At 42.8% G+C, this 72,089-nt stretch overlaps 1 protein-coding gene across 1 annotated transcript in view; it reads left to right on the top strand.

Annotated features, from left to right (window-relative positions):
• The first annotated feature begins 70,837 nt into the window (after positions 1–70,837).
• The window catches only part of DYNLT3 (dynein light chain Tctex-type 3), an 8,007-nt gene continuing 6,755 nt past the window's right edge, over positions 70,838–72,089 (top strand). The window contains exon 1 of the mRNA XM_004754883.3: positions 70,838–71,160. Coding sequence (XP_004754940.1) covers positions 71,020–71,160 — 141 coding nt within the window. The 5' untranslated portion in view covers positions 70,838–71,019. The remainder of the gene's footprint in view (positions 71,161–72,089) is intronic.

Raw genomic sequence — 72,089 nt, 5'->3', positions numbered from 1 at the left:
TGGCTGATTACCGTTTTGTAATGTAATACATGAACTACCACCTAAGGCCCCTTATCCCTTTCTGATCATGGAATTTATCACTCACATTAACATGATGACGATGACTGAGGTCATAAAATTTTAGATTTTTCTCATAAAAGCTTTGGGGACCATAGCAGTGGCAGTCAGTGCGGTGTTCCCTATTCCTCCAGTGCTCCCCTCAGATGCAAAGGCTCCTTACTGCAAATGCTTGCTACATTTCCAAAAAAGGACAGTCTTAAGACAGAGTATGTGCTCTCAATGTATCATAGTCCCCACTATCTTCTATTGTCTACCTTCCTTGCCTCTGGAGGCATTTAAGTTTGTGACCCACATGAAACATAGTAAGTGTAATTTTGGACTCAAAGCTTTGGAAATGTAGCACATCTTTTATGCAAACAGATGCTTCAGACAGGGAATTTTCACCAGGAATACAGGTTTCTAGGACTTTACTGAATGCATTCATGAGTGTAATTAATGGAATTCGGCCACTGTGCCTAGGACAAACAGGTACAGCACATGAAGTAATTTAAGACTGTCAATCTGCTTCCTCTTGTCCTAGCAAGATTCTTCTGGTCCCATCTGGAGTCAGGTCTTGCCTCTGTCCTATAAATACCTTTCCCCAGATAATTTCTATATCAGAACCAGCATGGCAGAGGAAGGCTGGAGGAATAAAACATGGAAAGAAGTTAAGCCTGAGGGAGAAAACTCTATCTAAGAGACTAAGTAATCCTTTAGTAAGGAAATGGATTTTTCTCATGGAATGGGTTTATTATCTCTCAACCTCAAAACCTCATGCCAAAAAAATGTTTATGTAAGTTTGAATAGGTTCCCCCTTTGTAAATGAACTGTTCAAAAGTTCAACCTTCTTTTGGATGTAAGGATTATTGCAAAAAAGCTGTGCCTCACTATTTCAAAGTAATTTATATTTTATCTTTGAAAATTTCTGAAATTCATTGGCAAAAGAGGAAAGCCCAAGTGACAGTTATGCTCAGCTTAAAGCCATTTGGCATCAAGGTGTGGGAGGGATACATATTAAAAACAGGAGATAGAAGGAGGGGGCAAAAGAGAAGAAGAGAAGGAAAATTTCTTCTTCCATGGGTTAAGTATCAAACTCAGCTCTGAGTGTTTTTAAGTTTCTTTAAGAAAAAAAAAAGATTTTATTTATTTATTTGCCAAAGAGAGAGCACAAGTAGGCAGAGCAATAGGCAGAGAGAGAAGAAGCAGGCTGCCCACTGATCGGGGAGCCCGATGCAGAGCTTGATCCCAGGACACTGGGATCATGACCTGAGCCGAAGGCAGACGCTTAACCAACTGAGCCACCCAGGCCCCCTGGATGCCTTTAATTTTTTAAAAACATTTAAGATAGCTATTTTCAAGTCTTCGGTAACTCTGACATCTCAGCTTCCTTAAAGACAGTTTCTATTGACTACAATTTTCCCATGGATGGTCCAAGCTTTCTTCTTTCTTTGCACGCCTCGTAACTTCTCTTGGAAACTGGATACCTTAAGTAGTATAACATGGCAGTTCTGGAAGTCAGTTTCTCCTCTTCCCAGGATTTGTTGCCGTTTGTTTAGTTTAGTGACTTTCATGAACAAATTCTGTGAATTCTGTCTTCTTTGTCATGTGTTGCCACTGAAGCCTTTGTTAGCTTAGGGTTCAGTTAATGGTTGCAGAAAATTTTCCTTAGAGACCCGAAACCAATGTCTCCTAGGCTTTGCTGAAGGGCTACATGTGCCTGCAGAGCAAGCCTCTAACGCTCAGCCAGTTTCCAGCTCCACCTTAGTCTTCACTTCCTGTTTGCACAGGGCCTCAAGGTTAGTCAGACAGAAAAGCTTAGCATCTTCTCAAGTTTCTCCTGAGCATGTACATAGCCTTCTGTATGTGCATGGCTTTCTAGCTTTCCATAAATGTGTCAGAGGTTTTCAAAGTTCCCTACAGACTTCTCATTTACCAGTTTTTCCCTTGAAGCTTTTTGGTTAACCACTTGCCCCAGATGTCATCTACCACTTTAAGTAGCCACAAGGATCAACAAGTACCTTGGATTTTTTTTTTTAACAAGTGCTGTGAAGAAAACCCTTTGCACATGGGGCAGGTAAAAAGTGGAGCTTTCCAGGTAACTACCAGACAGGTCAAATAATGGTAATTCTCTGGAAATGTGGCTTTGAAAGTATTCCAACTCTGTTCTATACCTTCTAGCAGCTGTTAGGATGCTGCTTTTCACTATAATTATGACATCATATACAAAACGTGGGGGGACAGGAATAAAGAATGGGTTCAAAATTAAGTGACCACCAACTTAATATAGACTGCTCTGCATAAGGTATTATATATAAACCTAATGGTAACAACATTTCAAAAACCAGTAATAGATATGCAAAAACTAAAGAGAAAGGAATCCAAGAGAATCGCTAAAGAAAACCACCAAACCACAGAAGAAAGATGAGAAAGGATGAGAAAATCTATAAAAACAAGTAACAAAATGCCAATACATATCAATAATCACTTTGAATGTAAATAGACTAATCACTCCCATCTAATACATAGGGTGACAGAGAGGAAAACAAACAAACAAACAAAAACACCCATCTCTATGCTGCCTAAAAGAGATTCATTTCAGGCTTAAAGACACCTGCAGATTGAAAGTGAGAGGGTACAGTGACATTTACCATGCAGATGGATGTCAAAAGAAAGAGTAACAATATCGGACAAAATAGATGTTAAAGACTATAAAAAGAGACAAAGGACACTATATAATAATGAAGGGGACAATCCAACAAGAAAACATAACAATTGTAAATATTCATGTACCCAACATGGGAGTACCAAATACATAAAACAGTTAAAATCAAACAGAAAGGAACTAACTGATAGCAATGCAATTATAGTAGGGAACTATAACACCCCACTTATATTAATGGACATATCATCCAAACAGAAAATCAACAAGAAAACAGTACCTTTGAATGACACATTGGACCAGATAGATTTTGCAGATATAATCATAAATTTCACCCTAAAAACAGCAGAATGCACATTCTTTTCAGGTATACATGGAACATTCCCAGGAAGAGATCATGTATTAGGCCACAAAACCAGTCCGAACAAATTCAAAAAGATCAAAGTCATAACATGCATCTTTTCTGACTTCAGTGCTATAAAAGTAGAAATCAACCACAGGAAAAAATCTGGAAGGACTACAAGTACATGGAGGTTAAATAACATGAAAAACAATGACTGGATCAACCAAGAAATCAAAGAAGAAATCAAAAAGTACACAGAAACAAAAGTGAAAACACAACGACCCACAAAGCAAAACCAGTTATAAGACAGAAGTCTATAGCAATACAGATCTATCTCAAGAAGCAAGAAAAATCTCAAATATTAACAACCTAACACCTAAAGGAGCTAGAAAAATAACAAACAGAACCCCAAACCAGCAAAAGGGAATAATAAAGATTAGAGCAGAAATAAATGATATAGCAAACCCCTCAAAAACCTCAAAGAAAAGATCAATGAAACCATGAGCCATAAACCTCTAGCCAGACTCATCAAAGAGAGAGAGAAAGGACTCAAGCAAAATCACCAATGAAAGAGAAATAAGAACCAACACCACAGACATATGAACAACTCTAAGAGAATATTCTATTTAAAAAAAAAAAAGACTTTCTTTCTTTATTTATTTGACAGAGAGAGACACAGCAAGAGAGGAAACACAAGCAGGGGGAGTGAGAGAGGGAGAAGCAGGCTTCCTGCTGAGCAGGGAGCCTGATGGAGAGCTCCACCCCAGGATGCTGGGATCATGACCCAAGCCGAAGGCAGACACTCAACCAACTGAGCCACCCAGGTGCCCCGAATATTCTATTTTCATATGTTATATTAGTCACCATACAGTATGGGAAACTATATGCCAACAAATTAAACAACCTAGAAAAAAATGACTAAATTCCTAGAAACATATAACCTACCATAACTGAAGCAGAAAGAAATAAAAAATTTTAACAGGCCGATTACCAGCCAAGAAACTGAATCACTAATCAAAAAACTCCCAACAAACAAAAGTCCAGGGCCAGACGGCTTCACAGATGAATTCTACCAAACATTTAATGAAGAATAATACCTACTCTACTCAAACTATTCCAAAAAATACAAGAAGGAAAACTTCCAAATTCATTTTACAAGGCCAAAATGACCCTGATACCAAAACTAGATAAAGACACCACCAACAAAGAGAACTAGAGGTCAATATCTCTGGTGAACATAGATACAAAAATCCTCAATAAAATACTAGCAAACTGGATCCAACAATACATTAAAAAAAAAAAAAACACTCACCATGATCAAGTGGGATTTATTCCCAGGATGCAAGAGTGGTTCAATATTCACAAATCAATTCCTGTGATACATCACATCAATAAGAGAAAGGATAAAAACCACATGATCATTTCATTAGATGCAGAAAAAGCATTTGACTAAGTACAACATCCATTCATGATAAAAGCTCAACAAAGTAGGTTTGGGGGAACACACCTCAGCATAATAAGCCATGTATGCAAAACCTACAGCAAACATCAAACTCAATGGGAAAAATAGAGAGCTTTCCCCTGAAGTTCAGGAGCAAGACAAGCATGTCCACTCTCACCACATTTAGTCAATGTCATACTGGAAGTCCTAGCCACAGCAATCAGAAAAAGAAATAAAAGGCATCTAAATTGGTAAGTAAGAAGTAAAACTGCCACTATTTGCAGATCACATGATACTCTATATAGAAAATCCAAAAAAGACTCCACCCAAAAACTACTAGAACTAATAAATGAATTCAGTAAAGTGGCAGGATACAAAATCAACATGCAGAAATACGTTACACTTCTAAATGCTAATAACAAAGTAACAGAAAGAGAAATTTAGAAAACAATCCCACTTACAACTGCACCAAAAATAACAAGATACCTAGGAACAAACCTAAACAAAGAGGTGAAAGACGTGTACTCTGAAAACTATCAAACACTGATGAAAGAAATCAAAGTCAACACAAAGAAACAGAAAGACATCCCATGCTCATGGATTGAAGAAAAATTATTGTTAAAATGTCTGTAGTACCCAAGGCATCTACAGATTTACTGCAGTCCTCATCAAAATACCTACAACATTTTTCACAGACCTAGAACCAACAATCCTAAAATTTGCATGGAACCACAAAAGACCTGAGATGGCCAAAACAATTTTCAGAAAGAAAAGCAGAATGGGAGCTATCACAATCCCAGACTTTAAGGTATATTATAAAGTTGTAGTAATCAAACTAGTATGGTACTGGCACAAAAACAGACACACAGATCAATGGAACAGCATAGAAAACGCAGAAATAAACTCACAACTATGTGGTCAATTAATCTTTAACAAAACAGCAAAGTATATTCAATGGGAAAAAGACTGTCTCTTCAACAAATCATGTTAGGGAAACTGGCCAGCTTCATGCAAAAGAATGAAACTGGACCACATTCTTAGACCATACACCTCAATAAACTCAAAACGGATTAAAGACCTAAATGTGAGACCTGAATCCACAAAAAATCTTAGACGAGAGCTCAGGCAGTAATTACTCTAATGCCGGCTGTAACAACATCTTTCTAGATGTGTCTCCTGAGGCAAGGGAAATCAAAGGAAAAATAAACAACTGTGACTACATCAAAATAAAAAGCTTCTGCACAGTGAAGGAAACAATCAACAAAACTAAAAGGCAACCTATGGAATGGGAGAAGGTATTTGCATATGCCATATTAAATACAGGGTTAGTAACCAAAATATATAAACAACTTATACAACTTCACACCCCAAACAATAAATAAACCAATTAAAAATGGGCAGAAGATGTGAACAGACATTCCACCAAAGAAGACATACAAATGGCCAACAGACACATGAAAAGATGCTCAACGTCACTTATCATCAGGAAAATGCAAATCAAAACTATAATGAGCTACCATCTCACACAGAGAAAAAACAAGCATTGGCAAAGAAATGGAGAAAAAGGGACCCTCTTGCACTGATGGTGGAAAAACAAACTGATGCAGATATTGCAGAAAACAGTATGGAGGCCTCAAAAAGTTAAAAACAGAACTACCCTACAATCCATTAATGACACACACAAAAAAATGCAAGAGCACTAATTCAAAGGGATACATGCACTCCTATGTTCATTGCAGCATTGTTTACAACAGCCAAATTATGGAAGGAGCCCAAGTGGTCAGTGATAGAGAATGGATAAGGAAGACACACATACACAATGGAATATCACTCAGCCATTAAAAGAATGAAATCTTGCCATTTGCAATGACATGGATGGAACTAGAGTATAATGCTAAGCAAAATAATACAGTCAGAGAAAGACAAAGACCATATGATTTCACTCATATGTGGAATTTAAGAAACAAAACAAATGAGCAAAGGGAAGAAGAGAAGCAAACCAAGAAACAGACCCTTTACTATAAAGAACAAACTGATGGGTACCAGAAAGGAGGTGGGGGTGTGGATAATGGGTGACAGAGGTGTTGGGGATTAAGGAGGGCACTTGTGATGATGATCGCCGGGTGGTGTAAGGAAGTGTTGATTCTCTTGTACACCTGAAACTAACATAACACTGTATGTTAATGTACTGGAATTAAAAATCTTAAAGTGTATTCATGTGGTCAAATTTAACTACAAAGAAGGCTAGGAAATGTAATCTTTATTCTGAACATCTTTGTTCCCAGCTAAAAAGCTGGGGGAACTAACTTATAAAAGGAAAAAAATGAACATTTATGGATAACTCTTTATCTCAATGTCACAGTTACAAAGCTTAACCATATTGAGATTACCAACTGGTGAAACTGGGGTTACCAGCTCAGCACACGGGCAGTCAGGATACAAGATCCAAGTTTTAGGGTAATCATTCTGTGTGAGGCCCTATACGATGTCTTAAGCCTTTTTTTATACCTGCTACAAAATAGGAGACTCTCAATACTTTTTTGAGGGGGGTCTGCCTCTGCTGGTTTCAGGTTTTACCCTAAAATAATTGATCTGTTTGTCTTCCCTAGAAGTCAACAGGGAATTCCAATTATTTTTGCAGCTAACTTTCTTCAGATCATCTCTGCGCAGCTCAACTGAATTCTGAATTTCTGTCACATTTTTCCTCTTTAGAGGGATCAAAACCTAATCAGTTAAATTTTTCATATCTGTCAGTTGTAACTCCAAAGCCATTCTAATAACCGTATGTGAAAGTGCTTTATGTCTGCATTCCAATTTTCCAGCTTTCCGAGATCCCTTTTGATTTACCCAAAGGAAATAACCAGCTCCCTTCTGAAACGCTTCTGACGTACCCCCAAAGGTGGTCACTTGTCTTAGATCTTGAGAGGATGACCTCTTTCATCCTCCCCAGACCACCTCCATCCAACTTATAATGGTTCCATTCAGTTTTCCTTGACCTGCTGCTTTCCTCACTTCCACTTATCTCAAAACCATTGACATGGGCCCATCCAGTTTTTACTAAAGCAGAGTAGACACCAAGCTACTGTTTCACTAACTTTATTAAAGCTTTGTGACAAACAGAGGGAGGGGAATTTCTACCCAAATCTAGAAAATCTGAACTTGTTCTTAGATATATTTTTTTCCTAGAACCCACAGCTGACAGCCATTCCCAGGAGTTTCATACTGACCCCCTTCCTCCGTAGCCACTCAGTGTGCTATCCTGCTGCTGAGGAGGAAAGCCCTTTCCTACTCAGATCATAGATCTCCATCTTGTATTCTTTCCCAGAAATCCCTAGGCCCACAGCTCACTTCCCTTAAAGGAAGGGAAAAAGGAGAAATGTCCATTAACAGCATAATAATCCTTCAGAGACAAAGCCCCGCTCCAAAGAAGATAGCATTTTACATTTTTATGCATAATAGGGCCTGGGCCTTGCCAATGAACAACAAAGCCATGGATTAAAGTGATATTTTTCCCCATACACAAAAGCTCAGACATCCCGATGATAAATTCCATCTTCACCCTGGAAGTTATAAGCACAAACTGTAGATACCTTTTTAAAATAGCAGTTTGGTCCAGCTTCATATAGTCTAACGCACAATTAAGCAGGGCGCTATTAACTTACCACTTAAATTCTACCTTCCAAATAACTAATGCTAAGATAAATATAAAACAGACATTTCACGAAATAAGGTCAAAAGGTAATTGTGCTAGTAACCAGGGATGAGTTATCATATCGAAGATTGAATTTGTTTCTGGACTTCTTAAAGGATGAGATCAAAAGACCAATGTGAGCATCCGGCTAGTTGATGTTATCTAACATGCCATATCCCTTACCATGATGCGTTGAAGGGTCCTTCGAGATCCTCTTGAATTGGTTCACAGACAAGGGGACTGGAACCCACACCTGGAGTTGGCAGTTACTGAACTCAGAGGCTGCAGGACAAGTGTAGCCGTGGATGATGTGGAACAAACAGCTGTGGCTATGTTCCAATACAAGAACCCGTGGTGGGCCAGATTTGCCACAGGAGCTATTCTGCCGCCCCCCCGTGTAAAGGACTATACTAGGGGGGAGACCACAGTGAGTATGTGGATGAGAAGCCTCCTTCTCTGGGCAGGGACACCAGCCCGATTAAATGGGTGAGGTACTTATTCTGCCATCTTTTTCTCAAAGGCAGCCAATTAAATCAGACAAGCTTCAGGTGACGTGAAACTCTGGATACTTCCCTGTGTATACACAGTGGACAGGTAGCTATACAGCATAGCAATGTCAAAAAATCAGGGGAAAATTCTGGACAAGTATATATACAACACTTCCACTTTCTCTTAGCAACATGTGTGAAATGTTTAAGTAATAAAAATCCAGTTTCCCTTTCTATACTCAGCTCGTGCAAGGTTTAAGCCAGACCTATACAGCCTTGGCATTTCCACTGTGTCTTCTCTGACACTGTTCTTGAAAGTATTCTAAAATTGTTGTAAGGATTAGCCATATCCATTTTTCACTTCCATATCCATTTTACTTCCTGTTAAAGTTAGGATGGCGTGGGGAGCACCTGGGTAGCTCAGATGGTTAAGCATCTGCCTTTGGCTCAGGTCGTGATCCCAGGGTCCTAGGATTGAGTCCTGCATTGGGCTTTCTGCCCAACAGGTCCCCTTGTTCACTGCTTCTCCCTCTCCCTCTACTGCTCCCCCTGCTTATGCTCTTTCACTCTCTCTCTCTCTTAAATAAATAAATAAAATCTTTAAAAAATTAAAATTAAAAATTAGGATGGGGTGACATCCTGGGGAACTGAATCCAGAGGAAACACAAGAGAACACCCAAGGAGTCCTTCTGAATGAATTCTGCCAGGTTGATATCACTGAATACAACTGACTCTCCCTCCTACACAGCCAAACAGGTATTTTATCTGTCTGGGCTCCCTTCATTTACCTGCATTGGTCTCTCAGAAGGACCAGTCCTAGTAAGACAGGAGAGACTGAATATCTTAGAGTTAGAGCAAGGACACAGTTTCCTGCCTTTTACATCGGCATGCACTTTCCTCTTCTTGCCATTCCTTGGGAGATTTTAAGATGAGGAAATACAGTTGAAGAGTTAGAAGTTTTAAAATCAAGCTATGAGAGTCTGTATCACAAGCCAGGGTGTCTCTGGCTCTCACCAAATAATTGAAGGGTAAAAGAGAAGACCTTAAGGTTTGAACTCATGTGTCATGCAACAAAACAAAGAGGACCAGTGCTGGTCAAGGACCTCATGCTCATGAAGGAATTCATTGACTATTTCAGCAGGGATAAAATCGGTAGTTTTTTAAGGGCTAGGAAGAGAGTTTCATGGTGGCTTATGCTAATTAAGGATCAAATTCAAAGGTAGCCCTTAGGATAGGACAGAGTAAGTCTTTAGGTGTCTGACAGTACAATTAGCTTAAAGAGGTCCCCTTGTTCACTGGTCAATAAAGAGATTTAAGTCAGGTCAAGGAAGGGTCTAGTATTCTAGGTCATTCAAAGTTCACATTCTTTGTCTGGAAACATGGGTAGGACCACTTGTAGTAAAACACAACATGTACTTCTGATGTCTCCTAGGCAAATGCTACTGTCATTGGAAAGTTTCCCCTCACATGTCCCACCCAACTAGGGGAACTATATATCTATCTCAACGTCCATGCAACAGCCTCGATTGATACCTATGGTGCTGGCACCATTAATAGCAATCCCTTTCATTCTTAGAAGTGCCTCGATTTGGGTGAGCTTGCCTTACATTAAACTATTCCCCAAACCAGAGAGACTTGAAAAAAAAACTCTCTAAAACAAAGAGGCAAACTGGGAATCATAATTGTTGATTTGTTGATAACTAGCCCAAATATATGAAAGAGTTCCTTGGATATTTGAGAAAGGGAATGGCCTTTCAGGCTGACTGAAGTATACGTTATCATGCTTAGCGAAATAAGTCAAGCAGAGAAAGACAACTATCATATGATCTCCCTGATATAAGGAAGTGGTGATGCAACATGGGGGCTTAAGTGGGCAGAAGAAGAATCAATGAAACAAGATGGAATTTGGAGGGAGACAAACCATAAGTGACTCTTAATCTCACAAAACAAACTGAGGGTTGCTGGGGGGAGGGAGGTTGGGAGAAGGGGGTGGGATTATGGACATTGGGGAGGGTATGTGCTTTGGTGAGTGCTGTGAAGTGTGTAAACCTGGTGATTCACAGACCTGTACCCCTAGGGATAAAAATATATGTTTATAAAAAATAAAAAATTAAAAAAAAAAACTTACAGTGTGTAGATGTATCCATTGGAAAGATTCCATAAAGAATTTGCATTTATTGATGTAAAAGAAATTGTGTCAGAACTTTTAGTTCAGAAACATAACACCTCCCATCATGCCATCTTATAAGAGGTCAAGAAGATGCAAGAAAAATCTTCCTATCAGCAGAGAAAATGTTTTGCTTTTTCTCAATTCTCAAAAGATAGAACATTTTCCAGAAAAAAGGTCCTCCATAAGTGGTAGCTCTGTCTCTACTAAGTCATATCAGATACTGGCATCTACTGGTGAAAATGTGGCAAAGCAGCTATTACACTGGGACCACTGTGTCCGAGAGCAAAAAGAAACAAAGATCTGAAGTTACAAATGTGAAATTGGGGATACCCCTGGCAGGAAAGAAATTACCAAAGTTGACAAAGATTGATAAGGTTCAGGGTAGAGCGAGTAACACACAGGAAGAAATTTAAAATAACGTAGAGATGGCCATCAATAACACACATGATGGAGTTACAAAGCCTCAGTATCCAATGTACCAGTGATACTGGCTCACATGCCAATAAGTTTCCTATGCTTCCACAAAACCCAATAGAAAGGAAAAGAACTAAATGTGCTTGGATCACAATTTGCCATCCCTATGATCATTCATTTAATAAATGTTTCTTACGTGCTATGTGTTAATCACTGTCCTAGGTGCCAGGGCTGTATCAGTGAGCTAAATGGCAAAGCCCCGGGGCTTGTGAAATATACATCCTATTCAGGGAGGAGGCGGGGTGGACAGTCAGGAAACAAGTAATATTTCAATGTAATACTTCAGACAAAAGAGAAAATAAAGTGGAAAAGAAGTCAGGGATATCATGTTATTATTTTATATGGAGCAGTCATGATAAACAAAGTTTGAAGTATGTCATAAAACTTTAATACCCTCAGACTCAAAGACATGACTTCCTACTTTTTTTTTCTGTTACACCTAGCCTCTATGCCCAAGGTGGGGCTTGAGCTCAAGACTGTGAGATCAAGAGTCACTCACTCTACCGACTGAGCCAGTCAGGCACTCCCATCACCAAAGACACCCAGATGGCCAACAGACACATGAAAAGATGCTCAACATCACTCAGCATCAGGGAGATGCAAATCAAAACCACAATGAGCTGTCACCTCACACCTGTCAGAATGGCTGAAATTAAAAATACAGGAAACAACAGGTGTTGCCAAGGATGTGGAGAGAAAGGAACTCTCTTGCACTGCTGGTGGGAATCCAAACTGGTGCGGCCTCAGTGGAAAACAATATAAAGTCTCCCCCAAAAAATTAAAAATAGAACTACCCTACGATCCAGTAATCACACTACTGGGTATTTACCCAAAGAGTCCAAAAACACTGATTGGAAAGGTTATCTGCACCCATAAGTTTATTGCAGCATTATTTACAACAGCCAAATTATGGAAGCAACCCAGCTGCCCAACGATAGATGAATAAAAGACGTGGTGTGTGTGTGTGTGTGTGTGTGTGTGTGTGTAGTGGAATGTTATTCAGCCATAAAAAAGAATGAAATCTTGCCTTTTGAAACAACACAAATTGATCTAGAGAGTGTAATACTAAGAGAAGTCCGAGAAAGACAAATACTGTATGATTTCACTCATATGTGGAATTTAAGAAACAAAACAAATGAACAAAGGGAAAAGAAGACAAACCAAGAAGTGGACTCTCAACTATGGAGAAGAAACTGAAGTTTCCTAGAGGGGATGTGGGGGTGGAGGGGGAAATGGGAAAAGGGGATCAAGAGTGCACTTGTCGCGATGAGCCTGATTCATGTACACAAGTGCTGAACCAGTCTATTACACACCCGAAACTAATGCGACACTGTATGAGAACTATACCAGAATTATAAAATTATAAATAAAATTAAAATTTTAAATAAAAATTTAATAACATTTCCTTTCTCCCTTGTACTTCCCCGATTCTATGTCCAAGCCTTAATCCAGCCATTTTTTTGTAAGCGGGGTTGGAAGAAAGAAACCTCTGTCTGGTGCGGGGACAGGATGGATCCGGGAGAGGCATCAGCATGGAGGCTCAGTGAACAGACAGCAGAGGCGCTGAGAGGGAAGCTGTATGCCTCCTGAGCCACGTGAGGGACAAGGGACCGTCCCAAAAAACAAGTGACCAACAGAATGATAGCCAGGGCTCCTCGAGCACACTGGGAAAGGAGACGGACTCTCAACATCCTAAAAAACCACTTCCCAATTTATTAAAGGGAGAGGAAATGCTGGGTCTCTGAGGACTGAAGAACTTAGATACATCTGAATTACATCACAGAAGAGTTGTCTTTGTTTCCAGGGCTAATCAGGGGCCTTGCCAGAAGGCGCTTGATGTAAGAGCAAAAGGGAAATGCATTCAAGAGTCCCAGGTAAGGCACAGCACCAAGGAAATGTGTATTTAATCGCTCTGTAAAGTATACCCACACTCTCCCTCGGGTAATATTTACTTAGGCCATTACTTCCAACTCTCCCCTATAAAATGGATCATCAACTGTTTTTACGTTTTTGGGTTTTTTGTTTTATGGTCCTTTGAAAAATTTTCCCCAATACTTGGCTTTCATAATGGCAGAAAATGTGAGACTCTTTAACACAGAAACTCTCCAGCCAACATCATTTTAAGAGAGGGGAGGTGACAATCGCCAAACACCCTTGATGGTCATGCCCCTGTGATAGTCCATGTTGAACCCTCCACAGGAAGGAAGCTCAAAGAGAAAGAAGAGAAAGCACATGCCAACGTTTCTGCACACCCAATACTTCTGGACAATTTTGGAAATTTGATTTCTGATGTTTGAGATCTCAGGTGATGAGGTGGTGGGGAGGGGGAAAGGTTTGGTTAATGTGTTTTACAGGGGATGGCTCAGCTATGAAATTCAAAGAGCCAAAGAAGGATCGTTGTTCCCCCAAAGAATAAGAAATGAATAGCAACAGGAAACAAGCAACAGTCACAAAATAATAAAACAAATCCCAAACTGGTAGCATTTCAACACTAGAGTGAGTCACTCTTTTTTCCTTCCAACTCTTCATTCGATGAGCAAAGGAGAAAAAGTCACCCTGACCATCTAGACTTCTGGGGTATCCATTTGTTCATCATCACTGTTTCGCATTTACAAACATGTTTATTTAATTCAGTGAGGTGCAAAGCAGAGGCAGCTTTCTAATTGATGTAAAACCTAATTACACTGTGCTTTTTTTATAAGGAAGGACAGAGGGCTGAGGAAACCCTGTGGTATAGAAATAATACAGCTAACACTTTAGCATTTACCAAGTGCTATGTGGGGGAGGTCAAGCAACACACCCGTGTTATAACTAGACAACGACAGCATCCCTGCCTCTGGGCATTACTTGATGCAGATTCACATCCTGGCTCTGCCTTTACTTCTAGACCAGATTTGAGCTGAATGACATGGATGTTTCTGAAGTCCTGTAGTTTGTGGCTTTAGAAAAGCATCCTACTTAACTTCCCCCCACTTAGTTCTTCCACCACAAGGATGTTCGAGGATTGTGGGTAGCACAACGAGAGTGAACAGAAGAAGTTCCTAGATCAGCCATGTCTCCCATTTGCTCAGACTTTCTAACTCGGGAAACTCTGAGGCTCATAGGCTCATCTAATAGACACCACCCAGGCATCCAGAAAGGCAGGGGGTGTAAAAGGTGACAGCAAGTGGGGCACAGTCGCTTGAGCTTCCGACTCTTGGTCTCAGCTCAGGTCATAATCTCACAGTCGTGAGATGGAGCCACCTCTGAGTGCTGAGTCTGCTTAAAGACTGTCTCTCCCTCAGCACCTACCCCACCTGCCCCCTGCCCCCGTGCTCACTCCATTGTTCGCTCTCTTTCTCTCAAATAAAATCTTTTTTTTTTTTTTTTTAAGAGTTAACAGCACAGACCTGGAAGCCAGAATGTACCCGTGTAAATCCTGGCTCCTCTACTTAATAGCTTGTGACATTTGATTCCTTAACTTCTCCACACCTCAGTTTCCCCATCTCCCATAATAATGGTACCAACCTCCCAGGGCTAGTGAGGATTAATTGAGGCCATCGGCCAAGCCCAAAAACCAAAGGGCACACCGCTTCAGTACCTCATACACAGAAAGCATAAGCAGGCATTTGGGACAAAAGACCAGGGAGAACAAAGACCATCCTCCTCCATGACTGGAAAGAGACAATAAACAAATCCTGTGCCCCTTTGTAACAAAAGGATCATATACCCCTTTTAAAAATGAGGGTGAAGTCACAAGTCAGAAATGGCAGCGCAGGAAACTCTGGGGAAATGCAAGGACTCTCACAGCCCAAACTCTGCAGCTGTGTGTTGGAGATCCAAGGCATCGCACGCCATCAACTGAAGACTGACTGTATCCGTAGGACCCTGACGTGGGGCTGAGGATACACAGCATTCCAAGTCAGTCTGTTTGTATCCTCTAGGGGCTAACATTTTAGCTGTGAGTAGGTATCTCAAAAGCACAAAACACTCTAGATGCAAAAAGTAGAGATGTGTTACAAGTTCGGCGGAGGGAGCAGTGGGCAAAGGCTGAGCAAACCGGGAAACTTCTGGATTTATGGCCCAGTTTTACCTTGGTCTAGGTCAGCCTTTAGATGGTAGATCAAAGACGTATAGAGAGGTCCCGGGATATCCTCTGGGCCGGTCAAAAGGTACAGACAAAAGTAGAAAGGTATATGATACCCTCAGTGATTAACAATTCTACCAGTTGGCTAATAGAAGATTCTAGTGGGAGTAGTGGGGAGACCCAGGAGAGCACGAACATGATTTTCTATATGCCCGTGCTTGTGACTTTTTACTCATTAAACACAAAGTGAAAATGGGTCAAACTCCTTGTTCACGGTGTCCAATATAATTAAACTGTTGGTTCCCCTGGAATTATTCACATGCTCCTCTGCCTGATGCCAGGGGACGAAAGGGCAAGGAGTAAGCGCCTTCAGTCAACGATCGAAGAACCAAACTGCTTTCTTGGAACTGAAATGGCCACAGCAAGTCTGGTAGAGAGCAATTAACGGTTCCAAGGTTCCTCTGCTTGAGACAACAAGTCTTGAGAGTGTCAACACTGTGCATGTCCCTGTGCACAGAGGATCAGGGTACTGAGTTCTTTTCTCTCTGCCTCTGTGGTGGACACTGGAGACGGGCTCATTCACACCCACCCCAAACCTGCTCTAGCAGGTCTTCCCATACTGCGGAGGCCAGAGAGTGAAAAAGCACATTTTCCAGACTCCCTCGCAGCTAAGGTTCCGGGCATGGTTTAGATTCCAGCATTCAGACGTACCACAGGAAGACCGAAATGAGGAAGTAAACTTTTCGTGAGAGGTATCGGGGATTCTTAAAAGCAACGGGCAGGAGACACTTGGCTCCTCTGAAGAACACTGCTAAAGGTTCTTCCTGTTCTGTAGCAGCCTGGGTGCTGAGTGCTGAGTACTACAAGGCAGTAGGTGGGAAGATGCTGCTAGAAACATTCTGTAGTAGAACTGGCAGCTCTCCTGGCCAAGGATCATCCAAACCAGGTCTCTGGCCTGCCCGTGGATTCTGTCAGTTACCGGTATTAGTTACTCACTGCCATGATAATGCTACCTAAGGAACCCCAAAATTTCAGTGACATACAAAAATAAGCATTTATTTGGCCTGTGAATCTGCGGGGTTCAGATGGGCTAGGCTGGACCAGGCTGGTTCGTGTCTGTGGCCAGCTGTAATTCAGCTCGCCCACAAGTCTGGGGGCCAGCTGGCTGGGAGCCAGTCCAGGATAGCTTTAAATGGGACAACTGGAATGACTTGGCCCTGCATCCCAAGTCTCTCATCTGCCAGCAAGCTAGCCTTGGCGGGTCCTCTCGCAGATGTCAGACAAGCAAGAACAAAGGCATAAACGTGCAAATACTTCTGTAAGCCTCTATGCACAGATATACCAACATTCCATTGGCCAAAGCAAGTCATGTGGTCAACCTCAGCCTCAAGGAACACAGACATATTCTCCCATAGTGAGAAAAACTATAAAGTCACAATTCCAAAAGGCATGGGTAGAGGTGGAGAAAAAAGTGGGGCCAGAAACACCGTATCACCAAATACCTTTGAATAAACCCTTCTGCTTAAACTAGGTGGAGAGAATTTGGTTGTTTTCACTTAAGAAATGACAGATACCACCCTGTTTGATAATCAGGGGTTAAAATGCACACATGGGACAAAACTCCATCAGAAACAAAGCTGGATAAATGACCTGTTTTCCAGGGCACCTGGGTGGCTCAGTGACTTAAGCCTCTCTGCCTTCAGCTCAGGTCATGATCTCAGGGTTCTGGGATCGAGCCCTGCATCGGACTCCCTGACCAGCTTCCCTCTCTCTCTCTCTCTGCCTGCCTCCCTGCCTACTTGTGATCTCTGTCTGTCAAATAGATAAATAAAATCTTTTAAAAAATGACCTGTTTTCCAAGCAAATATAGGGATTGATTGCATTCAGAATTCTGTGACTGACTTAACCGTCTTTGGTCTGCTCCTGCCCTTCCCTTTCTTCCTTCTCTTGCATTATCCCTGTCCTGACCATTTTCTTTAGAGTTTAAAGGAACAGAGTAAATATATGGTACAATATGCATTAAAAATCTCTGGGGGCACCTGGGTGGCTCAGTGGGTTAAAGCCTCTGCCTTTGGCTCAGGTCATGATTCCAGGGTCCTGGGATCGAGTCCCGCATCAGGCTCTCTCCTCAGCAGGGAACCTGCTTCCTCCTCTCTCTCTCTCTGCCTGCCTCTCTCTCTACTTATGATCTCTGTCTGTCAAATAAATGAATAAAAATCTTTTAAAAAAATTTTCTGGAAAAATATCTAACAGTTAACTGAAGATGCCTCTGAAGAGGGACACAAGGATATATGGTAAAAAGTAGGCTTAATTTTCACTGCGTGCTCTTTGATGGTTGATTTTTTTACCAAATTACTGAATTATTCTTTTAGCTAAGGATTAAACTAAAAATTTGGCCCCAAAATAGAAAGATGGACAAATAGGGAAACAAAAAGCACATGTAACCATGCATTGTACTCTTTTTGTGCTTAGAAACTACAAGGCTAACCATAGTTAGGTAGAGCAATTCCAGCCATTGGCCATCAATAAGATTGGGATTATTTTATTAAAAATTCATTACCATGAGCCCATGCTGATATAAATAAATTAGTGAATAAGTAAGTAAATGGGAGAGAGGAGACAATTTTCCTGTGCAGAAGAATTCTAAATAATTTATGTAGATATTCTACCCTCAAGGAGATGGAGCATAACTCCCCCTATCTTAGTGGGGGCTGCCCATAGTAACTTATTCCTGAAGAAGACAGTATGGAAAAGAGTAACTTGACAGTGGAGAAACCTGACAAACTCTATGTCAGCCTGGTGATCAAGGTCAACATCAACAACAATAAGTCATGTTGAGAGTATGTATCCTGGATAGGATGTGGTAAGAAAGTGACTTCACCTCTGTGGTCCTCCTCGCAAAAACCCATACCTCCAGTCTAACCAAATCCTAAGTGAGAGACATGCTAGAAACACTGGTCCAATATATTTCAAAACTGTCAAGATCACCATAAACAAGGAGGACTCTGAGAAACTGTCACAGTCAAGACGAGGCTCAGGAGACGTGCCAACGAAATATAAAGTGGAGTCCTAGATGGGATTCTGGAACAGAATGTGGACATTAGGCAAAAATTAAGGAATCTGAATAAAGTATGGACTTCAGTTAATGATAATGCACTACTACCTGTTCATTAACCATAACAAACATACCATACTGAGGTAAGATAATAACGGAGGGATTTCGGTGTAGGTGTAGGAGAACTCTCTGGGCTATACTCACAATTTTTCTGTAAATCGAAACTGTTCCAAAAAAGTTTGTTAAAAATTATTACTTACAAAACAGAGCTAAAAGAAATCAATGAATCAATCAATCAGTAGGTATTGTGGGGGATACAAATGATATTACGTAAGTACATAATCAGGCTGTACCAACAGAAATTTCAAACAGCAGCCAGGTGTTTGTGTAGCTCAGAGAACCGACATTAAGAGGTCTATAGCTCAGTAATGAGCCCATCTGAAAGGGGCTGTGGGATGAATAAAGAAATATCCTTGATCTGCAAAATAACTGTATAATACAAGCTTCACTACACACTTGGGCAGCCTTTTGATTTACGAAGCAGTCGAGGAAAATGCCTCCTTTTCCTTATGTTTTCACACTGGGCTCTTTCTGAGAAGAATGTTTTCAGTGGAGGGTTACGGGGGATGCCTGTGCTCTGCTCACTGTAACTCCCCACGGTTATAAAGCCTTCAAGTGAGAAAACTCGAGGAGCCACAGCCCACCCTACGTTGTCATGTGGGAGTCACTAGGGACTTACTCAAAAGTGGGGGAAATAAGGAAGGGGGACTGATAAATCCAAGGGGAAATCCACCTCCTCTGAGAAGAAGGCAGGACTTCCAAATGGAAGTATGGAAACTCGTGTGCAGGACACCTAAAGGGCAAGTTCATCTCAAAGGTCTCTGACATGAGCATGGGACTTGGGACCTTGTAGGTCTCCCCCAACACCCACGAAGGGCTAGAGTGAAGGGCTTCTCTTGTGGACTATGGTTCAGATAATACTGGGTGTTCACTTTAAAATGATTTGGTTCAGATAATACTGGGTGTTCACTTTAAAATGATTTCCTTCCTCTGTCATTTTCTTTGGTTACCTTGGAGCCAGGTTCTCAACCTGTGGTCCATGGACCCCCAAGAGCATATGGATAGAATTTAGAGGGTCCATGAACTTGGATGAGAAAAAAAGATTACATTCTTGGGTTCACTGATCTCTCTAAGTGAAAATGTCCACTTCTTTCACACATGAATGTAGGCAACCAAGCACAATACCATTAGCACCTACGGCTCTGTCACCAGTAGAAAACACAGATGTTTCTCATGTCACACTGCAGTGACTGCAGACACTGTGAAGTAGCCTTTATGCTCATCACCACTTTAAAATTTGGGTGCTCGTTAGAGTCACCATGAGAGCTTGTCGTTTAATAAGTGAATAAATAAATACATTACCATGTCACAAATTTGTTTTGTATTTCTGATAATTATATTGATATAGAACTCATTTCCTTTGTAATCCAGTGTGTTAGATCCTATGTATTAAAGCCACTATTTTCTTTATCTTTTTAAATGCACATGTAATGCAGTATTTGTTTCAGAGGTACAGGTCTGTGAATCATCAGTCTTACACAATTCACAGCACTCACCATAGCACATGCCCTCCCCAGTGTCCATCACCCAGCCACCCGATCCCTCCCACCCCTGTCCCCTCCGGCAACCCTCAGTTTGTTTCCTGAGATTAAGAGTCTCTTATGATTTGTCTCCCTCCCAATCCCATCATGTCTCATTTTTTCCCTCTCTGCCCCCCACGACTCCCCACCCTGCCTCTCAAATTCCTCATATCAGAGAGATCATACGATAATTGTCTTTCTCTGACTGACTTATTTCCCTCAGCATAATAGCCTCTAGTTCCAGTCACATTGTTGCAAATGACGCCACTATTTTGATAAGGAGGCCTTATCCTTTTGATTAGGAGGCCTTAGATTTCATCAAAGAGTCAATGGCACAAAAACGTTTTAAAGGTTATAAACCCTAGCCTAGGATTTAAAATCTGCTACCACCTCACAGTAAGAAGGTTGATACTATGAAGAGAATTGTCCTGCTAAGAGTCTCCCCACTCCCTACCATAGTAGTATGGGATACCCCCCAATAGTAGTATTGGGATAAGACTAGTACTATAATAACACTATATATACATAATAATATATTACATATATTATAGTATGTATTATATATTATATTATAGTACATATTGTGTATAATATTACATATAGTATATATTATATATATAATAATACTAGTATTGGGATAATAATAGTACCTCGCAATACTATCTCCCTGTACACACACACGCACACACACACAGAAACAAGGGCGATCGCAGCCCGTGCATGCGGTGCTGAGACCAGCAATAAAATGCAATTGGATCGTGCAGGGCAAAGAGCACCGGGGAGCCTCAGGACACACAGGAACCACGGGAAAGTGGACGCAAGAGCAGAGAGGGCGCAACAGACGGTTCTTTTCTAAATATACTAGAGGATGTGACCCTTAATGGCCATAAGGAAAGCTGAATCTTGTGCACTGCCATCCTAATTGATTACAGTACACTTGAGAACACAAAGGAAAAAATGCCCCATGTGCTGAAGAACATGGACTCAGAACTGTGAGTTTGGACCAAGAGCCAGAGCAGGCACGCACGGGGCCAGGATCAGTCGGTATGGCATCCTCACTGGTGGTGGTTTCCCTTTATAAAAATCATTATGTAATATCTGATACACAAGAATTGATGTCACATTTAAATGAATTATAAAGAATAATAATAAGTCTCGATGACCCCATCGCCCAGTTCGAGACCTAGAATGTTACTAATGCCGGTGCATCTACCGTATGTTCCCACCTTATCCCATTCCTGCCTGCCTATGGCAGGAAAATGTTAGCCTGAATTTCAGGTTTATAGTTTCTCGTATATATATAATTCGTTACAAAGTACTGTTTAGTATTGTTTATTTTTGAGCTTTGTAAAAGTCATGCCCAACTGCATGAAGCCTCTGGTGACTTAGTTCTTTGTTCAATTGTTTTTAATATGCATCTGGGTTCTTGCATATAATAGTGGTTATTTCATTTTTATTCTATTGTGAAATCATATCAGATTTTTAAATTTGCCTATTTCTCCCCATCAGTGAAAAATTAGGATACTCCAGTATTTTTTTTTTAATGAGCCACATTGCTCAAAACATTCCTTAGGAGAGTTCTTGGTTCTCCTGCATTAGGATTTCTCTAGGGTTTATACCTACAAATAAAATTCCTGGGCCATAGGGTATGTGGACTTTCAACTTCACAGATTGTGTCAAGTTTCCTTTGCCAAAATGACTTTACCAAATTTGTACTCCCACCAACAAGGTATATCAATCCCTATTGATCCATGCCCATGCCAAAACTTGATACAGATTTCATAATGTATTATCATCTTTGTATGTGAAAGACAGTGTACTGCTCCATCACATGTGGGGCATGAAGGTGTCAGCAAGTGCCAAAGTTTTATCAGTATAGCTTAATTGAAGGTAATACAATGTCTTAAACTGAATTCTCCCTGGAATTCGGAGTCTGACACAAGGATTTGGATGCAAGTACCTCATTTTGGGAAGTGATTCCAGGGAACAGAAGTGGGTAATTGAGGAAAGGAAATAGGAAAAAGAGAAAACAAATATAGGAGTATATATTTTGAGTTGGCCACAACTGTAGGCAGCTTGGACTTAATCCTGCTTAGACCTTCTAAGAATCTTAGATGCAAACAATACTAAAATGAAGTTCAGAAACATCTAGATGGAAGAAGGGAACATTTATCCTTGGCTCCCATCCCACATTAGTCAAATATCGACTCTTAGGCCTTTAAGTCCCTCACATTCTGTAATCTACACACTTGGTGTCGGGGGTGGTGGTGTCCAATGGGCCTCTATGTTGAAACACTGAAGAAGTCCTGGGGTGAAAAGTGAAATATTCACTGTGAGGCTAAGGCTACACACTCTCTGATGACTCCTGTATGAAACTGGTTCCTGGACCAATGGCTGGACCAAAAGGCAGGCTGAAAAGACATACAACGAGGCATAACATGTACCCAATCCACACACCAGTAAGCGGCAGAGATGGAAACCAAAACATGTGTATCTACCACAGTTGGCACTTAGTGTGTAAACACAGCCCACTGCCTACCGAGGTGCCATTCCTACCTCTGCTAAGACAACACAAATATGTTCAGGAAGCAGGCAGGCCTATCTGGAATGGACCCTGCACAATGGCTTCATGGTGCTATCATGGCCTGGATTCCTTCTTCTTACCTCTCTAACAACTTCAATGGTGATGTACATCCAAGCAGTCCACTCCATAGTCCAAGAGGTCTCTAGCCAACATGCCAGCATGCCGGGCTAGTAGCTGGAGGCAACAGAGTATATAGAAGGGCCTAGAAGTCCTGCACAACACAACACAGTTCTAGCTCACTGGCAGAACTCATAGGATCCCAGCTCGGTGCAAGAGATGCTGGCTAACAGAGACTGTTCACTCGCTGCATCACCACCAGGAATAAAACTAGGTTCCATCACTAAGGGAGAAGGCGGGAAAGGATGAGTGGCAACGAGAAGTCTCTGCCTAAGGAACCATTTGCTCTGGGGTAAGTGTTTAACCTCTACCTCCATCCTCCTATTTATAAAATGGAAATAAAATACTAACTCCAAAGTCGTTATGATGACTAAATGAGATCATGTAAGTAAAACTGCACAGTGTCTGGGATGCTGAAAATGATTAATAAATGCTAGCTGCTGTTAATTGGCTTGGGTGAATCATCATCATCAGGCCTGGCATTGAACAGTATAACTTTGGAGAACTGATTTTATCAGCGTCGCCGCATCTATCAGGCTCGAAGGTGCTGGACGCTGACTCACAGCTGCAACACTCATAAGCATTTAAAGCCAGAGTGGTGGCTTAGTAATTTACAATGAGAAATGTAACTTTCAGGCAGACCAGACAGCTTGACCAGGTTATTCTCTCCCTGAAGGCAATGAACATGGGGAATCAAAAGACTGACTGCTGAGCATAAAATCAGGAGAAACCCAATTTGTTACACACTTCAAATGTTTAAGGGCATGGGGTTCTGACGGCCTACTGCACCCATCTCTACAAATGAGCCCGCATCATCTGGTGGGTTAGACAGTCAGGCTGGAAACATAACGGGTAACCTCCTCCCCTGTACCGTGCTGGGAGACCCAGCATCAACTGCTGGCCAAACTCAGGAGGAATGTGAAAAATGTGTGAAATCCTTGAAGGTAAACGCAAAACACTTAAACCATCAGCAAATACATTCTGAATAGAAGCCCTATGTGCCTGGCATAGTTTTGGAAACATCAGAAGTAGACGAAATATTTTAGTAAGACCCAGTGTCTTATTAACAGCCCCAGAGTAAATGGGGCAGCAAGTTGAACCCATTTTTAAGTTTGAAATGGAAATATTTCAGTTGTTTCATATAGAGACATAATAGAGCACATTAATAAAAATTAAAACCTAAAATTGAAACTGAGCAAATGGAAAAATGTAATGTGTATATATACATACCTATGTGTGTATATGTATGTAAAAGCTCAATTGTGACAATGTACAAAGATAACTTTTTTAAAAGATTTTATTAATTTATTAGAGAGACAGTGAGAGAGAGAGCATGAGAGGGGAGAAGGTCAGAGGGAGAAACAGACTCCCCAAGGAGCTGGGAGCGCAATGCGGGACTTGATTCCGGGACTCCAGGATCGTGACCTGAGCCGAAGGCAGTTGCTTAGCCAACTGAGCCATCCAGGTGTCCAAAGATAACCTTTTTTTAAAGATTTTATTTATTCATTTGAGAAAGAGAGAGTGAGAGAGAGAGAACATGAGAGAGGAGAAGGTCAGAGGGAGAAGCAGACTCCCCGTGGAGCTGGGAGCCTGACGTAGGACTCAATCCCAGGCCTCCGGGATCATGGCTTGAGCCCAAGGCAGTCGCTTAACCAACTGAGCCACCCAGGCACCCCAAAGATATTTTATCCTCTAAGCTAACCATAAACCTCCTGTTGACATAGTTCTTCTCGAAACAAGATACAGTATAAAGAAGAAAAACAATGTGCTAGAGAGGGAAGAGTGTTAAGCTCTGGCATCAAAGCTGTGTCTGAGTCTTGGCTTCACCTCTTCTAAGTAATGCCATCTGAACACATTACTTAATATTCTGGACTTCCTTTTTTCCTCTAAGATAGATTACCAAAAATGACTGATTTTCCTCACCCCTCCTTCCACCCACACCTTTTGCCATATAACTCCGTAGGGCCTTCTCTAACTTTGGACATGACCATGTGGCCTGCTTTGGCCAACAGAATAAGGTAGAAGTGATGATATGCCTGTGATGAGCTTGGGCCTCAAGAAGCCTATATATTTCCATTTTTTTTCTCACTTGTGCCTCTGCTACTGCCTTGAGAACATGACTAGAAGGATGAGAAACAGGTGAAAGAGAGCCCAGGCACACCAGGTTCTCCTATCAAGGTTACCCTACATCAGCCAATATCCAGGGAACCTCAAGACAAGTGAACAACTGCAGCCAAGATCAGCAAAGCACTTTAGCCAAAGCCCAGCTGACTCCAGACACATGAGCAATGAATGCTTATGCATATTGTCATATGCTATTGCGATTTTGTGGTTGGTTGCTATACAGACCTGATATAAGTTACAAGAGTTAAATGAGATACTATGCATAATGAGTAACACCCATAGTGAACAATAACAGAAATATACATCTTCCTTGACTCATGATCGGGTTACAGCCTAATAAAACCACCAGAAGTTGAAAATATCATAAATTGAAAAGACATTTCAAACCCCTCACTAACCAAACAACATAGCTTACTTAGCCTAGCCTGCACTGAATGTGCTCAGAACACTTACATTAACCTCCAGTTGGGCAAAATCATTTCACACAAGGCCTACTTTATAACATAGCATTGACTGGCTCAGGTAATTTATTGAGTCGTGTCCTGAAAGTGAACATCGAAATGGTTCTAAGTGTATGGGTCGTTTACCCTGGTGATGGCATGGCTGGCAGGGAGTCGCGGTTCACTGCCCCTGCCCAGCATCAAGACAAAGAATCATACTGTATACCACCGGCCCGACAAAAGATCAAAATTCAAAACGAAGTACAGTTTCTACTGAATGTGTATGGCCTTTGCACCATCATCAAGTTAAAAAAAATCCTAAGTTGAACAATTATTAAGCTGGAGACTGTATAGCTATTCTTACTTTTTTTTTTTGCTATTCTTACTTTTGACAGATTTCTACTTTCTAAAATACAATGGCATTCTTAATATTACGCCCAGATCAATAGCTTCAAGTTTTGGATGTTTCTAAGCTATTTACTCTCATATTTACAATTTCTTGTTTTACTCCCACAAGTGAATGCTAACATCCACAGAATGTGAATTTTACGAACTTAACTCTCAAAGGGAAGGAAAAAGATTTTCCCATCTCTATTTTGGAGGGGGGATATTGTGTGAAGAAGCTCATTGTTGGTCTCAAGTAGGAAAAAAAATGCAATTAAATTAGGATTTTCTATTAATGTGTGCTGAGAAATTTCCAATGCCCCTCAAGATTGTTCCATCCATAGAATAGTTAATCCTTGAAAAAAAAATCACAAGTAACCAGCCTTGTAAAATCATCTTTGGGCTGGTCCAAGGGCAAGCTTTAATTTAGCTCTGGGACTGGAATCTAAACACAAAGAAACAAATGGGCTGATGTATAGTCTCCATATTCATTCACCTCCATTTATGTAAGAGGTTAAGAGAGACTTCCATGTAGCATTTTCTCCCATTTCCTCATCCTTTGTCCTGTGAGCAGAAAAAGCCATTAAGCTTGGCAAAAGCAAATGTACAACACTATCAGCAATTAGGATAGCCAATACCACAGATAAACTTCACATCCAGTGATGTATGTAATGAACCAGGCTCACGCAATCCCATAAAGTCTCAAAATATCAGGGATGAGTGGCTCCCAAAGTATTGTTCCTAGGCCAGCAGCATCAGCATCACCTGGGGACTTGGTAGAAATGGAAATTCTTGGGCTCGACCCCAGACCTAGGGAATCAGAAATTCTGAGGCCAGCACTGGGCAATCTGCTTTTCACAAAGTGCTCCAGGTGATTGGAATGCCTGGTAGAACTCCAGAACCACTCATCAGAACTGCAGACTCTCGGGGTGCCTCAGTGGGTTAAAGCCTCTGCCTTCAGCTTGGGTCATGATCCCAGGGTCCTGGGATCAAGCCCCGCATGAGGCTTTCCGCTCATCGGGGAGCCTGCTTCCCCCTCACTCTCTCTCTGCCTGCCTGCCTCTCTGCCTACTTGTGATCTCTCTCCGTCAAATAAATAAATAAAATCTTTAAAAAAAGAACTGAAGACTCTCAGCCCCCATCTGGACTAAACTGGAATCCAAATTATCAAAAGGTCTTCAGGTGATAAGCATGCACACAAAGTTCGAGAAGTGCTCTACTTGTCCAGTGGACTGAATTATGTCCCCTCCCCAAATTCATAGGCTAAAGTCCTAACCCCTAAATACAGAATGTGACTGTATTTGGAAACAGAACATTTAAAGAGGTGATTAAAGCAAAATTAGGTCAAATGAGTGGTCAATATGACTTGTGTCCTTTTAAGAGGAAATTAGGACATGGACATACACAGAGGAAAAACCACATGAAAACAGCGGGAAGGCAGCCACGTAAGAGTAAAGGAGACCTCAGAAGATCGCCAACCCTGCCTACACCTTGATCTTAGACTTCTAGCCTCCAGAACAGTGGGGAAAAATGGGATTGCAGTCACCTAGTCTGGGGTACTTTGTTATGGTAGCCCAAGGAAACTAATAGTTCCCAAACTCAGGTGCATATTGGAATCATCTGGGGAGTTTTTAAAACCTTGACACCTGGATCCCGATTCTCAAGTTTCCAGTTTAAGTAGCATGAGGAATCAGCCCTGAAATCTCGATTTTTAAGAAGCTTCCCAGGTGTTTTGTTTTGTTTTTTTTTAAGGACAACAAAGTTTAAGAACCACTGATGGTCTGCTTCATTCTTTCGACTGGAGAGAAATCTAAGACACAGGGCCCTTCAACTGTTAAATTTCAATCTCTTAATACGTGCTTAGCTGATGTCCCATCATTATGTCTCCAAACCTAGTCCTTCTGTAGATCTTTCAGGACTCCTACTGCGAAAGAGTAGAGAGTGAAAGATGGTAGTAACATGTGCCCTCTTCATTTCATGCATCCACTTAAAATGTTTTGCACTAGGATTGTTCTTAACATTTTTTGTAGTAAATATTCCACAGTACACAAAAATAGGAAGCCTCCCCCGCCCCGCCAAAGAAATCTGTTAACTTATCTTGTCAGTACCCAGTACCTCTCCTTATGTTCTTCTTGTCTGTTTTGTGAAGTTGCCCTCCAGGTTCCTCGCCTTCAAATCTAAGACTCTAAGGTTACGCAAACCAGCATTTCAGGGCAGAGGTGCCAAACCACTAATTAGTCTTTTCATGCTAAACCCTTTCCACTTGCCCCTGTGAAGTTGTGAGGCTCCTAAACGCCACAGTCTACTCACTAGAAAACTATTTAGTGTTTATGCTCTTCCAGGAGCTGAAGGATCTGACCCATACCTGATGGAAACCATAGAAGTTGTGTGTGTGTGTGTGTGTGTGTGTGTGTGTGTTTCTACCTGGAGTATCTAAAAGTTAACATACTCCACAAAGTCATTATTTAGCACCCTTAAACACATCTTGCGGGGAAACCCCTGTTCTGAATGTGCTTTTGCTATATTAATATTTTTTTACTTAAACCAATCATTAATACTGTCACTGGTTAAAATAGAACCATTTTCATAAACTAGCATGCTTGCAAGTTAGTTCCCCAAGCCATCTCCAACCTCCCTCTCCCCAGTCTCCTTTCCAGAACAGAACCTGAAAAGCCTGATAACTCACTTTCACAGCCTCTTTTGCCACTAAACACTGCTCTGTAGCCCAGCTCTGGCCAATGAAATACAAGAAAGAGTCTGTTGAGGAAAGGTATTTCTTCTCTGTTGAGAGGAAGCTGCATGAGGGAAATTATTCTACCCCTTTCCACTGCCTGTGTCCCACCTCTGAACACGGACTAAGGATGTAATGTCCGGAGCTGTCAGAACCATCATGAAACCATGAGCACAAGTCACTGACCCAGAACCCTGACACCAGTGGGCCACCAACTCCAGTGATCACCTGTCAGGTTTCTCTACTTGTTAAAACCACCTTCTGTTGGCTTTCCGGTTACTTCCAGAGGGGGGGAAAAAAACCTACCATATATGTTTTCCATGTACGCCAGACTCATTTACTTAGGACACATGGTTGTTTGAGGACCCACACTTTGAGATATATTGAGTTAACAGGAATTTCTTCTAGGAATGAAGAAAAAGCAAGCCCAGGGGGTGCTCAAAGAATGGTAAACCCAGTCTACACTTCCAAAGTCATTTATTCATTCATTCTTTTAACAGAAGCCCACTTTAGTAGGCTCCCAGGATATAAAGATGAATAAAATCTTCCTCTCTTGAACGAGACTGATACATAGAACAAGAATGACAGGATGGTAAGGGCTGAGACAGATATGTAGAGGAGAGGAGGCATGCTATCAGGAAAGTGAAAAACCTCTCAATTTGGGGGGGGTTCCCCATAAAGAGTTTTGGAAGAGAGGATCATGGAAGTTTCCATCCCACTCTAAAAAGTTACTCCTGTGATCTGATGAAACATGTAAAGTTTTACTTTTCTTCCAACGTTAGGGGTCGGGGTTCTTTTCTACAATCACAGACTGTAGGCCAAATGACATTTCAGGAAAGAGTAATTTATGATAGGCCATTCGATCAACTGCCAGAAAAGCTTCCCCAACTGTCCTTCTCCCAACAAAACTGGATACAGACAAGGTTTGGTGCGGCAGGGGGAGAAGGTGAGTGCTTTCCTCCCACATCAGCAGGGACGTTTGTGTCAAACAGAATTCTGTGCTGTGAATTAAGACCACCTGTTGTTAACATTGCAGCAAACCAAACATTGATAATAAGGCACTCAGTTGTCAACGGAAGACACAAACACATGCATTCCAGGAGATTCCTCTCGACTGCTACTTTTAAGCAAAGACAACAGCAATAATTAGTACCTATTTAATAATCACAGAAACACCTGCACTTAATGATAGAGAAAAGGAGATGCAACCTCCCTGCCCTGGTTTTTCTAAAGGCGGCTGTCGGCAGCAACCACCCCCCCCAACACACACACACACACACACACACACACACACACACACACACACACACACACACACACACACACACACACACACACACACACACACACACACACACACACACACACACACACACACACACACACACACACACACACACACACACACACACACACACACACACACACACACACACACACACACACACACACACACACACACACACACACACTCTCTCTCTCTCTCTCTCTCTCTCTCTCTCTCTCTCTCTCTCTCTCTCTCTCTCTCTCTCTCTCTCTCTCTCTCTGGGAGAAAAAAATTAACATGTAGCTTTGCATTGTTAAATCCTCATAAGAAACCGAATAGGTCTTCATTGATTTTCTTGCAAGGGAAATAATAGGTTTTGAAACATCTCTGAAAATAAGACCAGCAGGAGTCTCCTAAAATGTTCCTGGAGTACAATACATTAAAAATAAAATACTCAAGAGTCCTCACTGAATTGTTTCAACATTATCGCGACATTCACATTAACTGGGCCTCCGGAACATTTCGATTCCGTCGATGGTGACGAGATTAAGATGCAGTAACCGCAGTTACCTTATAGCTCTGGCACGTCCTGAGCTGGGGAGGGTTGTTCCAAGATCCCAACTCAGGCTCCACAGTGAGACATCTGCCACCTCGCCGAGAATGAGGAAACCACCTTGGCAAAGGATTCCAGCTCAGCCCTCTAGCTTTCCTGCCACCCCCCACCCCCGCCCCAACCTCTAAGAATCATCCAGGAAGAAAGTGGGGGGGAGGAGAGAAACACGGGAAACAAACCAAACATTCCTAGCCCCATAAATGCCGCATCTGGACCTTTGAAGGAACCCGGGAAATTAAGAATATGGCCCCAGAGTTTGGCTTGTTTGGCTGTCTCAGCATGGATTTGAGATCCTCCGTTGCGTTTTAAAAATCTAACTTTCTGTCTCCAGTGGAGAGAACCAGAGGGAAGAAGCAAAGGCAGACAGAGACACAAGCTGGGAGACCCCCCCCCCCACACTCCCCAACACACACACAAACCGCCGGAGTCACCCAAGCCCGAGGCATCAAAAGACGAGAAACTTACCTGGTCCTCACCTAGACGGAGAGGCGGCTGGTCGCTGAAGCTAGAGATGAAATGCGGACCCCAGGCCGGAGGCGATGTCCCGCTCCGCACCCCGGGGAGCGGAGTGACTCACGCTCCCGGCGCCCGCCTCTCCGCCGCGCGCCCCTCTCCCAGCCCGCCCCTCCAGGTACCGGGTCGGAGCGCTGGGAGGCGGTCTCCTGCCGCCCCAACCGCAGGTCCCTCCGCCCGACGCCCCCAGGCGGCGGCGCCAGAGCCCTCCAGCCACAGCCGCTCCACGCACAGCCCGCCCCTCAAGACAACCACCAGCTGCCGCAGGACGCATGCCTCCGGGGTGGATCTCCCCTCTCCTCCGCCGCCCGCCACCCCAGGACCTAATGCCCCAAGGCTCCTCACCTGGGCCCAACACGCCTTCCACCTGCCATTTAGACAAGACACCCTCAAGGCCCTCCCTCAGGCAGTGCCGGCTGGCTCCAGGACGCAAGATCACCCAAGCACAACCTTCTACCCACAGCCCCCCCATACCCTCGGTCTCCCCCTTGCGGTGGCGCCAGAACCCACCCAGCCTAGAGACGGGTGCCGCTGGCTCCTAGGGATCCCAGGAGAATCTTTTTCCGTAAGACTTCCTCTTCCCCGGGCTCTTACCCTGCAGGGACTTGTACACCCAGAGCTGCTCATGTGACACACTTTCTACCTGCCAGCTGGATTTGGCAATGCCCAAACCCTCCCACAGTTGGCGTCTATGTCCAGGGTCCCCCCTACTGCCCATCAGAGCTAATGCCCAAATTATTTCCACCTGCTTGGAGTCCCCTACCTCGCCGAGGTAGCTATAAGCCTCTCCCCCTCTCAGATCCTCAAATGTTCTGGAAGAAGGCAGTATTGATGATGGAACCCTCGTGCCGGGGGGCACCCTCCCATTCTCACTTAGGTTGGGAATAGTAGCCAAAACCCTACGCAAGCTGTATTTGGGACAGTAAAGATGGAATGGAGTGCCAGCATTTATAGAAGTAACATCTGCAAATATGGACTGGGAATCTGCCTTGGGACCTGACAGTTTTCTGGAAGAGGTCACCTTGTTCTGCTGGCGAGAGGAGGGTGACGATTCCATGGTCTCCAACATATCCAAACCAGGACGAAAAGCCTATAGAATAAGAATCAGCAAGAGCGAAGGAATACAGAATTCAGAGAAAGGAACAAGAATGGGGAAAGAGTGGAGCATTTTCCCAGCCTGAGGACAGCATTTCAGCAGCCACGCTTCTTACAACTCTGGTCAAGAATGGAAGGTTGGTGCCTATTTAAGAAAGTGGGCGATCTCCCCCAACATACACTCCTTCTCACCTTCCCATTGCTTTCTTACCACCATTATGAACCTAGATCTTTCTCACAATTGGAAAGGTGCTATGACATTCATTTTGTATATGTGCTGCCAAAGCGAGCACACTATGACATTCATTTTGATGTCCCAATAACTTAGCACATGGCGTGACACACAGTGAAAATAAATCTTTATTGAAAGCTCGAAGGTCTAACACCCAGAACCTCCCTACCCCTGCCTTTCATGTCTACGTCTATACTTTCCATCTTTTCCCATTTGGTTCCTTTGTTTTTCTTCCTTATCTACAGCTATTTTCCTGAATAATATCACCCCTCAGTTTCTCTACCTCTGCTCTCTAAACCTAGAAAGTCATGTTTTCCAACGTTATTTCTTCTCTTTTTCTCAAGTCTTCCTTACTCGGCATTCTCTCTTACTATCATATGTTCAAGTGTAATCTCAATGAAGTGCCTTTGCTGCGTTTATGTTTTGAGCTGTTAGGTACTTGGATCAAAATTCTTACCTACCAAAATTCCTACATTCCACCCAAATATGTGTGTGGGTGCTAAAGTGTGTCTTTTCATGCAAGGTGATCAACCGAAAGTATTTCTACAATTATATCATCATCCATCCATTCAATGTGTATTTTCTGTGCACCTACTATGTAATAGGTATTGTGTTAGGACCTGGGTTTATAGAGACGAATATAGAAAAGTCAATACCATCAAGAATGCCACACACCAAAGAGCAGGCAAAGGGGGGGAGCAGACAACAAACAAAGTCACTCAACAATGTTGTAATAGGGATATGTACAAAGTGCCATGGGAATGAGAAGAGACTGCACAGACCTCATAGGAGCAGGTGGGGGTGTGAGTGGGGAGAGTGTACAGAAATATTTTGCTGTAAAATGACAATTAAATAAAGTCTTTTAAAAAGACTGAGTTTTCCAAGAAATAATAACAGGAGAAATACAGACTAGATGAATAATTTAATATGAACTATTATTTGTGACTCCTTTATCTTGAGATCTATCATTCTTTAGCCAGTGACTGCCTAAAACAGCTCTACAGATGAAAGACTTGGCTTTCCTGATAATTCCAGCAAAGCTGCAGGGATTGGCTCTCCTTGGATCATGTGACCTTCCCTGAGCCAATCACCATGGCCAGGTAGGTAGTATATTCCTATTGGCTGCCCTGGTTCATGTGTCCAGTCCTGAACTTATCACCATGGCTAGGTAGGTAGTGTATTTTCATAGGCTGACCTGATTATGAGTCACTATGGCCAGGTAGTTAGCAAATTCTGATTGGCTATTCTGGGTCACGTTTCTATCCCAGAATCAATCACCATGGCCAGGCAGGCAGTGTATTCTCATTGGTTGTCCTGGTCATTGCCTATTTCTGAAACAATCACCATGGCCAGGTATATAATGTATTCTGATTGGTTACCCTGGGTCATGTGCCCAGTTCTGAAACAGTCACCAGGGCCTAGTAGATAGTGTATTCTGATTGGCTGTCCTGGGTCATGTGCCCAGCCCTAAGCAAATCACCATGGCCAGGTAGGTACTGTATTCTGATTGGCTACTCTGAGTCATGTGCCTGTCCCTGAACCAATCACCATGACCAGTAGGAAATGTATTCTGATTGGCTGTCCTGGGTCATGTGTCCAGCCCTGAACCAATCACTATGGTGAGATATGTAGTGTCTTCTGATTTGCTGTCCTGAGTGTTACTCACCATGGCCAGGTAGGTAGTATATTCTGACTGGCTGTTCTGGGTCACATGTCCATCCTTGAAACAATCACCATGGCCAGGTAGGCACTAAATTCTCATTGGCTGTCCTAGGTCATGTGCCCATCTCTGAACCAATCACAATGGCCAGTAGGAAGTGTATTCTGATTGGCTGTCCTGGGTCACGTATCTATCCCAGAACCAATCACCATGGACAGATAGGTAGTGTATTCTGATTGACTGTCCTGTGCACCAATCGACATGGGCAGGTGAGTAATGTATTCTGACTGGCTCTCCTGAGTCACGTGCTAATGCTTGAACCAATCACCTATGTGAGATAGGTAGGTAGCATATTCTGATGGTTTTCCTGGGTACCCATCACCATGGCCAGATAGGTAGTGTATTCTGATTGGCTGTCCTGGGTCACATGTCCATCCTTGAAACAATCACTATGGTCAAGTAGGAAGTGTATACTGATTGGCTGTCCTAGGTCATGTGTCTATCCCTGAGCCAATCACTATGGCCAGAGACACAGTGTATTCTGATTGCCTGACCTGAGCGCCAATCAACATGGCCAGGTAGGTACTATTTTATGATGGGCTCTCTCTTCGGTCATGTTCTCAGCCCTGAACCTATCACCATGGCCAGGTACATAGTGTATCCTGAATGGCTGTCCTGGATCATGTGCCCAACCCTGAAACAATCCTCATGGCCACATAGGTAGTGTATTCAGATTGGTTGTCTAGAGTACCAATCACCATGGCCAGGTAGGTAGCATATTCTGATTGGCTATCCTGGGTCATGTGTTCTATCCCTGAACCAATCACCATGGCCAGATAGGTAATGTATTCTGATTGACTGTCCTGTGCACCTATCAACACGGCCAGGTAAGTAATGTATTCTGTCTGGCTCTCCGGAGTCATGTGCTCATCTTTGAACCAATCACCTATGCGAGGTAGGTAGTATATTCTGATTGGTTGTCCTGGGTACCAATCACCATGGTCAGGTAGGTATTGTATTCTGATTGGCTGTCCTGGGTCACATGTCCACCCCTGAAACAAACACCATTGCCAAGTAGGTATTTTATTCTTATAGGCTGGCCTGAACGCCAATCAACATGGCTAGATAGGTAGTATTTTCTGATTGGCTCTCCTCGGTCATGTGCTTAGCCCTGAACCTATCACCATGGCCAGGTACATAGTGTATCCCGATTGGTGGTCCTGGGTCATGTACCCATCTCTGACCCAATCACCATGACCAGGTAGGTGTTATATTCTGATTGGCTATTCTGGGTCACGTGCCTATCCTTAAACCAATCACCATGGCCAGGTAAGTAGTGTATTCGAATTGGCTGTCTGTGTGACAAATCACCATAGCCAAGTATGTAGTATATTCTAACAAGCTGTTGTGGGTCACATGTCCATCCTTGAACTAACCACCATGGCCAGGTAGGTAGTATATTCTCATTGGCTATCCTGGGTCATGTGCCCATCCCCGAACCAAACACCATGGCCAGTAGGCAGTGTATTCTGATTGGCTGTCCCGGGTCACATGTCCATCCCTGAGCCAATCACCATGGCCAGTAGGAAGCGTATTCTGATTGGCTTTCCTGGGTCATGTACCCAGCCCTGAACCAATCACTATGGTGAGATATGTAGTGTATTCTGATTCGCTGTCCTGAGTGTTAATCACCATGGCCAGATAGGTAGTGTATTCTGATTAACTGTCCTGTGCACCAATCAACATGGCCAGGTAAGTATGTATTCTGTCTGGCTCTCCTGAGTCATGTGCTCATCTTTGAACCAATCACCTATGTGAGGTAGGTAGTATATTCTGATTGGTTGTCCTGGGTACCAATCACCATGGTCAGGTAGGTAGTGTATTCTGATTGGCTGTCCTGGGTCACATGTCCAACCCTGAAACAACCCCATGGCCAATTAGGTAGTTTATTCTTATAGGCTGGCCTGAGTGCCAATCAACATGGCCAGGTAGGTACTATTTTCTGTCATATGCCCAGGCCAGAACCAATCATACTGTCCAGATAGGTAGTGTATTCTGATTGACTGTCCTGTGCACCTATCAACATAGCCAGATAAGCAGTGTATACTGATTGGCTCTCCTGAGTCATGTGCTCATCTTTGAACCAATCACCTATGTGAGGTAGGTAGTATATTCTGATTGGTTGTTCTGGGTATCAATCACCATGGTCAGGTAGGTAGTGTATTCTGATTGGCTGTCCTGGGTCACATGTCCATCCCTGAAACAATCACCATGGCCAATTAGGTAGTTTATTCTTATAGGCTGGCCTGAGCGCCAATCAACATGGCCAGGTAGGTACTATTTTCTGATTGGCTTTCCTCGGTCATATGCCCAGGCCAGAACCAATCACACTGGCCAGATAGGTAGTGTATTCTGATTAACTGTCCTGTGCACCTATCAACATAGCCAGATAAGCAGTGTATACTGAGTGGCTCTCCTGAGTCATGTGCTCATCTTTGAACCAATCACCTATGTGAGGTAGGTAGTATATTCTGATTGGTTGTTCTGGGTACCAATCACCATGGTCAGGTAGGTAGTGTATTCTGAATGGCTGTCCTGGATCACATGTCCATCCCTGAAACAATCACCATTGCCAAGTAGGTAGTTTATTCTTATAGGCTGGCCTGAGTGCCAATCAACATGGCCAGGTAGGTAGTATTTTCTGATTGGCTGTCCTCGGTCTTGTACTCAGCCCTGAAACAATCACCATGGCCAGGTACATAGTATACGCTGATTGGCTGTCTTGGGTGGTGTGCCCAGCCCTGAAGCAATCCCCGTGACCAAGTAGGTAGTTTATTCTCATAGACTGGCCTGAGTGCCAATCAACATGGCCAGGTAGGTACTATTTTCTGATTGGCTTTCCTCGGTCATATGCCCAGGCCAGAACCAATCATACTGTCCAGATAGGTAGTGTATTCTGATTGACTGTCCTGTGCACCTATCAACATAGCCAGATAAGCAGTGTATACTGATTGGCTCTCCTGAGTCATGTGCTCATCTTTGAACCAATCACCTATGTGAGGTAGGTAGTATATTCTGATTGGTTGTTCTGGGTATCAATCACCATGGTCAGGTAGGTAGTGTATTCTGATTGGCTGTCCTGGGTCACATGTCCATCCCTGAAACAATCACCATGGCCTATTAGGTACTTTATTCTGATAGGCTAGCCTGAGTGCCAATCAACATGGCCAAGTAGGTAGTATTTTCTGATTGGCTCTCCTTGGTCATATGCTTATCCCTGAACCAATCACCATGGCCAGGTACATAGTGTATGCTGATTGGCTGTCCTGGGTCATGTGCCCAGCACTGAAACAATCCCCATGGCCAGGTAGGTACTGTATTCTGACTGGCTGTCCTGGGTTATGTTTCCATCCCAAACCAATCACCTTAGCCAGGTAGGTAATGTACTCTGATTGGCTCTCCTTGGTCATATGTCTGTCCCTAAAACAATCACTGTGGTCACATAGGAAGTGTACTGTGATTTGCTGGCCTGGGTCATGGTCCATCCCTAAACCAAACAACATAGCCATGTAGAATCTCTGACTGGCTATCCTTGGTCATGTGCTCAGCCCAGAACCAATCACAATGGCGAGATTGGTAGTGTATTTTTATTGACTGTCCTGTGCTCCTATCAACATGGCTAGGTAAGTAGTGTATTCTGATTGGCTTTCCTGAGTCATGTGCTCATCTTTGAACCAATTACCTCTGCGAGGTAGGTAGTACATTTTGATTGGTGGTCCTGGGTACCAATCACCATGGCCAAGTAGGTACTATACTCTGATTGGCTCTCCTAGGCCATGGTCCATCCCTAAACCAAAGAACATGGCCAAGTAGGAATTCTGATTGGCTGTCCGCGTCTTGTGTCCATCCCTGAGCCAAACTCCATGGCCCGATAGGTAGTGTATTCTGATTGGCTGTCCTGTGCACCTATCAACACGGCCAGGTAAGTAATGTATTCTGTCTGGCTCTCCAGAGTCATGTGCTCATCTTTGAACCAATCACCTATGTGAGGTAGGTAGTATATTCTGATTGGTTGTCCTGGGTACCAATCACCATGGTCAGGTAGGTAGTGTATTCTTATTGGCTGTCCTAGGTCACATGTCCATCCCTGAAACAATCACCATGGCCAAGTAGGTATTTTATTCTTATAGGCTGGCCTGAGCGCCAATCAACATGGCTAGATAGGTAGTATTTTCTGATTGGCTGTCTTCAGCCATGTCCTCAGCCCTGAACCTAAAACCATGGCCAGGTACATAGTGTATGCTGATTGGCTGTCCTGGCTCATGTGCCAAACCCTGAAACAATCCTCATGGCCACATAGGTAGTATATTCTTATTGGTTGTCTAGAGTACCAATCACCATGGCCAGGTAGGTAGCATATTCTGATTGGCTATCCTGGGTCATGTGTTCTATCCCTGAACCAATCACCATGGCCAGATAGGTAATGTATTCTGATTGACTGTCCTGTGCACCTATCAACACGGCCAGGTAAGTAATGTATTCTGTCTGACTCTCTGGAGTCATGTGCTCATCTCATCTGATTTGCAAGCACCATTGCCAAGTAGGTATTTTATTCTTATAGGCTGGCCTGAGCGCCAATCAACATGGCTAGATAGGTAGTATTTTCTGATTGGCTCTCCTCGGTCATGTGCTTAGCCTGAACCTATCACCATGGCCAGGTACATAGTGTATCCCGATTGGTGGTCCTGGGTCATGTGTCCATCCCTGAGCCAAACTCCATGGCCTGATAGGTAGTGTATTCTGATTGACTGTCCTGTGCACCTATCAACACGGCCAGGTAAGTAATGTATTCTGTCTGGCTCTCCGGAGTCATGTGCTCATCTTTGAACCAATCACCTATGTGAGGTAGGTAGTATATTCTGATTGGTTGTTCTGGGTATCAATCGCCATGGTCAGATAGGTACTGTATTCTGATTGGCTGTCCTGGATCACATGTCCATCCCTGAAACAATCACCATTGCCAAGTAGGTAGTTTATTCTTATAGGCTGGCCTGAGTGCCAATCAACATGGCCAGGTAGGTACTATTTTCTGATTGGCTGTCCTCGGTCTTGTGCTCAGCCCTGAAACAATCACCATGGCCAGGTACATAGTATATGCTGATTGGCTGTCTTGAGTGGTGTGCCCAGCCCTGAAGCAATCCCCGTGACCAAGTAGGTAGTTTATTCTGATAGGCTGGCCTGAGCGCCAATCAACATGGCCAGGTAGGTACTATTTTCTGATTGGCTTTCCTCGGTCATATGCCCAGGCCAGAACCAATCACACTGGCCAGATAGGTAGTGTATTCTGATTGACTGTCCTGTGCACCTATCAACATAGCCAGATAAGCAGTGTATACTGATTGGCTCTCCTGAGTCATGTGCTCGTCTTTGAACCAATCACCTATGTGAGGTAGGTTGTATATTCTGATTGGTTGTCCTGGGCACCAATCACCATGGTCAGGTAGGTAGTGTATTCTGATTGGCTGTCCTGGGTCACATGTCCATCCCTGAAACAATCACCATGGCCTATTAGGTACTTTATTCTGATAGGCTAGCCTGAGCGCCAATCAACATGGCCAAGTAGGTAGTATTTTCTGATTGGCTCTCCTTGGTCATATGCTTATCCCTGAACCAATCACCATGGCCAGGTACATAGTGTATGCTGATTGGCTGTCCTGGGTCATGTGCCCAGCACTGAAACAATCCCCATGGCCAGGTAGGTACTGTATTCTGACTGGCTGTCCTGGGTTATGTTTCCATCCCAAACCAATCACCTTAGCCAGGTAGGTAATGTACTCTGATCGGCTCTCCTTGGTCATATGTCTGTCCCTAAAACAATCACTGTGGTCACATAGGAAGTGTACTGTGATTTGCTGGCCTGGGTCATGGTCCATCCCTAAACCAAACAACATAGCCAAGTAGAAACTCTGACTGGCTATCCTTGGTCATGTGCCCAGCCCAGAGCCAATCACAATGGCGAGATTGGTAGTGTATTTTTATTGACTGTCCTTTGCTCCTATCAACATGGCTAGGTAAGTAGTGTATTCTGATTGGCTTTCCTGGGTCATGTGCCCAGCCCTGAACCAATCACTATGGTGAGATATGTAGTATATTCTGATTCGCTGTCCTGGGTGTTAATCACTATGGCCAAGTAGGTAGTATATTCTGACTGGCTGTTCTGGGTCACACGTCCATCCTTGAAACAATCACCATGACCAGGTAGGCACTGAATTATCATTGGCTGTCCTGGGTCATGTGCCCATCCCCGAACCAATCACGATGGCCAGTAGGAAGCGTATTCTGATTGGCTATTCTTGGTCATGTGCCAAGCCCTGAACCAATCACTATGGTGAGATATGTAGTGTATTCTGATTCGCTGTCCTGAGTGTTAATCACCATGGCCAGATAGGTAGTGTATTCTGATTAACTGTCCTGTGCACCAATCAACATGGCCAGGTAAGTAATGTATTCTGTCTGGCTCTCCTGAGTCATGTGCTCATCTTTGAACCAAGCACCTATGTGAGATAGGTAGTATATTCTGATTGGTTGTCCTGGGTACCAATCACCATGGTCAGGTAGGTAGTGTATTCTGATTGGGTCCTGGGTCACATGTCCATCCCTGAAACAATCACCATGGCCAATTAGGTAGTTTATTCTTATAGGCTGGCCTGAGCGCCAATCAACATGGCCAGGTAGGTACTATTTTCTGATTGGCTTTCCTCGGTCATATGCCCAGGCCAGAACCAATCACACTGGCCAGATAGGTAGTGTATTCTGATTGACTGTCCTGTGCACCTATCAACATAGCCAGATAAGCAGTGTATACTGATTGGCTCTCCTGAGTCATGTGCTCATCTTTGAACCAATCACCTATGTGAGGTAGGTAGTATATTCTGATTGGTTGTCCTGGGCACCAATCACCATGGTCAGGTAGGTAGTGTATTCTGACTGGCTGTCCTGGGTCACATATCCATCCCTGAAACAATCACCATGGCCAAGTAGGTAGTTTATTTTGATAGGCTGGCCTGAGCGCCAATCAACATGGCCAGGTAGGTACTATTTTCTGATTGGCTTTCCTCAGTCTTGTGCTCAGCCCTGAAATAATCACCATGGCCAGGTACATAGTATATGCTGGTTGGCTGTCTTGTGTGGTGTGCCCAGTCCTGAAGCAATCCCCATGGCCAAGTAGGTAGTTTATTCTGATAGTCTGGCCTGAGTGCCAATCAACATGGCCAGGTAGGTACTATTTTATGATTGGCTCTCCTCAGTCATGTGTTCAGCTGGCCAATCACAATGCCCAGGTACATAGTGTATTCTGATTGGCTGTCCTAGGTCTTGTGCCCAGCCCTGAAGCAATCCCATGGCCACATAGGTAATATATTCTGATTGGCTGTCCTGAGTACCAATCACCATGGCCAGGTAAGTTGCTTATTTTGATTGGTTATCCTGGGTCATGTGTTGCATCCCTGAACCAATCACCATTGCCAGGTAGGTAGTGTATTCTGATTGTCTGGCCTGGGTCATGGTGCACCCCTAAGCCCAACAACATGGCCAAGTAGGGATTCCGATTGGCTGTATTCAGTCATGTGCCCAGCCCAGAACCAATCACCATGGCCAGGCACATAGCATATTCTTATTGGCTATCCTAGGTCATGTGTTAATCCCTGAACCAATAACCATTGCCAGGTAGGTAGTGTATTCTGATTGGCTTTCCTCGGTCATGGTCTACCCCTAAACCCAATCAGGAATTCTGATTAGCTGTCCTGGGTCATGTGAACCAATCGCCATGGCCAGGTAGCTACTGTATTCTGACTGGGCGTCCTGGGTTATATGTCCATCCCTGAACTAATCACCTTGGTCAGGTAATGTACTCTAATTGGCTATCCGCAGTGTCTGTCCCTGTGTCTGTCCCTGAAACAATCGCCGTTGTCTCATAGGGAGTGTATTCTGATTGGCTTTCCTGGGCCATGTGTCCATTCCTGAACCAATCACTATGGCCAGATACACAGTGTATTCTGACTGGCTGTCCTGAGCGCCAATCAACATGGCCAGGTAGGTATTGTATTCTGACTGGCTGGTCTGGGTTATGTGTCCACCCTTGAAACCATCACTATGCCCAGGTAGATAGTGTATTCTCATTGGCTGCTCTAGGTCATGTTTCTATCCCATGGCCAGGTTTGTACTGTACTCTCATTGGCTGTCCTGGGTTTTGTGTCCAGCCCTGAACCACTGTAGCCAGGTAGGTAATGAGTTCTGATTGGCTGTCTTTGGTACCAATCACCATGGCCAGGTATGTAGTATAGTCTCATTGGCTGTCCTGGGTCATGTGCCCATCCCTGAACGAATCATCATGGTCAGGTGGGTAGTGTATTCTGATTGGTTATCCTGGATCATGTGCCCATCACTGAACAAATCACCATAGCCACATGAGTAGTATATTCTTATTGGCTGTCATGGGTCATGCTCCCTTCCCTGTTTGTTTGGGGACGGGGGTGTTTATGATTAATAGAATTAGCATCTTACCTGAGGAGGAAGGTATGATTTCTGAAGCAAAAGATACTAGGAAATTAACACATCAACTGCATGTGTACAAGCATTTCCCTGAACAAAGAAATCTAGCATGCAAAATAACATGCTAAAATTAACAAGGCTTATAGAAAAAAAAAATAAGAGTTGGGGTAGATCACTCAGAACTTTTACAACTTTATTAGCAGAGCATTGATAAATTTTTAAAAAATTAGCATCTCAGGCAATTACTTGAACAGCTCAGACACACATCTTGGTATGGTTAGAGGCTGCCTCTGTGGATACTAAAAATGCAAGAAACCAATAGAGAGAAAGTTCTGGCTTGGTAGAGCTGAGGTGTTTCAGATGGAAGCAGCATTCTAAGACAGTGGGCCACAGGAGGAAGTGCCATCTGTCTAAAGCAAGAACCATGCAAACCTGGGGTGTACCTTCGTGGGAAGGAAGTCCTGGGTGCAGAGCCTCATTTCTATAGTTTTTTTTTTTTTAATAAAGCTTAACAGGATCCTGGCTGGGGCACCTGGTTGGCTCAGTCACTTAAGTGTCTGCCTTCAGCTGAGGTCATGATCTCAGGGTCTTGGGATTGAGCCCTGCATCAGGCTCTGCACTCAGCAGGGAGTCTGCTTCTCCCTCTCCCTCTATGTGTGTATTCTCTCTATTTCTCTCTCAAATAAATAAAATCTTTTTTATCTCAAATAAATAAAATCTTTAACAAAAAAGAGACTCCTGACTATGCAGCAGGCAAGTTGAGTTCTATTTTCTTTCACGCTGAAATTATACTTATATAATATATTATATGTTATAATACAACTTCCACATTATATTCACATTGTTCCCCTATTTGCAATGGCATATAAGTTAGTTGTTATGGAAAGTGTGTTCTAACAGGAGACATAGTGTATTTTTTTAATTAACTTTCAAATATTTATTGAGCACCCATGATCTAATCCAGTCTTGTGTTTTTAAATTCCAATTATTTGCTAATGACTCCTAAATTTATATCTCTGGTCTGAACATTCCCTCTGAATTCCAGACCCTATCCAGGAAACTGCTTCACACCTTCACTTGAATGACTAATAGGAATCTGAAACTTACCTTGTACAAAATCCAACTCTTGGTATTTCCCCCACATCTTCTTTCTCTGAGGTCTTCCTTATCTTATTTAATGGCAAATCTACTCATATTGATACTGAACCAAAAAACCTTGCACCATTATTTCTACTTCTCTCTCTCTCATGCTCCACATGCAAGCCATTAGGAAACCCTGTCTATTCTACCTTTGAAACACATCTAGAATAGAACCACTTCTCATAATCTGCACTTTGGCTATCCTTGTAACAGTCACCGTCATCTCTGCTGTATCACCGCAAACAGCTCAACCCATCTCCTTGCTTCTGCCCTTTGTGTCCTAGAGTCTGTTCTCTCACAGTAGCTGGAATTATCCTTTAAAAAATACAATTCCAGAGCTGTCATACATCTGTTCAAAATCCTCCATTGTCGGGCACCTGGGTGGCTCAGTAAGTTAAGCCTCTGCCTTTGGCTCAGGTCATGATCTCAGGGTCCTGGGATCGAGCCCCACATCAAGCTGTCTGCTCTGCAGGGAGCCTGCTTCCTCCTCTCTCTCGCTCTGCCTGCCTCTCTGCCTACTTGTGATCTCTCTCTGTCAAATAAATAAAATCTTAAAAAAAAAATCCTCCATTGTCTGTCTCCCTGAGTAAAGACCTGGTTTTTGCAATCTCCCACAGGATCGACTCCGTGCCATCATTCTAAACCCAGCCTCTTCCACAGTCTCCCTTGTTCACTCTCTTCACTTTGACCTTCCCATTTTGTCCCACACAAGGCTGGTGCACTGATTGTTCCCTCTGCCTAGAATGCTCTTCCCTCAAATATCATCAGGGCTCACTCTCTCAACATCATGTTTCTTCTCAAAGGTCCTCTATTCCTGAAGTCTTCCTTGACTGCCTGATTTAATTATCATATGGTTTCACTTATTTGTGGAGCATAACAAATAGCATGGAGGACAAGGGGAGTTAGAGAGGAGAAGGGAGTTGAGGGAAATTGGAAGGGGAGGTGAACCATGAGAGACTATGGACTCTGAAAAACAATCTGAGGGGTTTGAAGGGGCGGGGGTTGGAAGGTTGGGGTACCAGGTGGTGGGTATTATAGAGGGCACGGATTGCGTGGAGCACTGGGTGTGGCACAAAAAACAATGAGGGAACCAAACACCAGAATGGAATCATCAAGTGAGGAGGTATTGATTTTTGTTCATATGAGTTTCATTATTCCTCTTGAAAATCTTTCAATCTGCCAGCTGCTCCCACCAACATCAGGGCCCCCAGAGGCCCAGTGTTTCCTCATTAAAACTTTTTCATGGGCTAGAACAGTTAAGACAATGTGGAAATTTAAATGAGAACCCTATAACATCCCAAGGAAGAAAATAAACAAGAAGTAGTATAGAGAGAATCAATTATCTCTAGGAATAAAAAAGCATTATTCTATTCTTTACTTATCAAGATATTTACATGTATCTTTGATACTCCTCTTAGCAGCCCTAAAAGATAAGATAGGTCTTATCACACCCATTTTAGTGATGAGGAATCTGAGGCTCAAAAAGTTTAAATACTTTGTCCATGGGCACCTAGCCAGTTAGTGAAAGAGCCAGAAAGTTCTACTCCTCACAAGTTCAGTGCTTGTATTGATTAGCCTTAGCCACAAACTGCTGCCCCAGAAGTCAGTGGCTTATAGCCAGAATCATTTACTCTCATGTATCTGTGGGTTAGATGAGAGTCAGCTGATTTAGGCTGAGCTTGGCTGCAAGTGACTCTTTTGAGCCTGTTATGATCGAGGGGTATACAACTGGTGCCAGCTCTTCTTATGGTTAGTATGAGGGTAAGACACAAGAGGAAACATGTGAAGTCTCATTAGGCTAAGAATTGGCATGGCATCATTTTCACCTCATTCCATTGACCCAATAAAGTCCTCTGGCTGAACTTATAGTTAAGGGACAGGAGAGTGTCCCCATCCACAGAGGGCACTGCAAAATTACATAGTTAAGAATGTCTATACAGGAAAAGATAAGGAATTGGAGTCATTGATGTATTCTCACCCAGGGTTCTTCCGCATTGCACCAGGCAACTTCTCCATATGGGCTTCTCGTCTCCGTTCTAGCTCCCTCTGGCTGAGACAACAGATGTCCATTCTGTCCTGAAACTAGAGTCAAAGGATGTGATCACAGCTGCCCCATTGCATTCCTCCTGACAGTCTTGCCTGGTTTATTATCTAGAATCATTATATCATCTCTCCTGGGAGACCTACCTCTAAAACACAGGGGAGTGGCCTTATCTAAGTTCACGGCAAATCTACAATACAGAAAGCCCTATAAATCAGAAGAACTGTGAAACTCATACAGTGAGATTCATATACAGCCATCAAGAGCGGGTCATTCTATGGATCTGAACCATTGTCGCTGGACACTTACTCTCTCTCTTTTCAATCAACCAGTTCATGCGATCGTTTTTCTGTTGAGTACCTACTGCGTGTCAAGCATTGCACGAGGTACTTGAGATGTGTGATAAGTACAGTAGCCACAGGCTCTGCCCTCACAGAAGCGTCTTCCCCCACCTTGATAAACGAGTATCACTGAGGTGCATTTGTGAATTCAGGTCATGTTATACATACCCACATTTGCATAACTTATTTGCATCTTAACAAGAATTTTAACCCCAGCTGTGACCCTTGTTGTTATGTCTGGCCCTGATGGGTTAAGGAACACTTTCTGAGCAGGAATGGTTTTCTGTAATCTGAACACTAGGAAGTCACTAAAATGAAACCCCGTACCCACAGTGCAGGGACTCAGCGGAAACCCTGCCTGGAAGGCGAAGGCAATTTTGTGGATACTTAGTGCTCTTCAGCGAAGCCATACACAAGGATCTTTAAGTACCTGTTAAGTGTTGGGTCCTGAAGGATTATAGGCTCCGCAGTACAGTGGCCCAGGTTTGAGACCTCACTCTGCCACTTATGAGCCATAGCACCACTCCGGCTTCTGTTTCCTCATGTGTCAGAATGGAGATTGTCAGAATAATTGTTCATAGAGTTACTGTGAAGTTTAAATAAGATAATCGATATAAGCACTTAGCACAGCACTTGACACATTGTAGATGCTGAATGACTGCTTGGCTGTCATTATCTGGTCAGGGTACAAAGGAAGGGTGCAAAATAAATTGAACAAATTATTCCTGTCTCTAAGAAATGAATAATCCATTTCAGAAGAGAAGGCATATATTAAGCAACAAGAAAGAAATCACAAGATGATTACATTAGTTAAGGTTCTTTCATTTGCAAGCAATATAAATTAACTTTGCCTTATTGAAATAAAAAAGATGGACTGTAAGAGCAAATGCATCGTAATCCTTCAGGGGTCTTCCACAAGCTCAGAAACAAGTGTATCCCTTAAGCCTTAAAGAGACAAGAAGCAGGCCAACTCCAGAAATTCAACAGCTAGTACCGGGTGCAGATCCTGGGTCTCCAGTTCAGCCAGGAGTGTGACTTGAACTCCAGCACCCCCCAATCATAGAATATTTGGCCACCTGTGACCACCTGTGACCTCTTCACCCTCATCCCCTACAGTGCTCCAGACACTTGACCTTGTTTTTCTTCAAAACAGGGGCACACTATGCCTCAGGAACTTCCTCACCACTCTCTTCTCTTAAATAACCCCAGGAATCACTTACCTCCTTCAAATGTTTACTCAAATAATATCTGCTTGGGGAAGCCTTCCCTGACAAAATTATTTAACATCACAACACATCCCACCACCACCACATACACATACACATAACACTACACGTGAGTACTTCTACTCCCTCCTTCTGTTTTTCTTGGGAGTATTTATAACCTTCAGTACCTGTCAGCTAGTTCTGCATAACAAAACACCGCACACATAGCAACCGAAAACAACCACCATTTTATTTAGCTCAGGATACCGAAGACTGGCTGCATGGGTCTTTGGGCCTAAACCGATTCAGCAGATCTCTTCTGGCAGGTCAGCTGAAAGCTGAATGATCCACCAGTGGTTGGCAGGCTGAGAAAGCTCTGCCCTCTTCCATGTGGCTTTCTCACCTTCCAGCACTCTTCCTTGGATTCATGCACACAGCGGTCTCAAGGTCTGAAGAATAGTAAGGGGTGATGTCCCAGGGAGCTAGTACTTTTCAAACCTTGCTTGCATATTTGTCTCATTTGCTAATGTCCTGTTGACCAAAGCAAGTCACATGGCCAATTTTGGTTTAAGAGATTGAGAAATAGATTCCAATTCTTGGTAAGAAATGCCACAAAGTCCTACCGCAAAGTAACGTGAGGAAAAGGTGTATGAACAGGGCTGGGAGGTATTTGTGGCCATGCTTGCAATCTAACACATCTTTTTTTTTTTAAGATTTTATTTATTTATTTGACAGACAGAGATCACAAGCAGGCAGAGAGGCAGACAGAGAGAGAGAGGGGGAAGCAGGCTCCCCACGGAGCAGAGAGCCCGATGTGGGGCTCGATCCCAGAACCCTGAGATCATGACCTGAGCCGAAGGCAGAGGCTTAACCCACTGAGCCACTCATTGAGGTGCCCCTCTACCACATCTTCTAACATAGCATGTCATTTACTTATTTATTTGGCTGACTATAAAAATGACTTGCAGTACATTCCTGAATCCCTGCCGCAAGAATGGTAGTCTGCCCATCAGTTACCACATTTGTATGTTCCAGCTTCTGTGCAGTCTTTTAACTGTTTTAATAGCACGATATACTAACTACCTTAGCAACTGCACAGACAAAATCAACATCCCACATGAACATTTAAATGAATGCAAATCAACCTAATGGCCTCTCCTGGAGGGAGCATTATCATGCAATGAACATTTGCTCTAACTGATATTATATATGCAGATGAGATTTTCATTTTGATATACTTTCACACGGACATATTTTCAGTTCAACGCAAATCTACTTATAGTATATCGTTAAGGCTGAATCAGTCTGTATTCTAGTGTGTGTACGTGTGTGCTTAATACCGATATAAACAATGAGGTTTAGTTTTCAAAATATCAAGTGTTCTGTTCTGCTGACCACTCCCACACCCCCCACACCAGCCTTGTCATGGAGCACCTTATTTTAAGGATGGGGATGTGATGGCTTTCCCTTCTACATCTTTTTATTCCTTACTTTTCTCCAACCATCCTCTACTCTCTCACTTTCCTCGATGTCGTCTTAGACTTTTTTGTTGAAGATATTATAAAGGCACAGTGCTGTCATTACTATTTATAAACTCACATAAAGAAAAGGAAGGAGGTAATGAAGGAATGAGGGAGTGGGGAAAGCTAGAATTAATTGAACACTTGCTCTGTGCCAGGCATGAAAACCTTATACTAGTCCTCTGTGGTAGATATTATGGTACCCATCTTACAGCTAAGGAAACAAAGACACAAAAAGTTTAAGCAATTTACCAAAGGTCATAGAATTACTAAATGGCACACTGGGCATTGAACCTAGGTGTGTGGGAACAAAACTTTCCTCAAACCTTAGCAAAGGTGGACCAGAGAACTTTTTTAAGGATGTCATTAACAACCTCTCCTGGAAAGTGTTTACATTTCTGACAAAAATGTTTGGGCACTCTTCTGATAAATGTTGATGAGATGTACAGCCCTGTCCAGGAAGTGATATTTACACTTGCAATGCATTAACCACACGGCCAACCATCTTTCTTGTCGGTGTCCTAGAACCAGATCTTCTGTTACCTAGTTTAACATCAAAGTCTAACCACACTCTCATCCTAGTCAAAGATGTCTTTCAGTAGTGTTATCATACTGCTGGGAGAAGTGTAAATGTGTACAACTACTCTGGAAAACTTTTTGACAATATCTCTAAAAGCTATGCTTATGCAAACCCTTTGACCCAACAATTCTATTCTTGGGTATATACCTAAAAGAAAGTAGTACACATTCCTCGAAAAGCCTTCTACAGGAAGAGTCAAAACTGCATTCTTTCTTTTTTCTTAATTTAATTTTTTTTATTTTAACCAATCTCCACACCCAATGTGGGGCTCAAACTCATGACCCTGAGATCAAGAGTCATGTGCTCTTCCAACAGAGCCAGCCAGGTGGCCCCACAATTGCATTATTTCTAATCACCAAACCCCAGAAGGAATTCTAATGTTTGAGAACACAGAAATAGAGAAGTAAATTGTGATGTAGTCATATAGTGGATGGTCACACAGCAATAAAGACAAATGAACTACTGCTACACAGAAAACAAACAAACAAACAAAAAACCATGGATGGTACTCAAGGCAAAAAACAGAAGATATGCTATCATTTCATTGCATGAAGTTCAAGAGCAGGCAAGATTCATCCATGGTGACCTGCATGAGGTAAAGCAGCCTTGGTAAGGAAGAGGCATGAGGGTGCTTTCTCCTGTGGTGGGAATGTTCTGTACCATGATCTGGATTGTGGTTATACAACTGTAAAAATTCAAACCTAACTGTATGTATGTTATACTCCAAAAAAAAATAATCTAAAAAATCCTATTCCAGAAAGATTTTTCACCTTTGGTTGCCATGAGTTTAAATAAAACCTTTGACACGTGCTGACAATCACCAATATGTCTGAGAAACGCATTCAGTGAATAGAATTAGGCCCTTTTGCTGGTATTTATCCAGCCAGAGGGCAACCTGTCCTTCACAGCTGTACTTGAACTTCCCCTTCATCGCCAGTATATCTAGAGCTCGTAGTACATCTAGCTCTCCGGTTAGCAGTTGACTTCCTTCCACTTGTCTACTGTTGGCCAGGTAGACAGGAATCTCCCTGTACCATCTGTCTGTGTTTCCCCACAGTTCCTGCCTCAGTGTGATGTCCACTGAGGGGCTGTTGAATTAAATCCCAGCAGAAGTTGCTTCATAGACTCCACTCACTTTCTATCTCTCCTAAGAGATAAATGATTTGGGGCAAGTTTAGCATGCATACGGTTCCCCGTAAGCATTCCTGGCTCTGAGAGTCCCCTTCTCCTGCATCTTTCAGATGCCCAGAAAGTGTAAGGTGATGCTAACAACTGCAAAGTATTACCAACAGGCCCACAAGTAATAGAGAGAACCATGCTTCTCTCTAAGTACGCCTGTGGTGTTTGCCTTAAAACATACACTCATGGCAAGTTCTTTGGATTATTCAAGTACGCACACACATACACACAGGCGCATATAAGTCTCAGATACATATGAGATATATTTACATACCATGCAATTCACCCATTGAAACTATACAATCTAATGTTATTTACTATGTTCACAGGGTTGCACAACCATCACAACAATCCATTTTGGAACATTTTCATCATGCCACAAAGAGACCCCATACCCATTAGCACTCACTCTCCATTTCCCTCCAATCCTTTAGTTCTAAGCAACCAATAATCTCTTTCTTTCCCTACAGAATTGCCTATCTGAGATGTTTCATAAATGAGATCATACAGTATGTGGTCTTCTGTGACTGGCTTCTTTCGCTTAGCATCGTGCTTGAAGGTTTATGACACACATCATAACGTACTTTATTCATTTATGGTTGACCTTTGAACAACCTGGGGGTGAAGGGCACCAAACCCCACACAGTTGAAAATCTGCGTGTAACTTTGGACTCCCCCACAACTTAACTACCGAGAGCCTACATTTGAGCCTTACCAATAACATAAATGAAATCAACACGTATTTTGCAAGTTATATGCATTATATGCTGTAATCTGACCAAAAAAGTAGAGAAAAGAAAATTATAATATATTAAGAAAATAAATTTCTAGTACCACACTGTATTTATGGGAAAATTTGCATATAAGTGCACCCATGCAGTTCAAAACCATGTTGCTCAAGGGTCAGCTGTATTTTGCTTTGCCTAATAATATTCCATTGTATGAAGATACCACAATTTATTTATCTGTTTACCAGCTGATGGACATTTTAGTTGTTCCCACGTTTTGGCTGCTCTGAATAGTGCTCCTACAAACATTCATGTACACATCTCTGTGTACATATACGTTTTCATTTTTCTGGGGTATACATCCAGGAGTAGAATCCCTGGGTCATATGGTAACTGTATGTTTCACCAAACTTTGAGAGTTCCAATTTCTCCACATCCACATTGGTACTTGTGATTATCTGGTTGTTGTTGTTGGTTTTTTTTTTTCAATTATAGCCAACCCAGTGAGTGTGAAGTGGTATCTCCTTGTGGTTTTGATTTGCATTTCCCTAATGATTAGCGATGAGTGTCTTTTCATGTGCTTATTGGTCATGTGATATCTTCTTTGGAGAAATGCCTGTTTAAGTCCTTTGGCCATTTTTAATTGGACTGTGTCTGGATAATTCTTACACAGAGCAAAATCGAAATACTAAACTTAAGAAGACGCATGATTCCCCTTTAAGTTTCTCTCAGAGCAACAAGGCCAGCATAAAAATAACAGGTTTTAGGATATCAGGCAGGCAACAGGGTAACATCATGAAGATAAAACAATGCAGGAAAACAATCTCAATGAAGTCTAATTAGGATATATTTTTTGTCTATTTGGAAAACAAGTTAATTCCAGTTGTGTAAGACTGTGCATTTACCTCAAACACTAGCAGCCTTCCACTTATTCGATTTTTCTTTCAGCTAAAAACCAAGGAACTGTTAAATTGCCAACAGGCTTTCATTTAGTCAGAACTGAGATTAAAAAGCACCCAAGAGAAGTTTAAGCAATTCTTTTCCACTGGGTGGGTTATTAGGCAAATTGCACTCTGCTTCTCAATATTTCTAATAAAGACTCTTTCCCAATTATCCGCCAATACCAGCCCATCCACATCCAGGAGTTACTTGGCTTCCTATGACCTTATGATGAAAACACAAAGCCTATGCAGCACCTAAAAATAACTCTAGGATTAGTAATATCTGTTGTAAAAGAGTCAGCTTACCTTTTGATTTGGTTTGGTTTGGTTTGGTTTTGTATGCACCTTGAGAATCGTTCCCATTGCACTGCTCAGTAGACTGGCACCAACTCCCAAACCTGAAAGAGTCATGGCCACTAAGAAGTAGGATTCTGCTAAACAGTCTGCAACAATCCAAAGGCTGCAACAGGAAGTCCCATGGGCCTGACGCGCTCTCACCGGCCCACAGGAAGGGCTTTCAGTCACTTAGGGTTCCTGTTTTGACCTCTGCAGAAACAGTCCCTTTGCTAACAGGCTCTGCTCGTACTCTTTTCTGCTGTGGTTATTATCCTCTGCCAGCCTGATGTTCTTTCTTTCTTAGTTTATTTCAGAGAGTGCGACAGAGACAAAGAGAGAGCAGAGGGAGAGGAAGAGGCAGAGAATCCCAAGCAGACTCCTCACTGAGCATGGATCATGACCCGAGCTGAAACCAAGAGTCAGATGCTTAACTGAATGAGCCGCCCAGGCGCTCCATGATGTTTTGCCTTAAATCTAAGTTTCCCTATGATGCAGCATTGAGAAAAGCAGCGGGCATGTGTCCTCTTCAGTTCTGCTTGTAACTTCAGTTCTTCTACAGAACCCACAGTCCTTGCGATCGAGTGTCTGATTGGAGATTTTTCACTTCCCGAGGCCACCCACTTTATGTTATCTTTGCTTCTGAAAGCTGGAGTAAGGGCAAGGAACACCTTTCCCTCTTCTTTCTAAGGCCTTAGAATCAAAGTAGTTAGAGTGTCAACTTAAAAGGGTCAGACCTGGGCGCTGGTGGTGGCTCAGTGGGTTAAGCCTCTGCCTGCAGCTCAGGTCATGATCTCAGGGTCCTGGGATCGAGCCCCACATCGGGCTCTCTGCTTGGCAGGGAGCCTGCTTCCTCCTCTCTCTCTCTGCCTGCCTCTCTGCCTACTTGTGAACTCTCTCTGTCAAATAAATAAATAAAATCTTCAAAAAAAAAAAAAAGAAAAGAAAAGGGTCAGACCTGACTTCAAGCCCAGATTTACCTCGTTACTGGCTATGATGCTTTGGGTGGGTTTATTGACAAGTTCTAGATTTCAGTCTTCAGCATCTTAAGCAGGAGGGGAATTTAAATGAATGTTAAAAGCACATGGAATGAGCTTCGAAGGGATGAGACAAAGTCTCTAAGCTGAGCTTCCAGTAACACTCCCAGGACATGTGGCAGGGCTCACCCTGCCTCCTTGTCTTCTATCTTGACATTCATGGTAGAGAAGCATTTATCATTGCGCAGTATAGTTTGAATTCAAAATACAGTTATACTTAACAACATTAAAAAGTAGTGATCACGGATATCATCCAGATCTCCTTAAAAAGTGAGAGAATCCCTCACTTTGTCCCTTCTGTTCCAGTTGCTCAAATGCTTAGAATTTGGGATGCCAGCGCTCAAATGGGAGATGACCAGATGTCTCCATAATAAACGGTTACTATAAACATAACAATTAAGCCCTGTGCTTGGGGGGAAAAAAAAGATGGACAAGTAGAATTGAGTGGAATAAACATTAGATGAGACACTAGGAAAACCAAATTCTGTGTCCAGATCTGCCAACGTATTCTTTGTGGGAGCTTAGGCAGGGCACTGGACCTCTCTGACCTCAGTAACCTCATCCAGAAAATGAAGGAATTGGCCCCATTACTAAAGCCAGTTCGTACATATACCTCACTAAAATTGGTTCCTGTCAGAGCTGAAAGCAAGATTCAAGGTGTTTGTGGAAAATTATTAGCTCAATCCTGTGCTGTCTCCTTTCTCTCCCAGTTCATCCCCTTTAGGGGAAAAGTGGGCTAATTGTAGAGGATTTATCTCTCCCTCTAAACGAGGGTATTCAGGCTGTGCTTCTTGAATGCTGAAGAAATTGAGGAATTTCAGACCTCCTGCCTGCTATCACACTTCTAACATAGGCATTCCCAGCTTGTTGAGAAAAACAGCACTTGTTTGAAACATGGGGCAGTCAATATGTATTTGCTCTCAATATTTTTACAAAATTTGACCTGAAATATCTTTTATTCCCCTCTAGCTCATAAGCTCCTTGAGGACATCTTTGTGCTTATTTTATGGCTTAGTGGTTCCTAACATATAGTAGGTACTCAATATGATTACAAGAAGGTGTGCAATGATCAAAAAAGGAGAACTAGATACATCATTTAAGAATGATTTTATTAGAAATCAATTAAAAATAGAAATAATTTCATAATTTTACAATCCTTCCTGCCAGAATCCAGATGTCCAACATCCTATATTAATATTCATCCGCACAGCCTTTTCTAGCTGTGCTCAATCCATAGAAGTGCTTCTTATTCTTATCAAATGCCATGAAGTCATCTGTAAGCCTGTAATGGCTTCTCTGATCTCCTATAGAAAATGCTCCTAAAAACTCGCGCCCGCCATTTTTATTTTTTTGTGAGGAGGAAGGGAACAGTTTAACATCCGTCACTCTGGGAATATTTTTACTTCTGGCTTTTTTGTTCTTGGTTCTAACATGATTTAAAAGATAAAATGTTTGGAAAGAACATTCATTTAGTATGAGTTGTATATGCATAAGACATTTCTCTGACCATATTACATAGTCCAAACATCTTCATTACACTTGAATGTCGAAAGAGCAAACAGCTCGCATGGATATTTACTCTGCAAGCAAATACCCAGGATAAGCATTGCATCTAGTCACCGGTTGTATATTTTCTTGCCTTAGAAATCTCTACTGAGCTGTGAATTGTAGAGTTTGACATATCAGCAGAAAAAAGTACTTACAGACTTAAAACTTTGAAACAAGACTCACTCTTTGTTAAGAACTGCTTTGAGGAAGGAAGGAGTCAGAGGCTAACTACCTCCAATTCCCAATTCCTTAGCAAATCAAAAGTACAGACTTGCTTTTATATCTGAGTATACTCACTGTTTTAGTTTGGAATTCCTTAAAAGTGGAGCTGGGAATAAGGTTCTCCCCTGGGCATATTTTGGGTTTTTGGTACATGATTAAATCATATATCATTGTTCTTGCCCTCTGTGATTCCTCATAGTTTCTGGAGATACAAATGGCTCACTTTCTTGTTTTCCAGAATATATACACACACACACACACACATATTTGCATTTTCTAGGAACTGGACAGAGTAGAGGTTTGTTTTATGTGCTTGGTCTACAATAATAAATTGACGTTATTTATTTTCACTAAACCTGTGATAATAAACTTGGCAAGCACTAAAATCTCTATTTTGAGTTTATTACCATCTCTACTAAGAGTGGATCTCAGTTCTAGAAACCTATCTAGAGCTAGCCCTTCTCCACCAAAACATTTTACAGCAAAATTTGCTACCTGCCATGGATAATGAGTGTCACGTGTTTCCATTCTTCCTCTTCCCAGAATGGGAGCTTTAACTGTGGTTATCTTATCCCTCCTCGCTATGGTATATGAGATGGTGAGGCGGCTGGTCATTTGTCTGTACATTTACAGGATTGCCAGACCATGAGAAGTCAAATACAAACCGTCAGAACCATGCATCACCTTGAAGTGTTGAATCACTGTGTTATTGTACACCTGAAACTAATATGACATTGTAGGTTAACTAACTGGAATTTAAATAAAAATTTCAAAAAAAAAAAAAAAGAACTATGCATCACCCAGAAATGCTGGGTTTTGAGTTAGATAAAATAACTACATGACTTTTTGTGTTGTTTCCCTGGGGAAAATGGTATTCACGGATACTTGGGTGGCCAGAGAGTGAACTGTGGCCTGGACTGCTAAATGTACCCAATATTCATTATTTCTTTTTATTTTTTAGTACTAGAGGCCTCCCCCCGCCTTTTAAACTAGGTAGCCACTTAGCTAAAGACATTTCCCAGACCCCCTTGCAGCTAGTTGTGGTGACAATGGACTGTGTACAACACTCGAGTCATATCCTTAAAAGGAAGATGTCTGGCCCCTATTTCATATTCCCTTTTTTCACCCATGGGTTAATACCGACGTGGTGGTGTTGAGTTTCCTTTGGCTCTGAGGATGAGGGAAACAACCAAGGGGTTTGTAGAGCAGCAGGAAGAAGGGTATGTGAGTTTCGTGTTAACCCTGTTTACCAGGGCTCCTTTATCTTTCTGTTCTATCGATCAGCTTGGACTTTCACACAGAAGAGAAATAAACCTTCCTTCTTGTGAAAGCCATTGTTACTTAGTCTTCGCTAAAACAGCTGAACCAATACACACAGGCTGCTTCCGTAATAATTCCAGTTGTCTCAAATAAGACACTAATTAATGCCTTTGCTGGAAAGCCTCCTCCTCTTTCAAATTTAGTTGATTATAAGTAATCAGCTTGTTGAGACATTTTACGGACAATACAGTTTTTTAATTGAGAGGCATAGTCCTTATGCAATCTCATATTTCTTCTCAAAATTGGTTTTAATTGCTTGGTAAATATAATTATGGGGGAAATTACTGGTTTTTATGTTGCTAAAGGTTTTCAGATAGTATGCTATCTCTGCATTTCAGTTTGGAAAGTTTCTACTGATCTGTGTCACAGCTCACTGATTCCTTTCCCTGGTCACGTCCAGGCTACTGACAAGCCCATCAAAGGAATTTCTCATTTCTGTTACAATGTTGTTGATTTCTAGCATTCTTTTTACTCTTAGACTTGCCCTTTCTCCAATTACTCATCTGCTCTTGCATGTTGTCTGTTTTATCCATCATAGCCCTTAACATATTAATCATAGTTCTTTTAAATCCACTGTCCGATCACCCACGAATCTGTCAGAACCAAGTAGGGTTCTGGTGTCTGTCTTTTTGGACTAGCTTTTATTGTCTTTCAGCATAGCTTGAATGTTCTTCTTGAAAGCCAGACATACCATATGGATAATGGAGACTGGTAAATAGGCCTTTTGCATGAGGTTCCATGTCAATCTGGCTAGGAGTTAATCTGGTTCTGTTTAATACTTTCCTGTAGCTGTAGGGGCCAGAGGCTTCAAATTCCTCCAGTGTCCTTGTTTTTGTCTCCCCTGTTGACTTCGGGCTCCCCTAGGTACTCCTCCTCCAGAAAGTATCTCCTTTTTGCTGCTCTTTTGGCTGAAATCTACCATTATTATACTGGAGCCCTGTTGGTGTGGTAGTAAGGTGTTGATGAGCGTAAACATTCTGTAAGCTGATGGTGAAATCTCAGTCTTTTCATGGGCCCATGTTCCTGGGCTGTGACCTCCACAAGCATTTCTAAGCTTTATTTTTCCCCTTGTAGGCAAGAAAGAAAGGCTAGATTGAAATGAAGTAGGAGAATTGCCCTTCCTCAAAGTGGGATAAGGCTCTGGTGAAGTCCTTACCCTCAGTAGAGTAGGCCTTTGTCAGAGGACATTCTGGGCAGGTTTCACAGTGGCTACTCTTTCCCCTTTCACTGTCAGAGCTCCCACAGAATCTTCTTCAGCCCTTCACCATGCGAACCTAATGAGGTTCTTGGAGGCAAACCCCCAAAAGTATGCCCCCCCAAAAGTGCATCACTCGCGGGTTTTTCTCTCTCATCCTGGTCCTCACTCAGCCTCCAGCAATTCCTCAAAATTACCACGTAAATGTTCCTACCAGTTTATATCTCTAGCCACATCTACTCTAGGTAAACAGATCTTGGCTGTGACTCTGGATTTACCTTTCTCTGGATGTGGGGGTGGTGGTCTGCCCTACAACCTCAGTTTTCTGAGGGGTCAAGAAAAATCACTGATTTTTTATTTCAGCTTTTTTCTAGTCATAGAAAAGAGAGCAATGTCCAAAGCTCTTTACATGTTGAAGCTGAAACCAGAGGTCCAACAGTACACTATCTTAGCTTTCAAAAATAGATTTGGTTACAATGTAGAATTTGAATGGAAATTGCAAATGATTTTATTTCAAACTTAGATCTGGTCAAAGTGATTCTTTAATAACAGGAACCTGGAGAGCTGTTCATTTAAACATCTGAGTGGTAGACAGGGTCTAACACCTCAAAATCATGCTTCGGAGATGGGAATCTTCTGGGCCAAAGAGTAGGGCTGATGCTACCAAAACTACCCAACAGGTTTCTGGCCTATTTTTGTGCATATCAGATGAATTTGGATTTTACCTTAGACTAAGCAAATGAATTTCTAGTGACATGAAAGCATATTCATGATCTCTTCAAAATCTGAGTATACTGGAACGGGGAAAAGGACGGGAAACCAAATGGGCATTCACAGTGCAGGGCCATAAAAATCTGTGCAATCGAGGAAGATGTACTCTGGAAAACACCCAGACACCAAGTAACTGACTAGCCGAGACTTCCATAAAGTAAGTAAAGGCAGCTACCAAAAAAATCTCAGATCCCACAGTGTGGACTAGGGTTGTGAACTCAGTAACATGACCTGGAGCTGGGGAAAATCTCAGTCCCCAGAGGATCCAAGATGTTCCAGTTCTTTTGGAATGAGCCGCCTGTGTGATTACCTCAATCCACTCTTGACTTATATGACTTCACTGCCCTGGACTTATTTGTCCAATATTCCCTTCCCGGCCATATGCCATTAGTGCTGTTGGTTTCTCTTTCCATGTCTAGCAAATGATCCAAATCTATTTCCACCCACATGTTCCTTCTTGTACTCGGAGAGTGGGATAGCTCCTCTAAAGAGAACCTGTCAGGGCTAATTAGGGAGGAAAGCCTATGTGGCAATGTGTAGGTTTAAAAGACAAGAAAATCCCCCATGGAGGTTCTGTAGAACACTTTGGATATACTGACAAGTTAATAAAAAGCTTGATTCAGTGACATTTTTTTTAACACACTGGCATGGAAAGTACCACTGGAAATAAAGTGACTTTCAAGGGAAAACTTGTTTCATTGAACTCTGTGAAGAACTATTATTGGTCTTAAATCTACTCTGTTTCATGGCTCCCGAAGTAATGCATCAAAGAACAATCAGTGAGGGAACTGGGTTTCCACTCCGGTTCCACAACCTGACAACAGCTTCTTTGTGGCACTTGGGAGCATCACTGTTAGAGAAACTCACTCACCCAGGGAAAGCAGGCCAAGTGTTCTTTTACTCTTGTCTAAACCCGTGTTCACACAGAGCTAACTTGGAGAAGGGGCAGGAGGAGAGGGGAAGAGGAAGCGAGAGAAGGAGGCACGCTGACACAGATGGACGTGTGTATGCTCTGACTGGAGAACAGTCGGGAGAACATTTGGTAGTCACAGCTTTGAGAACACCAAGTTTGATATTGTTTGTGTCAGCTGTGTGGAGGATCACCGGGTTTACAAAAAGTTCTCTCCCCTTTCTCAGCACTCTTGTGAAAATAGCAGAAAGCTCTAACTGCCTGCCTGAGCGTCAAGCATTCTAACAAGTGGCTTAATAAATCAGGCACATAAGAGCCAAGCAGCTCATTAGTGACTCTGTATGTATTACCTGGCTGGCGAGATGAGAATAAAGTTGCTATTAAAGAAAAGGCAAAAGAGGGGCGTCTGAATAGCTCAGTGGGTTAAGCCTCTACCTTCGGCTCAGGTCATGATCTCAGGATCCTGGGATCGAGCCCCACATCGGCTCTCTGCTCAGCAGGAGCCTTCTTCCTCCTCTCTCTATGCCTGCCTCTCTGCCTACTTGTGATCTCTGTCTGTCAAATAAATAATTAAAATATTAAAAAAAAGAAAAAAATTTAAACAAAAAGAAAAGGCAAAAGAGATCAGTATGCACAGTAACTACTAGAGTTGGAATTTAACCTAGAAACAGAGAACTCTTCAAACTTCTAAGTGGCTTATGTCCATTCATATTTATAACTACCACCTACGGCCACTTCAGATGATCCCATCTCAATAATCTAAGAGAAGTCACTTAGTCAAACTGTAAGCACTTATGCTTATTTTCATGAAGTAGATATAGTCAGACTTACCGTGGTCATGAATCTCAATAAATGACTTGAGAAAATAAACAACATGGTAGACCAATAGCCAAAATGGCTCCGGTCCTCTGTCCCCTATATCTATGCCCCTTGAGTTGTGATATTTCAGCTCCTCCCTTGAAGAGGTGGAGTCCTTTTCCTTTACCTTTTAAATGTGGGCCAACTTGTGACACAATGCAGAAGAAGTGATATTGTTCCAAGTGTGAGCCTAGGTGGCAAGAAACCTTGCACTTCTGCGTTCTCTCTTGGACTCGTACCTTTATATGAGAATAAGTCCCAGCTCATCTGATAGAAGGTGAGAGGGCACAAGGAGAAGGGCCTCATCATTCCACCTGAGACTTTAATAGACAGCCGACCAGAGAGATATGAATGAGGAAAGCTGAAGTAAACTGAGCCCATCCCAAATCAGGAAGGTCACCAAGCCAATCAACAGACTTCCAAAAAATTATCGATGATTATCATTTGAGGGATGACATTTAACAGTACTTATTTGACGTGATCGATGAATATAAACTTTCTCTTGGACCTGCTGTCTGATTTTCTTTGGACTCATCCTGATTTCTTGAAGGTTTTAGACATGTGTTTGTTATCTTCACTGATATAATAGTATATATAATATACAACACTAACTTTTTACTTGAGCCCCAAGCGTCTCTATCATCCTGAGAAATGCCAATATCCATACAGAAGATTCTTTCTAGTATGATTTTTCTTTAACCTTCTCAATTTGAAGAAACTTTACTCTCATGGGCTCTTCAATGACGATCTCTCATTCCCTAAATTCCTTCACACCAGAATTTTTAACCTCCAATATCTCTAGCCTTCTCATATTTTTTACCACACCCGATATTCAAGTTTGTTGAAAGTTTCTATCTTTGATTCCTCTGTTTTCTTGCATTGTGTCAGCTCCTCCCTGATCTCACTTCTGTAGCAGACACTATACACTGGTTCATTTCCATATCAAACCCCCTCCTCCCTGAGCAATCCATGGGGGTGTAGGATAGATGCTGGAAAATTGAGACCTTGAATTTCTGGTCACCTTTGCAAGGAGGGGTGAAGTGTGACACAGTTCTGTCTGAAGAGGTTGGGGGAAGTCACAGTGGAAGGCTTCCCTTCCTGAAGAAATCTTTGTTAAGAGAAAGCCCTTGGCTCCCTCCTCCTTCCAGCCTCCAACTCAAACGTGATGAGACAATTGTTCAGCCACTGCACTGCACCCACAAAGATCACAGCCATATGACAAGGATGACCAAAAAAAAAAATGACATATTGATGCTACAGTGATGACACTGGAGTTACACCATGACCTTAGCATCCATTCTTCAGGATTTTTTTTTTGTATGAGAAAAATCATCTCATCCTTACTTGAGCTATTACATACAGTAAGGTTTTCTGGTGCTCATGGCTGTATCACACAGCTGTACTGATACAACTTCTTTTCCTATCTGGTCTTTACATAATTCAATAGATCTTGCTTTCTACCATACTGCCCTATACTGCCCTGCAGCATTCCAAACTAGAGTCCCTCCAGCTGCCCACCTACCCCTAGACCTGGATTACAAACCTATCTAGAGAAATCATACAAATATGTATTCTTACCAATACAAATATATCTCAAGCTTTAGTTGGTAAAATATCCTGAGTTTGACTCCATACTGGAGTAACTCTTCCCTCTCTTCACCTAATAGCAACAACTAAGGTCTATCACTCTTCTAACTGTTTGTACCATGACTTTGCAAACTCCCAGAATCAATACCCTCTTCTATTTATACAGAAGCCATAATATAGGAGCTCCTAGTGTCACTTTTCTTCATCTTCTCTATTCTTTCCTGGAAACTTATCTTTATTCCAACTCTTATTTCTCTCTTTGCAGCTCAGTGGAAAAGTACACTATTTTTTTAAGTAGGCCCCATACCTAGTGTGGAGTCCAATGTGGGGCTTGAACTCACAACCCTGAGATCAAGACCTGAGCTGAGACCAAGAGTCAGATATTTAACTGACTGAGCTACCCAGGTGCCCCTAATTGCCCCTTTTTCTAACTAAAGCAATTTCCTCTTTGCCTTAGTGGTCACCTTGTACTTGTTTGGGGATCACTCTGCATAGGCCATTCCCTCTTTCTACTGTGTTTTTGAACACTTCCTCTTTGCTGGTTCTGTCTCCAGAGCATACAAAAGGACTCGCATCTCCACTACCTTCAGCTAGCACTCTTTCCTTTTATCCATATTCCTCTAGATGTTGCCCTCTATCTCTCCACACTGCGTTGCCTGTCTATCACCATAAAACAACAGATTGTGTTATCGTTATATTTTTCAAATCCTCTGCAGCTGTGGTTCTGACCCCACCATTTCATTGAAACAGCTCTGATCAAAGTCACCAGAATCCTTCTAATTGCATAATTCAATTCATAATTCTTTCCCTGGCATTCCGCACCACTAGCCACTCTCTCCTTGAAACTGTGTCATCAGTCAGCTATTGCTGCATAACAAAGCACTCCAGAAGTTAGTGGCTTAAAACAACAATCACTGAGTGTTTTGATGTTAAGTGTGCAGGTCAGATGGAGGTTGGTTGATGCAGGCTAGGCTTAGCTGATGGTGGCTTATCCTTCTGCTATGTCCAGTGAGCTACCCAGGCTAGTCTTTCTCCTATCAGAGATGCAAGAGCACAGGCCCAGTTGAGCAAGCTGCTTTCCAGATCTGTTTGTGTCACATCTGCTAATGCTCCATTAGGTAAGGTATGTCATGTGACCAAGCCTAGATTCAGAGTGGGAGGGCACTGAAAATTTACATAATACTAGGAGTAGATACAAGGAGGGTGAAAAATTAGTCATTAGTGTAACTTATCTACTCTATTACTCTGCGGATTTTTTTCAGTGTGTGATAATCACTTCTTCTATAATTGCTTTTTCTCTCTCTTTTTGGAAGGCTCTTCTGATGCTCATCTCTTGGGTGTGAGTGTTTCCTCAAATTTCATCCTTGGTGCTCCTTTTTATCCTCACTCCTTGTACCCGCCCCCCCACCATATTCAGGAGTCCTACTTTTATATCTCTACATTTACCACTTCTCTAGCCAAACGGAAGCATCTGTAGCCTTCCACATGCATTGTACTTTTTCATTCCTCATGCTTTTGAACATTCTGGTACTTCTTTCTGGCGGTTTTACCGCCCTTAGCCTGGTTACCATCTGCCCACTTCCACAAGTCAGCTCAGTTAAAGCATCATCTTCCTTTCTCTCATCCCTCCAAGTCCAAGCTAGTGTTACAACATAGCAAGCCATCAACAAACACTTATTGAGATAGTTATTTAAAATAAAAATATGTAATTAATTTTATTCCAAATTTTAAAAAAACCAAAGTCTACTGGGCAAAGACAAAACACCAAAATTTGTTTTAGCCTACGGAGGTACGAGGTGACACAGAAACAGATTTTATACTGCTTTTTCCTCCTACTTGTCTTCAAGAAAAATTCACAATGTGACATTTGATAGCTGGAAGTGAATGATTCATTTTATTTTGACCTCAAATATAACCTCTAAATGATAGGGCTTAAACAGGTTTTTTTTCCCCTAGTGGATGACATACTATTTTCTGAAGCTGACCTTCACTTTCCTTGTTTATATAAATGGTTGAATGCTTTTCTTTTGGTAAAGCACACTGTTTCCAACCATGTCATTGGTATCTCTTATGGACTGTGCAATGCTCCAGGAAATATAAAGGAATAAGTAAGTATAATTCTATCAAAACATTTTCTCCTGTAGCTTCCTCTTCTCAAGTAGAGTTTTATTATAAACTCTCTGATAAATAATTCACTGAGAAATTTACATGTTCATAGTCCCTTGGTAGCATGACACAGTATGAATGCCATAAACTTGACAAGTGGTCAAGGATATAGACTGTGTTGGCCTAGATATAAACAAGCAACTACAGGTAAGTGTTCCAAGAGCACCACAGCTTTGTTGATGAAAGACAACTTATCAGTAAAGACTCACATAGGAGAGCTCAAAAGGAACAAAATAATTGAAATGGTACCATAGAACATTCTGGGTTCCATAACACTACTCTGCTGTACCACACATCCTTCTTAGCTCTCATTCATTTCTTAAAAGAAAATAAAATTTGAGTCTGGCATTCTCTGCTCTAGAAATACATAAGAAGCAGAATAGAGGGGCGCCTGGGTGGCTCAATGGGTTAAAGCCTCTGCCTTCGGCTCAGGTCATGATCCCAGGGTCCTGGGATCGAGTCCCACATCAGGCTCTCTAACTCAGCAGGGAGCCAGCTTCCTCCTCTCTCTCCACCTGCCTTTCTGCCTCCTTGTGATTTCTACCTGTCAAATAAATAAATAAATCTTAAAAAAAAAAAAAAAAGAAACAGAATAGAGCAGGTCCCTGGTTGGGAGGTTTACACACCTGCGTGACAGATACAAGACAAACAGGTAAGCAGTTCTAATAAACCCTAGAAGGAGTGAGATGAAAAACAAAGGAGAAAAAAGAAGAAAAATGTTTTTCCATACTCTGTAAGAAAGAAAGAGATGTCAAAGAACTGGCAGAGGGATTCCTACTTCTGTGATAAGAGAAGCAGAGAACAGCGAGGCCTGCAAGTGTGCTCTTATGGAAGGTGGCAAGGAGTGAAAGGAGGCCTTGGGCAATGGATTCCATTTCCTGGTGAAGTGGGAAGCAATATGCAGATAGTGACAGGAAAGTTCTGGAGTCACAGGGTTGGAGAGTGAGAGAAAGCGTATAAGAGCCGAGGTGGAGAACCAGTGCTGAGCAGACCAGAGAAGTGTCAGAGGTTTCCCCCGCTGCTCTGAAAGGTCTGCTGTGGGTGGAGGCCTGACAGGTATCATGGAGGCGCTCGTCATTCGCTGAGGGGAATTTTCTACCAGTGTGATGTAGGTAGAGAAAAGCCAAATGAGTTGGATACATTTAAGTGTTAAATGTTTAGCTAACAAAGAATCAAAGGAAATAATAGCTTTTCTCACTTTATGATGGTTCCAAAAGAAACAGCCCAAAACCAAATTCCATAATGACTCAGGAGAGATGTCCCTGGGGCAAACCCCCCAGGGAGGGCCTTCTTCCCATTTGAACAAATGGCTGCCACAGGGACCCAATGTCCTCACCTTATAGACTGCCACTCTCCAGGCTCTGAATCCCCCATTCCATCAAACATAACCTAGGGGTGAAACAGAGGTGAGACCTGAGGTGGCAGAAAGCCCTTTGGGAACAGTTTTTCCTGTTCTACATGCCCTTGTCTGTGTCTGGAAAGACAGTTGGGCCTTGAATATTTTCATTCGTGCTGATCCCTAAGTTTTAGAGCTTGGAATAGTGGAATAGGAAATGTGTTTAATCACGTAGTCTTGGCCCATTGTTCAACATCTGTATCATCCATATCTTGACCTGAGGAAGAGGGTATATAATGATGCTTATTACAATGAGAAATATACACACAATCCATTCGTGTCAACTGAGGTCAATCTGTACATGTTTATATTTGATTATGCATTTGAAAACTAGAGATGGATCATGTGTTGATTAAGCAGACATGATCAGCGTTAGTTCTTAGCAAAGGCTTTGTTATGGGGAAAACCAGGGCACAAAATGCTCATTTTGTTCATATTCAGTGTTATTTTCTCCCCATACAAAAGTTGCTTTGTTTTAAAATTAACCACTTTAAAGGTCCTCATCTGGCCTATGAATAAATATTTATAATGTGCTTTGACTATGAAGAGGGTCATTAGCATATAAACTTGGACAATGAATTATTTCCTCTGATAAGGACACAGATCTGTGAAGAGCAAAAATGACTAAACTTAATGAAGGCATTTTATGCTCATAAATACCTTATCCAGTCCTTCAAAATCATCAAGAAATGTCCTTTATGAGACATGGTTTAGAAGAATCACAGAAATTAAGAGCTGGGTGAGATTTAATAGGTTTCCTTGCACCTGCTCTTTCTCTGAATCAGTGCAGAACTGACTCATGAAATACGTTTATTTTTTTTTTTTACCAGTTTATAGTTCCCTTCAGGGCAACAAAGCACCATGAGGGACAATAGGGTCATAGCCTATACCCTGGATCAAAAGGTCAGCATTTCTTTCCACTTAAAAAGAGACACTAAATAAGATTTTCTTTTTACCCTCTGTGATGTTAGGAAATATGCTGAGCCCTGAGATTTGTTTCAAGTTTGTAATTTGTGCATGAGCTGGGGCGTGGATTGCCCATAAAGTGAGTGAAATTTTTTGTTCAACAAACGGTTCAAAAATTGCCCCGTTCACTAGAAATGGCAAGAGGAGGGTCCCAAACACACAAATAAATGAATCCCCTAAACCTTAGCCAAAAACATTCTCATGGCTGTCCTGCAACCGTGTGAACAAGCAAATTACATTTCACCTTTTGCTGCATGAACAAGGACTGAATCGTGATAAAAATTCATGGCACAGACCAGGACAGGAAAGAGGAAAAAACATAGGCTGGATATCTCATACAGAATTTGAGTGTGCAGGAAAGGCATCAGCTTGTATAGGCAAGTCTTTCTATGGAAGAAAGTCTTCCTCTCTATAGGCAGGAATCTATGAGTCTGTAGGGAAGGCATCAGCCTGTAGAAGCAAGTCTTTCTTTTTCTTCCCAGGTGCCTGCTTACCTCCCCCTTGCCCGTTTGCTAATCATGGTACAGCAACCTCGGCTTTGTACTCAGCGAGCCCTGTTCACTCATATCCTGACCACCCCAGTACCAAAAAGCCAGAGAAGGACATCAGATAAAAGCCACAGAAGCTGATGAAAGCATTGTCCCCCTGCTGGGACACCAATACCAAACTTCTTTGACTCCCGGTAATGCCCCTCTCCCCTGGCTTGTAGGCCCATGGCACTGTGAGATAATGGTATAATGAAGGCACCAAGTTCTTTTCAAGTCGTCTGACTCTCTGACCCTCAGTCTCTTTCTTCCCATCGCATTTCTCCTAAAATGCTCACCGCAGTAATTCTCTGACCCCGCTTGGACCTCGGATGCCATGACCCTGTTGCCTTTTCACTGTTTGTTGCTACTTACTCAGCTTGGAGTCCGTGATCTATCAGCACCCTCCCTCCTCTGAAAATGCCTTCAAAACCCACGTTCCTCTCTTCCTCAGCTAAAATCACCTGGAGACATCCCAACCCTGATTAATCCTACTCTTCTCACGCTTCCAAGAGCTGAACGTGACCGGAGCCCGAGGCCTCCATAACCGGTTTCGTGTTGAAATTAGGGCAAGTCCCTTCTGCTCTGAGAGATCACAAAGTTCTCTAACTTCCCATTTTGAATCCAACTTCTAATCTCACTTTCATGTTCCCATCTAACTCCTTCACATCACTCAGATGATCGCTTAATCATTTTTTCAGAGCAGCCTTGCCTTATCAACTCAACCCAAATAGCCTCTCCCTCATCACACCTCATTACCCTCACTTTGCTTAAATCATCTTTGTAATGCTTCTCGCTACCTGATGTCCCATATACATGGATACATATATGTCTGCAAATACACATGAATGCCATGGACACAGGGAGTTTTTCCTGTCTTTCAACTTCAACACTATTATTTTGTGTAAAATAGGATTTGTTGTGGGGACACTACCCTGTGCGCATTGTGGGATGTTCGGCAGTGTCCGTGGCCTCTACTCATTATGTCAGTGGTATCCACACTAGCTATGATGGCCAAAAGCATCTCCAGATGTTATCAAATGTTTGCGGGAGCCCAAGAGGGAAAAATTGCCCCCAATTGAGAACCACTGCTCTAACACAATGCCTGGCACAGAGTGGGTGCTAAGCAAACATTTGATGAATGAATAAATGACCAAATTGTAGGTCACAAAGAAGCCCCAAGAATTAATATGGCTTCCTTCTCTAACTTCTGGCAGAACTCTGTTTAAGTCTTACCAGAAAAAGCCAACTTACCTTGTTTTGGGGGAAAGAGAGGATTTTTCACCAAACCTTCTCAACCCAGACTACATGTTATAGTCACCGGGGGAAGCTTTTGAAAAACTCCTGCTGCCATGCTCCTCTCCAGAGCAATTAAATCAGAATCTCAGGAGGTGGGGTCCAGCCTAGATCATTTTTAAAATCTCCTCTTGTGATTCTGATTTGCAGCCAAAGTTCACTTCCTGTTCTTTTCAGTCCTGCAAAGACTAATTTTATAGCATAGTGATCATCACAGAGAGGACATTTCTCCTCACGTGTCTACACTGGCGATCAGTGCTTTCAAAAGGAAAGGAAGTATATATGAGCACAGTAACTTCTTGCTCCATCTATATCTTCTATTCCCTGTCCTATTGTTGATCCATGTTCATCCTAAATAAAGCAATTTAAAAAGTAGTGTTCTACTCTTGGTCATTAGTTTTGATAAATAGGAAAATGGTGTTACCTTGCAATTTTCTTTGGTAATAATGGTTTGTGCTGTGCTGTCATATTGGGACCAGATAGAATAAAGGCCTTAAAATAGTACTGTGTGAAAGTCTTGATTTATAGTAGCTCGCATACTAGAAACAAAAAGATTATAGACGCATGCCCAAAACAGAACATGTAGCCAAGCAGGGTTAGCACTACAAATTAGAGAGGCCCACCAATAGTCATGAAACATATGATGGTCTACTGGTAAGAACATTAATAACCGTGATTTTAAGTGTCATGTTCAAGTATGCAGAATTTTTCATTCCCAAAGTGGTACCTCATAACTTGAAAAACAAACTCTGGTTCTCAAAGATGAATCATCCTGAAGTGAACTAAATACTTTCTAGTTCTAGAAGAGGTTTCTTATGGGAATTACCTGTTTCACTGTGATTGCAAAACAAGTGGGCATGATACCTGTCCCCATATTGCAATAACTTCGGTATGCAAAATATCCTGAAAAAAGAGAAACAGTCTTCCTCTTTGAATAACAAATGCAGCTTTTCTGCAGTAACTCGGACATGAGGCACAACTTAGGACAACCTGGTAACAAAGTGCACACAATGAAGTACACAGGCCAGTTTTGTTCAGCCGACCTCATAGAACGAGAGCAGAGGGGCGCCTGGGTGGCTCAGTGGGTTAAAGCCTCTGCCTTCAGCTCAGGTCATCATCCCAGGGTCCTGGGATCGAGCCCTACATCGGGCTCTCTGCTCAGCGGGGAGCCTGATTCCTCCTCTCTCTCTGTCTGCCTCTGTGCCTACTTGTGATCTCTGTCTGTCAAATAAATAAAATCTTAAAAAACAAAACAAAACAACAACAACAACAACAAACGAGAGCAGAGAAGGCAGAGATCTGAGATTCAGACGCCCTGGGATCTGGCTAATAACCACGTGTCCTTGCCCAAATTACATGCCTCTCTGAGTTCTACTTTTACTTGTAAAATAAGAGTTGGACTAGAATAGTAATGAACTTTCCAGCCTCAATTTAGGAGAGTAATGGTTGTGATAAGCTGAGTAATGCATCCCCTCCCCCCAACTCCTACCCCACAGAGGATGTCCACCTCTGAAAATCCCTGGAACCTGTGAATATGTCATCTCACTAACAAAAGGCACTTTACAGAGATGATGAAGTTCAGGACCTTGAGAGGGAGACAGGAGGAGAAGATATGAGGATGGAAGTAGAGGTCAGAGAGGAGAAAAGATACTGAATTGCCAGCTTTGAAGATGGAGGAAGGGGTCATGAGCCAAGGAAGGCAGGCAGTTTCTAGAATGTGTAAAGGCAAGTAAATGGATTCTCCCCTAGAGTCTCCAGAAGGAAGGCAGTCCTGCAGACCCATTTTAGACTTCTGCCCTCTAGCACTGTGAAATAATAAGCTTTAAAAATAAGTTTGGGGGCACCTGGGTGGTTCAGTGGGTTAAGCCTCTGCCTTCGGCTCAGGTCATGATCTCAGGGTCCTGGGATCAAGCCCCACATCCAGATCTCTGCTCAGCGGGGAGACTGTTTCCCCACCCCACCCCCCCGCCTGCCTCTCTGCCTATTTGTGATCTGTGTCAAATAAATAAATAAAATCTTTTAATAATAATGATAATAATAAGTTTGTGCCACTTGGAGCCACTAAATTTATGGTAATTGGTTATATCAGCAATAGGAAACTAATTTAGGTTAAGATCTTGGGTGCTGCTATCAGACTCTCTGAGTTTAAATCCTTCTATTATTCACTGGATAGGTGAACTTCCACAAATGGCTTCAACTCTCTGTATCTCAGTGTCATGTTATAAAATGGGATGATACAGTACCAGCAGGAAACCTGTTGGGCTATTTTGGGTTTACATAAGGAAATCCTGAGGATCATCTGGAACTTAGTATACTATCTTTAGATAAATATAATCATTGCTCTGCTAAATTTCATAATTTAGGATATTTGCACCTCCTTTCCTATAAATCATTTCTTTTTATATAGCCATCGAGGAGCACCGGCGTGGGAGCGTTTACTTTTAAGAGTTATGTATATAAACATTGCATTTGAGTCTTACAATCAACCGTGAAATAGGTATAACATTAAATTTTCATATGAGGCTGTGGGAGGTCAGTTCACGCAAGTAATGTAGCTAGTGAGTGAAGAAATCACAGTAGCTTGTTCACTGTTACATTAACCGCGTTTATTGGCTAGATGATGACGAAATAATACGTATACATAAACACAGCAGTGGGCCCTCAGCCGACACTGCGGAGTACTAACACTAGGTCACCCCATCAGACCCACAGGGTCACAGTCCCCTGCGCTTCACCAACCAGCCCAGTAGCCAGGAAGGTCGCAGGCAAACGGTGTCGCGCAGAACCCTCCCGCACCACCGACAAGGTGGCGCCTTTACGACACAAAGGCGGGGCCTTCATGGGGACCGCCTCCCTACATAAATGGAGGCGGAGCCACCTTGGAGGCCCCAGTGCTGCCTTGGAGTTCGACCCGCCCGCCGCTCCGCCCCCCGGGAGAGTCGGCGCCACCATGGAGGACTACCACCGCCACTGCGATGAGGTACCGCCCCTCGGCCGCCCGCGAGCGACCCCCGCCCCCGCCCGCCTCGGCGAGGCGTCTCGGCCGGGTGGTCTCCCGGCGCCGGGGCGGCCCCGGGAGTAGGGGTGCGGCTCCCTCCGGGCCCGGGTCTTCCCCTCCCCTTCTGGCCGGGACCCGCCCCGCCCGGCCTGGCTCCGGTCCCCGGCCCGGCCTAGCCCTAGCCCCCGACCCCGGGACCCTGAGGGTGGGCTGAGAGTTCGGGTGGCAGAGGCGACTGGGAGACCGTGGGCTGGGCGGGGAATCGGGGCCGAGGGGTGGAAGGCCGGACTCGGGGTGCGTCGGTGGGGATGGGGTGTCGGGCGCCGCCCGTCTGAGACTGGCCTTAGAAGCCTGTCTGCCCGGCTGTTTCCTCCGCCCCTTGGCGTACCCGAAGCAGGTGCGGCAGCCTCGCGAGCGAGGCCCGGATGGCAGAGCCGCTCGGTGGCACTGTGGCCTGGGTGGGCTGGAAGGAGGTGGTTCATGGATTAGGAGCCCTTGCTTACTGACTCAGGCTTCCCGGCGCCTCACCAGAACCCATGATGTCAGTTATCTTCCTGTTACTGATGGGGACTCTGACTTTCATAGCGACTAAGTAAATTGCCCAAAGTGAAAACTGGCCGGGATGACATGCTCTATTTGAACCCAGGCCTCTGACTACACACCTACAACTCGGGCTTCACTTAACCTTTAGGACGATAAGGCCTTTTGGATCCCAGCATAACCTTTGACAGGCCTGGAGGGCAGAATAGACAAAAGACATTTTCTGTTCAGCCACAGGTGAATGATGCAGTGAAATGAAAGTAGGCACCTGGAGGAGGTGCCACAGAAAATGGTGTGTTATTAGAGCCCTGGAAAGGGCTTTCCATCCATCTGTCTGTAGGTGGAATTCTGCTGAAGCTACAACCACACTT

This window comes from Mustela putorius, unplaced genomic scaffold (assembly GCF_011764305.1).
Source record: "Mustela putorius furo isolate JIRA1106 unplaced genomic scaffold, ASM1176430v1.1 tig00003836_pilon_pilon_pilon, whole genome shotgun sequence".
NCBI lineage: Eukaryota > Metazoa > Chordata > Mammalia > Carnivora > Mustelidae > Mustela > Mustela putorius.
The sequence above is the reverse complement of the archived record's forward strand: the minus strand, read 5'-3'. Positions and strand labels throughout refer to the sequence as shown.